Source organism: Elgaria multicarinata, chromosome 2 (genome assembly GCF_023053635.1).
Source record: "Elgaria multicarinata webbii isolate HBS135686 ecotype San Diego chromosome 2, rElgMul1.1.pri, whole genome shotgun sequence".
In the NCBI taxonomy this organism is placed as follows: domain Eukaryota; kingdom Metazoa; phylum Chordata; class Lepidosauria; order Squamata; family Anguidae; genus Elgaria; species Elgaria multicarinata.
The window spans coordinates 153,018,933-153,091,021 of record NC_086172.1 but is presented as its reverse complement, the minus strand read 5'-3'; positions in this window follow the sequence as shown (position 1 = coordinate 153,091,021).

Genomic DNA, 72,089 nt, shown 5'->3' with positions numbered 1-72,089 from the left:
CCAACAGAAGAGGAGTTACAGTCTCAATTTCATGCTTCTTGGTAACTCACATCTCCCATTACATTTATGCCAATCATTATCAACTTGCAGTTGTGCTCCATGAGCAGCAACTTGCTCATGTACACACACACACACACACACACACACACACAGAGAGAGAGAGAGAGAGAGAGAGAGAGAGAGAGAGAGAGAGAGAGAGAGTAACACAGATATTAACAGCTAAGAACTGTAGGGAAACACTTACTGGAACTCATCATCTCAAATTCCTTTTCTGATTTGTTAGAGTCCAAAAAGGTAATCAGTAACACTTACAAGAAGGCATTTTCTTTCCAGAAAACATACTGGCCTTGTTCAGAAGACACCTTAAACCATGTCTTTGGCTATTGGGTGGTATAAAAATTGCAACAAATAATAAAATAAATAAATGACTTCAACCATGGTACTTAAGCCAAAAAGCCTTGGTTTAAGGAGTCTTCTGAACAGGGCTGCTGAGTAGCAAAATGAGATTAATTCTGGAGATAGGACAGTGGACCACGAGACAACCCCTCCCAAAGAAGCAATCAAGCACATAGTTGCCATCAAGCACCGTATTACTCACAATATACTGAAGCACCTCATTCAGGGGTTGGTAAAACCTAGGGAATCTAAAGACCCTCCTCATCCAGTAATGAAGAATGGATTTCTGTGGGGAATGATTTTTGAGATTTGTCAAACTGGGTGTACTCCTAACATCTGCTTACTGTATAGCTCACGTGTAATTGCATATGCCTTTTCACTCATGGTGCATTGCACTATTGGTTTTGTATTCTAACTCAGACACCTGCCATTGACATGTAAAAGGGAGAGAGCAATTTTGGCGTGAGGTCAGGCAACTGCCAAGCACTTGCTGGGCCAAACTGAGCCTGAGAAGATGCTTGTGTGCCCTGGTGAGCAGTGACAGGTGGCAGTGTTGATGGGGTGAGTGCCCACTGAGGAGGGTGCAGGTGAGTTCACCCACCATTGTGGATGAACAGTGCCAGATCTACACCAAGCAGGATATAACACTTTGAAAGTTTGCAATATCGGGAATGTGTCATGGGTCCCAACAGTTCTCAATACCATTATAAACCATTTTAAAGCTGTCGTGTCGATCCTGCCTGAGATTTCAGGTGTGGATTCTAGCTCACAACTCATTCTTTGGCACTAGGAACTGCTCTGTTGTCATGTTCCAATCGATAAGGACTTGAATTCTTGAAACAATATTTCAGATTGACGGAAATGTAATATTCACACAAATAGTATCTTCAATGCATTTTGTTATCAGATATTGAAGGAAGACAACATTGCATTTATTAAGAAAAACTTACAATTAATTGGAACACTTGCATCTTCCAGCTTAAAATAATACACTAGAAAAATGAACAAGTATACCCTTGCTATTGGAAGTGTCATTCAATGGAGTATACTCAGAGATTATATTGGTTCCAATGAGAGCTGTAAAAGGGCTTAATGAAATTTGAACTAAAGCAAGACTTTGCTCATCATAAACTCTTTCATATTTAGTAGGGCAAAGAAGTAAGTGCTATAATTGTCTGGGATTATAAATGGCAGCTTTTACTGGTGTGCAGATGGTCGTTTGCACCAATGTGATTTTTTTAACATGCCCCTGTGGACATAACCAAATGGCTCTCAGCCCACACGTACATATGCCCCTCAAGAAAGCATTGACTCTTCTGGAAGCCATGTCTTTTTTCAGTCTTTCTTGACTTCCTTAGGCAAATGACAGCCAGATGTCACTGACATAGACACACATAAAATAACCAAAGAGGTACAAAATAATAATAATAAAAAAACTAGTTCCTGCCCTGTGTGACATGTATCACAAACTCAGTGAAGTCAATGGGTGTGGTATGTGAATATCGACTAAATCTCCAATGGCAAAATTCAGTCCTAGGAATTATTATAACAAATAAATGTGAAGAAGGAAATGTAATTCTCTAGCAATTCTGCATTAAGATTCTAGGAATCTGTGTGCTGAGTGAATTCTACAGGATATGTATCAGCTAGATATTTAAAGAGTGATGCTATCCTATTGGCCAGGATCCAAAGAAATGCACAAGTTCCATGTACCCAAGGGGACTTTGGGCTTATGTTTCTTGAACATAAGCTCATCATACTACATGGCAAATTAGATTTTAAAGTGAGGGAATGTTCAAAAGCTGTCTGGGATGTGGCATGATGGGTGGCTGTTCAAAGGAAAACATCCAACTGGACTTCTGTATGCCTAAGGCAGCTCTTCAGAAACCGGCCATTGGCACAGTGATCATCACATCAAATTAACATGAAATAGTTCTCCAGAATGGTTGAATATACAATCCCTAGGACAATTTGGTTATTTTGCTGCTGGGCCAACCACCAGTCCCCTCTTCTCTTCATTATGATGGTCTTTATGTATCTGCTGCACTAATAAAGTAAATATTTCTGCTTTGCACACATGATTTTTCTTTTGTATAGTCAATGTATATCTCAAAAGCACTATGGATTGGATCCAGACTTAGGGCCTTGCTAGACCAGGCCTTAGCGCGCCTTCCAACCCGGTTTTCCTGCTGTGCGACCAGATGACGCACAGGGGAATCCGGCGGCAGGCCGCAGTGAGGCCTGGTCTAGCGCGCCATGAGCTAAGTCGCTTATGGCGTGCTTTTTCCCCAGCTCCGGCCTCAGGCCGGGGCTGGGGGAAGTGTGGAGACTTCCGCGGCTTTTCGCAGCTCCTCGCTTACTCGCGAGGAGCCGCGAAAAGCTGCGGACCTGGCACAGCGCTCATAGGAGTGCTGTGCCCATCGGCGAGGGGGGGAAGAGGGGAGGGCGAAGGATGGGAGGGTGGGTGGCACGGGGGGAGGGTGGGTGCGATTGCGCCACTCGCCGCCCGAGCAAGCAGCCGAGCGGCGCTTGCCGGGGCAATGCTGCCCCATCCCGGGCATTGCCCAGGCAAGCGCGCTCGGCAGCTTGCTCGGGCGGTGGCGGTGCGATCGCACCCGCCTTCCCCCCGTGCCACCCACCCTCCCATCCTTCCCCCCCCCCCGTTTTTTTTAAAAAACAAAAAAAAACCACTTACTTTCCTGGAGTCTTCGGACCACCCACGGCCCCTTTAAACAAACAAAAACAAAAAAAAATGGCGGACGCCGCAGGGCTTGCGTCCTCCCTGCGGCTCCGCCGTCTGGAAGCGTGGGGGAGGCGCGCTAACGTTAGCGCGCCTTGGCCCCGCTTCCCTGCCGGCATAAGCCGGCAGGTCTAGGAAGGCCCTTAGTCTTGCTTAGGGTAGACCCACTGAAATCAAAAGGACAACTTAGTGATTATTAACAAGTCTTATTGATTTCAATGCATCTACTTTGCATGACTTACCCTGGAACAGACCCCATAGCTTGTGTAAGGCAGAAATTTGCCGGTTTCATCACATGTGAAAGGAAGATATGATTGGTGGCAGATTCCTGAAATGTGTATGTACATGTGATCAAATAGAATAGTGCTCTACCTACTCAAGGTTCAATGGAGGGATAATTTTGCTCTTCCCCCATAGCAGGGAAGGAAGATGAGGTGGGATTGCTTCTCCAAGGGAGGAAGGGCCACCAATAGGAGCTGATCAACAGTTGGCCAATAAAATCCAGCCTGCTGCACCCCAGACTGTTACTTCATGCACCAACCAACCCAGTCAGTCTGAAAAAGTGACAGCATAGGAGAGCCAATTGCTGGTTACCATAGCTGAGTAGGATTGGGGGGACATCTTTATAATTGGTGGATGGGAAGGCTTTCTTTTGCCTATTTCATGCTGTCTTAAGAAGCAGAGCTTAAGAGCAAATTCTGTCTGATGGGATTTCTTTTACATCTAGTTGGCAGAACAGGCTGGTAGGGAGGAAGAGGCTACCCTGTGGGCACCATGAGGCATCTGTATGTCAATGAGGCACTCAACCATTGGACTCCATTGTCCAGTAGGAGATGAGATGGAATTATGGCTGTACAGTTGTGGTACTATGGAACTGTCAGGGCCTCTATGGCACATCTTCCCCTCTGGAGATGGGGAAAGAAGGTGGACTGATTTGGCACTTGAAGCCGCCAAAAACAGCTTGACAGCAGGAGGGTCATCTTCTCAGTTGAAGTTCATATGCTTGCACTGATAGCTTCCTATCCTGCGGCTAATTTGTTGATCTAATTTCAGGTTCTGTTAAGTAAATTAAATTATGTTCATGACATGTACCCAAGTCGAGTCTCACATCTTCATTCCTGGTGGTGGTGGTGGTGGTGGTGAATATTTGTCCATCCCATTTAAAACTGAAGAATTTCCTACATAGAAATGTTATCCGTTCTAACCCATCCCTGATTCATACTCACAATATTTTATAGATGGGGCTTAATGGAGAGAAATAGGGGAAAAACAAGACTCACCTAGCAAGGCTTTGAGCCTCTTTTCCATAAGCACTAAACCATTTAAAAGTTCTTGGATGCTATAAACGAAGGAAGAGAAAGGACATTAATGTTTTGCTTGCATCACAAGTATTTTCTTCTACATATTGAAATTCTTCAATTACAAATACGTTATTTCTTTTCATTCTCAAGCACTTCGCTTTCCTACCAGCTAAACCCAAGTCCAGGACTTGATTGAAATTGGTGGAGGTTGTTAAAATCAATACATTCATTTATCTATTTTCCCCATCTCTGTTCCCCCTCCCTTCCTGGCATGTCATTGCTTCTTGTGAACCATTGTACAAATGCAGCGGTCATCAAATCTGTACGCAGAAGTGAAAAGAACAGCAAAGTGACAAAGTCACTATACCAAACTTTCAAAGGTCCCTGAGTGATGAGAGCAGCTGTAGCTGCAGGCGATGGAGAAAGACAGTATTAATTAATGTAAAGGTCTTTAGCCAAGCTGGAGAAATAAATAGTACCGACACAAAGTGGTATCCTAGACTGAGAGCGAAACCATATAGCAGTGCCTAACGCACTGCAGGAATTTGGCTTTCACTGTCTTTCCATAAGTATAAAATAAAACAGTTTGCATTATGAGGCACACACAAACACTGTATAATGGTCAGAACCGGTAGCTGTAAAGCATCTTGAATTGGGAACCTTCTGGGAATTGAACTGTGGTTTTGCTGCCCAAATCACCACCACCTCTTCCTCAAAAAGCATGGACATCCTAGACTTCAGCCAGCTTCATTGGCCTTCTGTCTCACTTGATTCCCTCGCAATGATTTCCACAATCACTTGCCTTTGCATTGTTTATATACATTCCTTTCTGACAACAGACTCTGGCCTAGTTCTCACAAAAGCAGATGATGGTGGGTGTATCCAGATGGACAGGTCTTAGCACTATCAATCAAAAGGCATTGTGCAGCAATTCAGTCTTTCCCCCCTTAACATTTTTCTTCTAATAATAAATAAGAAGGAAAAAGGTGTGGGGGAACTTGAGAGGGCTACCAGTGGAAGACAACATCATCTGGACTTCTCCACACACACACACAAACACACACAATAAAATTATGTAAATGGGGAGGGAAGCATACAATCTCTCTGCTGTGTCCTTTTAGACTGCAGGTGAGTACTTACATGATTGGAGGTTCCCATATTGGGGCAGGGGGTGATTTGTACTTAGAGAATGTCAGGGAGGCCAGGATGGAGCCCTTGTCCCTGTTATTTAGTTTTGTAATTGCAGGTGCTTCTTGTTGCTTTTGTGTACAAATCAGTGGGCCTTGTTCAGACGACACACAAAGCCATGGTCAGGCCTCTAACTCTTTTGCAGCAAATGTTTAGTGAGCATGTTTAAACCATGGTTATGTAGCCATCATGGTTAGGAATGGTTCATGTAAAACAACATATGTTTTACATGTCACACTAAGCCATAATGACCCTATTCAGATTACACGCTAAGCCAAGGTGGTTAGGCATTTTGAGCTAAACATTATGGCTTAGCACGTCATGTGAACCATTCTTAGCACATTGAAGTAATCTAGATGAGAGATTATCAGAACATGGATGACTGTAGCTAGGGCTATCTCTGATACTCCAAATTCACCTTTATCTGGACAGAGATAACTTGAAGAAGATATTATCAGGCCTACGTGATCTTCAGGAACTGTATATTTCTTGTATGCAAGTATGAAGAGAATCAGAAAATGTGGTTTATGATCCTCTTCACTCTTGAGCATAACCTGTGCATTGTGTCAACACTCCACAAAGAGCTGTTACTTTTGTTACTTTTTCTGCATCATTAACAAATTAATGTTGTCAAGGTGTGTATGTGAAAGTTTGAGGCCTACAGAGACAAAGTAAAGAGCCCAGGCCTTACAGGCCTGGGGTCATTCTGTCAGGAGGGTGTTTCACTAAGAGGAGTAGTTTCATTTCCCAGTTAAGTTTCATTTCTTCAAAGTTCAAACAGTCCTTTCAATTTTGGGGGAACAGAGAATAAAAAAAGAGGTTAGAGCCTGCCTGAGAAAGCAGAAAATGTCCAGAGCATGCGGAAATTGCAGGAAGAAGCAGCCTGAAGAATCCTAGGTGCAGCTAGGGTAAAATAATTTATGCTTTTGCAACTATTTTCTTTTAATGCCTTTGTGTCACTCAGCTCTTTACTTGGAATTTGCTTGTTTTAATATTCTAGTAAAATGTTGTATTAAACCTAAAGTGTCCGGAGTGTCACTCACCCCATGTCTACAGCCTAAATCCCATGTTACTGAGAAGGGGAAGGGGGGAAAAGAAGATGGGACTTGGGGGGTCCAGGTCATAGAAGGAACCCTAACATTGTATGTGTTTAATTCCAGACACATGGTAAGAAATGCCTCTGGCAACACATAACTCCTGGATTTTTATTTTATGTGTGTTGAAAAGCTTCCCAGGTTTCATCTACTCTGAAAAAAGGGAATAAATGTCAGAACCTAAAACTGTCTTTTTTTCCCCTTTCTCCCCAAACGAATATAAAATTAATACAATTAACACACCACTGGCACTACTATGACTCATGTTATGTGAGTCAGAGCCCCACAGGCACAATTTGTACAATTCAGCTTCCCTCAGGGTTCTTTCCTGGGTATTTGTTGTTCAGTAACAACTTACAGCATACGTGAGACTTGACATCTCAGAAAGCTTTGTTCAATATCAAGTGTCAATTATGACGAGTTTTACTTTGACTGGGCACCGGCATTTCAGCTTCCCAGCATCTTTCACACACCAAATGAAAAATCCTTTCTATTACCTAAATGTTTCCAGCATAGTGCTTATTAACCTTAGGAGTTCCTTGTGGCTGCTGGATGCATGGTGAGTGAAAGAGATCACTCTTGTGCTCTGTTTGGAATACATGATAAACCATTCATTTCATAGGAAATATCCATTTTTCTTTTATGTTTTGTTTTTGCTTTTAGTTTTTGCTTTTTCTGAGTTGTGATCACTCTGTTACATTTTAGGGTTGCATGTTACTTTAAATATGTAGCTAGCAGTTTAGTTTAAAATAAATTGTAGGGGACCCAAGAGTTTATTTATTCCCCAGCCTTCTGTGTTGCAAAATCCTAAAAGGGAACTTTTTTCTAGAGGCCTATTTCTCCACCCACCCCTCTAGTATATACACCACATTTATTTATTTATTTATTTATTTATTTATTTATTTATTTATTTATTTATTTATTGCATTTATATCCCACATTTTTCCTCCAAGGAGCTCAAGGCAGCATACATAATCCTCCTCCTCTCCATTTTATCCTCACAACAACAACCCTGTGAGGTAGGTTGGGCTGAGAGTCTGTGACTGGCCCATGCCATCTGGACAGAAGTTGTGGGTGTGTGCTTAATGTAATGAGCTCCTGGATCTCAGAGGAAAAGTTCATTCTCTTGAACCCAAGGTTGCTGACCTGGAGAAGCTAAGAGAGGCAGAGGACTTTCCGGGGGCAGAGCAGATGGGCACGGGTTTTCCAAGGGCTAAAGAAACCATGGGAAAACCTGATTCTTCCTGCGGTCTTGGGACCGTGGGAGGTGTGAATGCCCTCACAAGCCTTCCTCCCTATATTATATCATTCCAGCTAGCTTGTCCAAATCTTACTGCAGCCAATCTGAGCCGAGGGCCTCATTTGAAAAACAAGGAAGGCTGTAGCTGAACTACTACTGATCATAGACAGGGGTGGGATAGGTAATTTATTAGGAGTGTTGGGAAAGGTAATTTGTTAGGAATGTTAGTCCCATGATATGTTTTAAAATTCTAAACTAGAACTTTTAATTAGGGATGCTCAACAATTGCATTTTTAAGTAAGCCAACATCACAGGCTCTTCTCAGACTAAAATGCAAATCAAAATGCCATTATTCTTTGACCACGGACATTGTTGGTGGTTGTTCAGCCCACTGCCCTCAATTTTCGTGATACGGGTTGTGGCTCTTACAAAAATATACAAAATGTTCATAAAATATGTGTATATTTCATGGGGAAAATGTTTTTTAACAGTGACTTCCCCCTTATTTTTAATTTGCAGATATGGAAATGGGATGGAACAAACATATGAATGAACCCATTTGCAACTGATGTGGACCAGAAATGCACCGAACTGTCCTGTCCACCATCTCTACTTGAATTCAGTTGCACAGAACGTGTGGATGTGCTATCAATGCTAAGAGCTCCAGGCTCTGAGGGAACAAATGTGTTTCAACTAGACCAGAAAGGCTAAGGAATAGAAAGAGCAGAGATACAGAACTAAACTTAATTGGTAGCTCCCCCTTCCCCTTCCATAAAGTCTACCCGAATTTATTTTGTGCTCTGCTCCGTTGTCCTATTTTTTCTTGCCCGCCTCCGCATAATTGCCTGTCACTGGACAGAGGGTCCCTTGCAAATCTCTCAAGCCTGTCACCAAGCTTGCAGCCTGGCCATGTTCCCACAGAGAAAGAATTTTTTTTTATGAGATATATGTCTTCATGTAAGGGCCATATACATGTCTGTTGCAGTAATTCCGCAAAGCGTTCATATGGCACAGCAATGATACTGCGACTTTCACAAGGAAAAATATACCCATGGAAACCCAAATTCCATTTAAAAAAAACCCAAAAACAATGTATATAGGAATATAGAACTGTAGAATATCTACAGTTGATGATAACCATAGAATGAAAAAAGGCAGTGTATCAGGAAGAATAGAACATGGTGGTCATAATAAAATGGCTGATTTAATAATGTTACCAACAAGAGAAATGGAGATATTAAATTCCTTGCCAAGTAGGATCTGGTGCAATATATTATTATTATTATTATTATTATTATTATTATTAGTAGTAGTAGTAGTAGTAGTAGAAGTAGTAGTAGTAGTAGTAAAATTGATATGCCCCTTCCCATTTCAAAAAGGAGTCTTGAAGCACCTTACATGCACACATATACAGAAATCCATAATTAAGGATGCAAAGCATAGGAATGCCCTGGTTACTCCTAAGCCTCCAAACTCGGGATCTATGAATATCTAATGCAGAGTGCATGGAGGATGGAGAGGATCCTCTCCTCTGTGCTCCATCTGCCCTGCAGTTGTTGCTAGTTGCTTGAGTTTGAGTGTCTACCCGGGAAGTTTTAGACTGGGAGGAGGGAGGCCGTGCATCATATAGGAAGCTGTATAATGCAGCTTCTGCAGTCTCCTCCCCTCCCCATCCCTGGAATACCCTGTTTTCAACCTCTCCGTGCTTATTTTACTGAGCATGATGAGGCAGGTGCCATGATTCACCCTGTGCTGGCTGAGAGGGGAGGGTAGTGGGGGGAGAGCTTGGAGCAATGTCTCTGAGCACAAAGCCAGAAAACTGAAAGATGTTTTGGGTTTATCGGACTCCACAATGCCTTTTCAATAAGGGTGTCTAACTTACATAACTGTTGGAGATGCAATGCACCTAATGCTTCTTTAATTCATATGTTTTGGCAATGCCCGGTAGTTGCCCCCTTTGGGGAGAAGGTTATAATAAGGATAAACTTTGTACCTAAACAATCTTTAATATGAAATGATGTGCATCTCCCCCTAAACTACCTTGGAAGTTAACACATGGTCAGCGCAAATAGATTTTCAGAGCCCTTATGACAGCTAACGGGCTTAGGACATGGCTAGATGGGGCAATATCCCAGCGATCACCCTGGGATCATCCCTGTGCATCCACGTGGTGCACAGGTGATCCCGGGGGCAGGGAGCAATGATCCCTGCCTTGCCCCGGGAGATGGCCCTACCCTTTAATCCCATTTTTTACTGCGGTCTTGGGCTCATGTGGCCCACCGTCCCAGTTTCTTCTTGGCTCCTCATGAGGAGCCGTGAGGAGCTGGGAACTGTGCCCATCAGGGTTGGGGTGAGGGGGACAGGAGTACTTTAAAAAACAAACACACAAAAAACCTTACTTTTGTGGAGTGCTCCTGCGTTCATTTTCGATAAAAATAATAATGGTGGGCATGACATCTTCTTCCACCCAGGATGTCGCGCACCACGTGAAGATGAGGGTGAGGACCTTGTGATCACCATATCGTGAGATCTTCTGCCTTCCCTCCCTCTACACCAGGCTGGTCTAGCCATGCCCTTATACTTTCACGATGGAAGGACAAATGCTCACCTCCCATAATGCAATAGATAGAGAATTTAACAATGCTATCAACACTTGAACAGGTGTTATATAGGCATGACTTGCGAGTGAATAAATACATGGATATATGGGCTGTTTTTGTTGAAACCTATGCATAACTCCTCCCCCCCTTTTTTTAATACAAACAGTATACCTGATGGAAAAAACTGATGATATTCTTATAAATGTAATGTTTTCTTTTTCTTTTTCACAATTTATTTTTGTTCTTTTTTTAATATTCACAATAAAAAGGTGATTATTATTATTATTATTATTATTATTATTATTTATTTATTTATTTATATAGCACCAACAATGTACTTGGTGCTGTACAGAATATTCAAATAAAACAGCAATACCCTGCCTAGAGGCTTACAGTCTAAAATCACATTAAAACATATGAAGGGGGAAGGGGTTACACAAAACAGAAAAAAGGGAATAATCATAGTAATGAGAACAGTAAATCAGGATAAAATACCAAAAGCTATGGAAAACAGATGAGTTTTCAAACACGTTTTAAAATCTAAGATGGAACTCGTAGTTCGTAGATGCTCTGGAAGAGCATTCTAAGCAAACGGGGCAGCCAAAGACAATGGGCGAAGCCGGGCAAGAGAGAGAGAAACTCTTGGCCAGGAGAGCAAGATAGCATTTGAAGAACAGAGGATACGAGGGGGGTGATAGAGTGAAAAGACAGAGGAGAGATAAGAAGGTGCAAGACCATGACACACTTTAAATGTCAGCAAAAGATGCTTAGGTAACAATCTTGTGAGGGGGCTTGCGCTTCCTTTTTCTCTTCACCCAATCAGCTTGCCTCCCTGTTATTTCATTTCTACAGCAGGAAGCCTGCTGTAAGTATGTAGACTCCTTGTGTGATTTAGAAGCCTCACACATGCATGTAAGGATGCAGCAAAATGGCCAGTGAATAGGGTGACCATATTTTGGAAACCAAAAAGGAGGACAAAATGGCCGCCCTCAGGAGGCGTGGCCACCCCAACATGCCCACTCCCAAGGCGGAGCCAACTCAACATGTCCGGCCCCCAAGGGGGCGTGGCCTCGGTCACATTTATTTATTTATTACATTTTTATACTGCCCAATAGCCGAAGCTCTCTGGGTGGTTCACAAAAAGTAAATGATAGCAACCAATGAGTGCCAAAGGCACACAACTACTATAATAATGTATTAAATACTAAAAAAAGAATTAACACTTATATAAAACTATTTCTTTATTTTTATAACTTAATAAACAACCACAACAGTCATAGAACACATTAGAATAGTGGTTCCCAATTGGTGGTCTGCGTAACCCACCCAGGAGGTCCACCATGGCTTGGCATTTGAAAAACAATATACAATTGTAGAAACATATAATCACAAAATCTCAGCAATACCACCTTCAAAGCAGTTAGCTACAATTCACAGGCAAGTTCCTTTTAAATGCAATCTCAAACATGTCACTTATTTCAGCTCACCCTAAAAACCGTGCCACTACACAGTATAGCATAAGTATATGGATTTAAAGCATCCATTTTTCAGAAGCAGGTAAGATTCAAGGCTCAAGTACATTTTACACAACTGTTTCACATGCTAAGGAAATTTTGCAGAACTGCAGCACATGCAAGTGAAATGGCCCAAAGTTATTTCCTTGTCTAGAGAGCTATGTAGAAACAGTGAGTAGCAATGAAGATGCAGGGCAGTTGTTAGATATCAAGATGTCTATCACATGAAAACACTTTCAGACAACATGTAAAATTACTGGCAAGAAAATGATAAGGTTTAGAATATGTCTAAAGTCATGAATGGCCACCTTTATAACTTTGATCTTGCATTTGCAATGCAATGCATAGCTACTGGGTTTAAAGGCCCAGAGCAGTTTCCATTAAAGATAATGGTTTTTGCAGGTTCAATGCTAATCTATTATCTCCATGGCACAAGGAATTATATTAGGGCGTGGAAAAGTAAAGGATAACTGGCATTATTAATATCATATTATCAGCATCAACAGCAAGAGACGGAGCCTTATTAATATTAAAATCACCATGCATTACAACACCGGCAAGAGATGGAGCCTTATTATAGCATCACCACCCATTATCAACAGCAAGATTATTATTATTATTATTGTTTATTTATATAGCACCATCAATGTACATGGTGCTGTACAGAGTAAACAGTAAATAGCAAGACTCTGCCGCATAGGCTTACAATCTAATGATTGTACCAAATGCACAATTACAAGATGGGGGACACTTGGCTCAGCAATACTACAAACGAGAAAGATCTTGGAATTGTTGTAGATCACAAGCTGAATATGAGCCAACAGTGCGATATGGCTGCAAGAAAGGCAAATGCTATTTTGGGCTGCATTAATAGAAGTATAGCTTCGAAATCATGTGAGGTACTGGTTCCTCTCTATTCGGCCCTGGTTAGGCCTCATCTAGAGTATTGCGTCCAGTTCTGGGCTCCACAATTCAAGAAGGACGCAGACAAGCTGGAGCGTGTTCAGAAGAGGGCAACCAGGATGATCAGAGGTCTAGAAACAAAGCCCTATGAAGAGAGACTGAAAGAACTGGGCATGTTTAGCCTGGAGAAGAGAAGATTGAGGGGAGACATGATAGCACTCTTCAAATACTTAAAAGGTTGTCACACAGAGGAGGGCCAGGATCTCTTCTCGATCCTCCCAGAGTGCAGGACACGGAATAACGGGCTCAAGTTAAAGGAAGCCAGATTCCGTCTGGACATCAGGAAAAACTTCCTGACTGTTAGAGCAGTGCGATGGTGGAATCAGCTACCTAGGGAGGTTGTGGGCTCTCCCACACTAGAGGCATTCAAGAGGCAGCTGGACAACCATCTGTCAGGGATGCTTTAGGGTGGATTCCTGCATTGAGCAGGGGGTTGGACTCGATGGCCTTGTAGGCCCCTTCCAACTCTGCTATTCTATGATTCTATGATTCTAGGAGCATTTTTAACATTATCACCACCCATTATCACATCACCAGCAAGAGAAGGAGTTTTATTAGCATCACCACCCATTATCTGGACACGTAGATACTGGGAAATAAGTTTGCATGGTCTTGCAACCCGGGCTAGTTTCCCTGGACCCCAAGCCTTGGTCAAATGTACCTGTTTCCCCACACATCCAGCATGGGAGCCCAGCCATCTAGGATGGGGAAAAGTCCTGCAATAATAATAATAATAATAATGGAAACACACTTTGTGTACGCTCAGAGGAGCTTTAATATACTTCATTGTATTTAGCACTTTAAAAATATGGACAAATGGAAGAGAAGGAGCATTTTTAACATTACATCACCATTATCCATTTTTCAGGGACAAAACTTGTAAAATAGCCATTTTAAAGTGGCTGAAGCAATGAAGCCCTTCTCTCAAGCTCTAGCCTCCCCCCCACCTTTCCCTAGCCCTGCGTCCCAGCCTCTCCCCCCTCCACCTCACCACCCCCATGCCAAATTAGGGAGGATGGTGGCCTTGCCTTGTCCTACCTTTTCCCACGTTGTCGTTGCAGAGTTGCCTCCTCCCTCCTCACCTGACCACCTTTAGTAAATATTTATTTTACTCTCTACTACTCCCCTTTCCTCAGCATAGGAAATCTAAAAGCGCTGCCTGCTTTCCTTCTCGCTTAACTAGAGACGACTTCGACGACGCCACCCCGCCGCTCTGCTCAAACTTCCCTCACAAAACTTGGGCGAGGGAGAAGGCGGCTCGGCCTGCTTTTCCGCCGCACCTTGGCTAGCTTCTCGTGGTCCCCCTCCCAATTTTGCAGCGACTGGGCCGAAGTGGCCAAGGGGTCGTTCAGGCGGATCCCGGGCGGAGGCATCCTGAGGGGGAGACTGCTTCTCCGGTCGCCTTTCCCCCCCCCCCCCCGTGGACGCCGCCGCCGCCGCCTCCTCCTCAAGCCCTTAGCAACCGGCTTGGCTCACTCTCCATTCCTTTCGCTTTCGTCACGAGAAAAATAATAATTTAAACAAGGAAAAAAAAATTCCTGCGGCTTTTGTTCCCCTCAGCCACCCTTTTTGCCTCCTCCGACCACGACGTGCCTCAGTTTTTCTCACCGTCCCCCACTTTTTTGGGGGGGTGTTTTGTTTTACTCCCTTAAATGCATGGGAGACAGACATCATCTGAAAACCCGGGGAAGTATCCAATGTTAGCCCTACGTCGAGTAGGCCCATTGAAATGAATGAGACAGAAGTCAGTTGTGCCTAACTTAAGTCTCATTCGTTTCAATGGGCCTACTCGATGTAGGGCTAACACGGATACTAAAACATATCTTTATACTGCTTTTCAAGGCAAATTGGTCTGCCATCACGCTGCTTCCCCCCCCCACTGCTTGTTCTGCCCCCCCCCGGTTGCCTTGCCATTTGTCTTGCCCGCCCGCCTCGCTGCTTGTCCTTGCCGCTGCGCTGCGGCTTGTGTGTTCTTGCCGCCGGGACGGGCTGCGCCGCCCGCCTCGCTGCTTGTCCTTGCCGCTGCGCTGCGGCCGGCTTGTGTGTTGTTGCCGGGACGGGCTGCGCCGGGACGGACCGCACCAGGCCGCGCCGGGCCGCACCGGGCCGGGCCGGGCCGCACCGGGCCGCGCCGGGCTGTGCCGGGCCGCGCCGCCCGCCTCGCTGCTTGTCCTTGCCGCTTGTGTGTTCTTGGCGGCGGTGGCGGGCCGGTGGTGACAGCGGCGGCGGCGCCACAAGCGGCGGCATTTGCCGCAGATTGCCCTCCACCTTGCCGCCTCCGCCTCGCTTGCCTTGCCATTGTTTGGATTCTAAAGATGGCCGCCGCTGCACCCGAAAAAACCGCTGCAGACAAGTAAGGGCAGCCGCGGCCGAGTCCCCCCCCCCCGTCCCGGTGTTTCAGCGGCCCACTCCGGATCCTCTGGATCGTGCGGTTTCCCCAGTGGTTACCGGAGTAATCCGGTGCCCATGGTCTCCCTATCAGTGAAGGACATGCCCCAATAGGGCTTCTGAATGAATTTTGGAGTGGATTTCCTGGGAGAAAAATTCTAGGAGGTTCAAGGAAGTCGGGAAGGATCCTTTCCTGTGTTGGATGAGCCTGCAATTGCCTTGGGCCAATGATGTCATGTCTCCATAGCAAGGATGATGAAGACCGCACAGTGTGACAACCTTATGCAGTTCGAAAAATGCAGATAACTACAGGAACAGCATGCATGTGTCTATGGGCCAGCAGTTCACTCTTGGAATGGGGTTTCCCTTTCGGACTCCTATGACATCCCTATTCCTTAGTATCCTTTTCAAACACACCACAATAGTCAAGAATATCAGTAAAACAAATGACAAATACATGGATGGACCTATAATTGTAGTATTGTCCGGCTCATAAGCTTCAGGGGATTGTCAAAGTTCATGCACTAACATGAAGGATATTAAAACCCCAATGGACTCACCTGGACTCATGGCCGGCCTTGCACCAGCTTTCCTGGGTGGGTGGCTGGGCAGGCAGGTGGGTGGGTTGGAGCAGCACAGCTCCGAATTGGCCCGAGGCACCCCGAGGCTTCATGCCAATCTGCTTTGGCCTCGGGGCACCTTGAGCTGATTCAGCCCATCTTGGTTCAAATTCAGGGATTTGGCCTGAGCCGAGCTGGTGCCCAGCCTAAGTTTGAGTTTCTTTTTATAAGGAAGAAAGGGACATACATGTCTAAATGAATGCATAAATAAATATAAATATAGAAAACATCTCATTGTATGTGTCAATCTTCCTAGGCTCTGGCACTGCACTATGCCCAACAACCCACGGTAATGTATGCTTTCCCACTGCATTTCTCATGCTTTATTTGCTGAAATTCACCCATATAAGCTGCTATGATACAAACAAATGCTTAGCCTGCAGCAAAGATGGGCTCTCAGATAGGGACTACTGTGAATAGCCAACGAGTCTGGCTTTAAGCAGAAATCACAGCAGTCTTTTTTTATAGCATTGGCAGAAAGCAGTTTGCCAAAGGGTCAATATTAAGGAGATAATGCTGCTTTTCAGTTTTGCATAATCTTTTCATTTCCTCCCCCCACCCCCAATACCCAATTTCATTTCCATTATTGTATGTAGCACACTGTGACTAGGGGGCAAATGTCACACTGTAATGGTTCTTTGATTGTTACTTTTTTTTAAAAAATAAAATAAATCTACTCATTATCAACAACAAACAAAAAGGGTTGCTGATACAGAGTGTCTGTAAAGGTAAAATCACACACACACTTTTAAGCCAGTAAATAAACATTCCATCTACATGTGCAGAAATCTAGTGGGAGGTGGCATTCGCTGGGATCTAGGGATGGGCAAACAAGTGATGTTGGAGATTCCTAGGATTCTCTGAACATCATCTCACCAGAAGTCCCATTCATGTTTGTGATTGCTTTTCGCTCTGCGCGAATGTGAAACTTACATAAATTGAGCCGCTATCGAGATGGAGGTTCGCTCAAATCTCTCCCCAAATTGTCCAGATTTCCTCCATCGACTAAAGCAGGGCTGATTCAGTCTACTGAGGAAATTTGTGTAAATTAGGAAATTAAACTGGGAATCAGAAACGTGACAAACGTGAATACATGTTCTACAATTTGAAAATGCTTTCACCGGACACGTGCTCACGCTCACACTGGTGTCCAGAGCTTTGAATGGGGCATGCTCACATGTCTTGTGAGCGAACGTGACATTCTCATCCCTGTTAGTATCAGATTCAGTCCCCAGTATCTCCTGATAGAACTTTTATATTTCTCATAAGCATTTTGTATGTTTGTGCTGTAAGCTTTCATAGGGTGCTTTGGAACAAAAGGTAGAATATAATAAATAAATAATACTTCTCAGGAGTATTTAACATTAGTCCTACATAAAGTAGAGCACATGGAGAGTACATGAAGTCCTGCGTAGAGTACACCCATTGAAAAACTCATTCATTTCCATCAGTGTACTCATTTTCATGGGTCTACTGTACTCTAGTGTTAGGTACTACTCCCTGGTTTTAACTATTCTGCTTGGGTACAGGTACCTGAAACTAGAATACAACCACCCTATGTCAGTTGAGAATGGAAGTGGGAACTCAGTCCTTTTGTACACCATACTTTTCTGTATTCTGCTGAGAAAATCAGATTTAAGCACACATGTGCTTTCTCTACTGATAGTAGGTATGAACGTTTTGTACTTCACTGTATAAAATATGGGGTTTGTGAATGTGTCAAGCTGTATTTCATTCACATTGTCATTTTTCCAGTGCTAAGTTCACTCTTTCTGATTCTGCACTGGATTCTGAATGTCTTTTACTCTAACTGAACATACCTACTCATTTTTTTTTAATATATATTTTTGTATGTATCCCCCCAAAAATGTATGCATTTCCTCTCATATAATAAAGTATTTTGTGGGTATTTGTTGCAAATATACACTTTTTTTTTAATGTGCACCTGTTTTGTGGACTGCATTAAAAACTTCAGAAATATACCGATGTTGACAGCAAACAGTGTTCTCCTTTATGATTAGGATCAGGAAGTGCAAATTTTGTAAGTTCACATTCATATGCAAACCAAATGAATTGCTCACCCATCCATAATAAAATAGGATGCAACTGTGAGGATATGGAAAGGATGGAAATTAGGGCATAGTCATGGAAACACTGGGTTGTGGGGAGGTTTGCTGAAATAAAGTACTGTTAACATTTACATTTTGAGTATCTTTCATCCATTTTCCATAATTCAGAAAATAGTTCCTGAAAGTAAAGTGGATATACATGAGGCTTGTAACACACCAGTTTTAAACTATTAAAAAAAAATCCACACAATATAGACATTTCACTAAACTTTGTGGACAGATGCATTAGCAAATGTATCAGCATTGTCCAAAACCTTTCATTTAAATTATTTTCTTACTATCACTCATGCAAGTCTATATAACATATCCAACACATTCCAATTCACCTTATGTACTATGGAATCAGTCCACTTTGTATTTAAGGCTGTTACTTTTTGTTTCTTTGATAGATCCCCATTTACATTAAGGAGGTAATGTGCAATTATCCAGATTAGAATTTGATCGAAAGCACTTCCATTGCATCAGAAATGCTGGGGGATATTTCTCAATAATTTCTCTTGATTGGTGAATATAGCTTTTCAAGTTATTAAAAAACTGTACATTGAGCATGCTTTGACACTTCTCTGCCTGCATTCATTGTGTTGCCGAGGAGGGGGATAGATCTTCTAAATTAGGGTCTTTCTCCTCATCAGCCACATCTACTTCCCCTAGAGGTTTTCTGTTCACATTATTGTGCAACTTCAAAGCTACAAATGTTTTGCAAATGTCCAATATCCTGAAATGCATTTAAATGTGAAGTTTTTTGTGAAAACCCCTCTCTCATGCCACATCTACATCAAGCAGGATCTAACACTTTAAAACAGTTTGAAAACGGTATATGTGTCCTGGGCCCAAACAGTTGTCAAAACCATTATAAAGCATTAGTGTAGATCCTGCCTCAGTCTCTCCCAGAGCAATCTAATTCCTCTGACAAATATATATATATATATATATAGCCCTGGCATTCATAATTGTACCTAATGACTCCAGTCAACCACACATTCTTCTTCTTTCTTAGGTGGGCCAAACCACTTGCGAAATTAATCATGTGATGTGACTGGCCATTGCATGCCTGTGGGGAAATCTGTATTGGGACCATGGTGTGGAGGAAGACGGCTTTAATTTGTTTCCCCCACTAAAGTCCTAATCTGGACCCCCTCATCCCTATGCTGTTATTTGCTCTGAGAGCCAAGCTGTCATTGGACCCATTGCTTGCCTCTCAAGTGGATGTAGTATGGAACTCAAACCAGATCAGAAACCTGGAAGTGTCACAGGATTAAAGAATATGTTGAAGAACATCCCCATCAGAAAATCATCTAGATCCATTATTGTCCTTGGACATACCATTTTAATCCCCCCCCCCCCGGTTGCCCCTGCAGATTGCTAAATTCCACCAGGTAACTATCTGTCCATAACAATGGAATTATTGAAAGTTCCTCCAACCCCCAGATCACCACAGCTAACAAGATCCAAAGTGTTCCCTGCTGAATGAGTTGGGCCATATACTAATGAGGACAGACCCATGCCTTGGAGGCTATGAGACACATGTGAGCAACTCCTGACAAGGCAACCTCAGTATGTATGTTGCAGTCCTCTAGCACAACAATCCATGGACACTCCAGCACCAATCCAGAAGCCATCTTAGCTGTATCAAGAGACAGTTGAGACAATAGAACAATAGAACAACAATAGAATCCATCTTCTGGCCCGAACACTCATCTTCATATACAAACACTCAAAACTGGAAGACTGCAGGTTGAGGTACCTGGATGGGAAGATAGAATCATGATACACAACTGTAACTCAGCCTCCCTGCCATCCCCCCCACCTAGTCTTACCTGTTGCAACACAAAGAACCCAGGTGGGCAAAGCTAGGAGAAACTTACTCCATCTATCTCATCCAACCAGTCACATCCAACTTTAAAACCGAGCTTGCAATAACTAAATTATAATCAGCTGTTCATGGGAGGGATACATTCCATATTGCAGTGCCAAATATATTTTCTTTTGACATAGTCACAAAGATGCACATGATCTGATCTCCACCTGACAATTTGCAGCCACAACAGGAAATCTGGAAATTGGAGCTGAATATCTAACACTGATGAATGTACCACCAACATGACTGCTGACATCTCCATCCAGACCCTCTGTGGTTCCTAGGCATTTCTCAAAAACAATCCTTCATGCTTAAGAATTCTTCATTGCAACTGCAAGGGTTAGAAATTTACACTTTATTTAAAGCAAAGCTCTGATCTAAGAGCTCATGAATGTAGGTTTCTTGTCTGGGGCAACAATCCACAAATCACATATCCTAGATTAATCCAATTGGCCTCAGCATGACAATTCCCAAGTATGCCTTTTTAAGAATCCCAGACTTGGGGTGGTAGATTTTCAAGTCAGATTTGGGTTGTAATATGCAGCATGGAAGCCAATAATTGCATTTTAAAAAAAAACTAAAGTTAAAAATCCATTATTATTGTGCATTAGCGGACAGGGGGTGGGGAAGCAAAGAATGTGGCTCAATCACATTTGATGAGTGTTAAGTGAGATTGTAATGGTAACTGTTCGATCATTTCCTTTGTTAGGCAGTTCACTGGTGGTTTATAGTCCATATAGGTCATTTGCCATTTTCTCTATAAGAGTCAATGGTTAAGAGATAGTTGGGAATCATTCTGTGTTTTTGAAGGAGATAAAACATCAGAGATTATTATTATTATTATTATTATTATTATTATTATTATTATTATTATTATTTATATAGCACCATCAATGTACATGGTGCTGTACAGAGTAAAACAATAAATAGCAAGACCCTGCCGCATAGGCTTACATTCTAATAAAATCATAATAAAACAATAAGGAGGGGAAGAGAATGCAAACAGGCACAAGGTAGGGTAAACAGGCACTGGGTAGGGTAAAACTAGCTTGGAGAAGGTAACACCCTCCCTGAGTTGAAGAAGAGGTCAGATGTGTTTGTTTGTGTGAAAAACAATGGGGCCATTTGGAAGAGAGAGTAAATACGAAAGCTATAAATCAGCTGAGCACCGAAGGAACCTTGGTAGTAGAAAGCTTCTCACTGGGAAATGTAAGGACCTACTTCCTCATAGATGTGCCTGCTTTTTACCTTCTCGGGTCTACTTATATATAGGTACAGTTTACAACAGAAACACTATGTCTCTCCATTGGGTTTTATTTATTTTTATTTTATGTATAAAAATAATCTTTAAACTGTGTTTCCTCTGTAAAATCCCCCCCCCGTGCTTTACATAAAGGAGCACCATCAAATAATGAAGGCCTTAACATCAAAAGAAGTAGGGTTAAAAACCTTCAGTCATATATGTAAAATAAGGTGACCATATGGAAAGGAGGACAGGGTTCCTATATATTTAACAGTTGTATAGAAAAGGGAATTTCAGCAGGTGTCCTTTGAATGCATGCAGCACCTGATGGAACCCCCTCTTCATAATAACAGTTAAAGCTGCAGGGCCCTGCCCCCTTTTGTATCTGGTCAAGAGGGCAGGGCACCAGCAGCTTTAACCGTTGTGATGAAGAGGGAATTTCGCCAGGTGCTGCATGCATACAAATGTCACCTGCTACCTTTTCTATACAACTATTAAAGATACAGGAGCCCTGTCCTCCTTTCCATATGGTCACCCTATCTAAAAGCATTAAAAGCAAAGTGGAAAAATGTTTTCACTGCTTACTGTTAGTGATATGGCTAGACTGACCACCATTGGTGGGGGTGGGGAGGTGGGATTCCATAGCCAGGTACAGTCACAGAAAAAGCTCTTTCTCACATTCCCACCAAGTGGTGGTGAAACATAATAGGGATTCCAAAGATGAATGGAACCTATGGGCAGATTCATATGGGAGGATACGTTTCTGCTCTCCACCCCCAGACATCTTGGCCCTAAGCCATTTAGGATTTAATTATAACCATCAGTACCTTGGATTGGGCCTGGAAACAAAAATAGAAGCTAGCGCAGTTGACATGAGACAAGCGTCATGTTGTCTAAAAGTGTTCACCACAAAGTAATCTGACTGCTGCATTCTGCACCAATCTCAATTTCTGAACACCTTGCAAGGACAGCCCCACATAAAATGGGGAGGAGGTAAGAACACCTGAGGACTGGCAGGAACACAACAGGTGTAGAGACTGATCAGTGCTTGAAATGGTCAACATAATTAAGCTTGATATTTGGGTTAGGAGTAGAATTTGGTAATGGGCAATATATGAGCTGTGTTCTTATATTGCCATAGGCCATGGCTAGACCAGGCCTATATCCCAGGATTGTCCCGGGATAATCCCTGTGCATCGAAATGACACACAGGGGATCCCAGGAGCAGGCAGGGACGACACCTCCATTTGCCTGGGATAATCCTTAGATGTAGCTAAGGCCATAGTCTCATCTCCTGTTCTGAACTTTGTTAAAAAGTTTTGTTTGCTCTATATTCTGTCAGTTAGTTCCATGATGCTGTAATTAGTGATGAACAAGGGTTTAGTTTCAGTTCAGTATTAATAAGACTTTACAAAAATTCAAGTCGTTCTCCATATTTGGGAGAAAATGTTTTTAAAAATCCAAATGTGAAACTGACAAATTTGTCCATCCAGTCCCAGGACTTTGAGTGCTTAGCATTAGAAGACTGGGTTGGAATCCCTGCATATGTTAGTGCTTAATTAGGGTTACCACCTCTTTTTTCCCCCCTGATAGGTATTTGGAAGGCAGGTTTGGTCTGGTCTTCTCTATCCTAGGAATAGCACAACCTATTCAATTTTGCTTGTGCAAAAGTCTGAAAAAATTGTTTCAATACCTTTTTGAGAAGAATTTAGTAAACTCCACTGAGGTCTTCACATTAGGCAAAGAAAGAACTTGAGATTTTAACAATTCCAGTGTGAGAGAAAATGAAAGTGACAGACTCAACCATCTCTAAGTGAATCACTGTATTGTTTTGCAGTGTTGCAGTGCTTTCTATAAAATGCAATAAGTAGTGAATGTGTGTTCTTTGGTTCAACAGCTTGGTTGTTCACTCCTGGGAAACCACAAAATAGGATTTGCCTGGAAGGTGAGATTTGTATTACTCAACTCAAGCAGGGGCCATGTATGATAGGGCATGACCACGATAATGTGGTTCAAATAAATTCCTACTCCTCATTCACAAGATTGTCACACTCTTCGTGTTGTAACACCAGAAAGGGCCAGCAATGGACCACTTGTCTCCATGTGTGCCTGCCTGTACCCTATGATCTTCAATAGAGGTCCTTCTTTGGCTGCCACCAGCAATTGATGGACAGTGGGCAGCTGCAGGGGAAAGGGCCTACTCAGTGGTGGCATCTTGATTGTGTTCCACCTCAAAGCTCAGCCCACCTCATTCCTGACTGTGAGCTTTTCTTTTTCTAATGAGAAAAGTGTGAATTTGGGTGCATACTTTTTGCATACAGTTTGACAGGGGTTGAAACTAGTGCTGTGCTGAATCCTGCCCCTTATTTTAGGAAACCTTTTTCTCTCCCTACAGGAAAAGAGTTGCTTTTTCTGCCTATTTTACAGGGAGGGGGAGAATTTTGGGATATTTTCTCCTTGGGGAGGGGGACAGCATTTCCACATAGCCTTTAAAAGTGCAGCCTGTTGTTTAGGTGTCTTCCTCTTACATTTTAAAGAAAATAAAAAGCACACACACACACACACACGGCACTTGAAGGAGCCCATCAGTTCTTCAAGAATGCTTATTGGAGATCATGTGACCTCTCCCTCTCCAATTGGCATACAGGAAGAACTCCTGGGCTACTGCAAGTGCTGGGGGTGTTTTGTAAAAAATAAAAAATAGAAAGAAGGCCCCTCAAGACTTAATACACTTAAAATGAAACGTAGAAACTCCACACACACCCTCCACAAGGAGAACATTCTCCCAAATTCTCACAACCCCCAGCCTCTTTCGCTGGAGTTTTCATTTTTCCCCACCCCTCACAAAATGGTGATAATGGAATTATTGAAATTTTCAGCACAGAACTAGTTAAAACTTTACATAGTTGGATGGATAAGGACTGGGAAGAGTCTCAGACGCAGAGAATTGAAGGACTACGAGCTCTGAGATGTGGAGGCTGAAAGAAGAGTGTTGCAAAATAGGCAATGGACTGAAACACAAAACACTCCATTCAAGGGTTTTGGTGCCAAATAGTTGTTTAATAGAGGTTATATTCATCAGCTGCACATTATACTCACAGATTGCCAGTGTATCATTTAATCACCTCCAGGGAAAACCTTTAGAATAAAGTGTGCTTTTATGTAAGCTAAAGCAAATTATTTGATTGGACCGGTGAATGCAAATATTTCTGAACAGAAAACATCTATTAGAATCCAATTATGTTATACTGTGAAATGTTAAAAACACTTAATCACAATTCTGTACATTCCCTCTTCTCCCTTCTTTACTTAAATATAACCTTCTCTGGGGTTCAACTAAAGCTGTTTTTAAATAGGAGTTCAGCAGAAACATCTCATGAAGCTGGACAAACTCACTGTTCTTTATTCTTTACAGCTATGCAATGGCTTCCTTATAAGTATCTTAACAAGACCAGAATACTCCCTGGGTAGCTAAAAGTTCAAATACATGCCATAGGGAGTACTGGGTAATGTGTGACAGGGTTCTTGCTGAGCACAAATAGATCCACTATTCCTACAACAACAATGCATTATGATGGAAGACACCTCAAAACCTACTGGTTAAGGCTTTTGGTTAAGCAGCCAGGTTTAATGTCTCTTGTGCGATGTAATTTGTTAAACACTGCTCACTCACTAACCACAGTTGGACTGTCTGCAGCAGGGTTAGCTGTTCTAACCATGGCTTAAAGTGTTGTGTGTGATAGCATGGGTTGTGGATAATGCTAACCCCAGAGAACCACAGTTTCGCTAACCACAGAGCCTGAAGTATCATCTGAACAGGCCCAATGAGTTACATCTAACATGAACCAATACGATGGAGAACTGTAAGAGATTTCTATCTTGTGCATACTTGCAAAGCACACTTTTATAGCCTGTGCCTACAGAGAAATCTGCAAGAAAATGCCTTACACCCACGCCCAGCAAAGCCTGGGCGTGGGAAGGCTAATTGCGAGTGAGGGTGGCATGATGAGATGTGGGGGGGGGGGCAGCCATTGGCTGTGTCTGTTTGGCACCACTTGCACTGGGTGGGGATTAACAGGCGATATAAGCTGGCTCACCCCTCCCCAGCTGCCTTTTTTGCTGCGCAGCTCCCTCCTTCCCTTTCCTGTAAACAGTGTGGGTTCGCTGGTCATCTTTTTGGAGGGTAAGTAGAATTTTTTTGCTCATAATCTAACTTGGTTCTGTGTTTTTTCACCTACTTCACACTGTAAGATAGGCAGGGTGTATAATTAGGTTGATTTGGTTCTTCAATTTGGTCACATTTGTTGGGTAGGCGGATAGAAGCGAGCATCTGGTGCAAATTGGTGAGCATTCATAGGCACCGTTATGGTGATAGGTGATCCCTGAGGGCCAACCACTTGGAGTCCTGCGGCACCAGCTGGCAGGATAAGGGTTACCTTTGAGGCCAACCATCCTCAAACCACTCAGAGCCCTGCAGCCTGAAGGGGATTGACACCAGAAGGCCTCCCTACCCTAGGAGGGGGAAGCCCGTATGGTGGCGAATGAACAAGCACCACTAGACGGGCAGTGATCGCCTTGCCCAATCCCAACAATGGTCTCATAAGTGGCCAATAGATGATGCTCACTTAGGCCTTCCCCCATTTTTGCAGATCTTTTAATAAATGTGGCCCATGTTTAATCCCATTCCTGTGTCTCGTCTCATTATTTCTCACCCTTCACTTCCGCAATTCAAATGCATTTGGATTTCTATTAATCTGACCCTTGGGTTCTGCAGTTTACCACCTTTTCCAAATTGCATGAATTCAATGGGCTTGCAGACCACTTAATTATTTTATGGAATTGTATACAAATTTAATTGTAAGAAAATATGGACACCCCACCACCAACAACTGAAAATGTGCTTCTCCCCACCCACCCCCAATATGCTAAAGTGAAAGGTGCACATTTTGGCAGGGGGGATTTTCACATTTTTGGAAGTACACATTTATGAAAGTTCTGGAAATTTAGAAAAATCTGATTTCTGACACCACCCTTGGGTATGCTGTAATTTAAGCCTGGGTTGTGCTTTTCCAAAGATGGCTATGGACCTGCCCAAGGGACAATGGACCATAGCCATCTTTGGAGAGCTCTGGCTATTGGGTGATATAAATGTAATAAATTAATAAATAAGTCTTTAGAAAGGATACTCTGATTTTCAGACTTAAATATAAAAATGTTCAGAGTGCTGGACCTAGACTTCAGTATCACATTCTGGGATCTTTTAAAGTAACAAAATAAAAAGAACAGCATGACTCTCACAGGCTATATAACTAAGCTAGTAGTCTTGCAAACTAAATAATAGCTCTGTGTTCAGTTTTATCTTTCTAAATACTGGATGCTGGTATTGTGGCCTGAAGATGTAGTCAAAGGAGCATTTTCTGAATGTGTGCTTACTGAGATAAATATAAAATGCCTTGGTGGGCAGGGACTTAAACATAAATTTCTGTCAAATTGAAACTATTCTGCCTTTGACTCATATATCAGTTTGTCTGTCAGATGCAATACGGCTTGTTGTTGTTTTGTTGGGGGGTGTTTTGTGCTGTTTGTAGGGATGAGTTAAATTAAGCTTGAAATTGCTTGAGAAAAGCTGGGCACAGGAGCATTTTACAAATATTATGACAATGAGATTCTGGTGGAATGCAATTTAATGTGCTTTGTTTGTTTTTGCATTACAGGAATGTTCCCCCAGTACTGTATGCAGAGTTAGGCACACCGGAGTAGAAATTAGTAGAAGAGTTATGAACGGATCCTAGATTATCACATGTTTTGGTTCAAAAAGCAATGAATAGCAGCTCTGAACAAAAATGTGCACAGTTGTCACTGTCATCCAGAACAGCAACATTCTATAATTAAACTGTTAAATTCAGAATACTGTTCAAAGAAATTCCATACTCTTCTACAGAAGCACTGTGTCTACTAATTTTGAGGTTGGTAAGGTATAATGAATAGCTTTTTCAAGCCAAAAACCATTATGGTCAGTGACAGAACAGCAAAGAGGTCTACTGGATTTGAGCTACAAATTATTGTGCTGGTGTGATTGTCTATAATTTCCTTAAATTGGTTTTATTCAAGAAAGGAAGTAATTTTATGTAAACTCTTCTCTTGCAGCTGATATCTAGTTTAGTACTACACTGAATAAATTATCTTTTATGTTCAAAGATAAGGTGTCCCTGATCATGCACATCACTGAATCTCACCCAGCTATGAGGTGTCTGAAGACAACCTAGATCCCAGGATAAGCAGATAAATACCTTTGTCTTTTTTTTGTATCCTCCTCCTCCTCCTCCTCCTCCTCCTCCTCCTCCTCCTCCTCCTCCTCCTCCTCCTCCTCCTCCTCCTCCTCCTCCTCCTCCTCTTCTTCTTCTTCTTCTTCTTCTTCTTCTTCTTCTTCTTCTTCTTCTTCTTCTTCTATCAATGAAGATACAATCGTGGCCTTGTCTATATGGCTTCTTTACCCCAACCTAAATGCACATATTCACATTTTAGGTTACATGATGCAGCCATCCATTCGCCTCAACGCTGGGTTTTAACTGCAATAATGCACATATTTGCATTCACGATTTATTGTGACTTTTAGATAGGGCCCAAGTTTGCACCGCGTTATGGCTGTGTGTCTTTGGGGGAGTTATGTCAGATTTTGACATGTGGGCAGAGCTTTGAGGGTAGGATAATGTGATTGGCCCATTTCCCAATTTTGCACCAATCTGCTGCCTCCATAGTTCATGCTGATTTTAGTTTGAAGTCTCTCTGTGGAGCTCCACAGAGAAAGCTTCTTAAACAAATTTATTCCTCTCTATATATATTGCATTTCTGTACTGCCCAATATGCGAAGCTCTCTGGGTGGTTCACAAAAAGAATGAGAGGGAAAAGGGCAGCCAGACGAGGAGACATGTTCTGCTGCCTTCTTCCTTTCCCTCTGTAGCCTCGTTCCCACCCTGCTTCCGGTTCATGCAGGCTGTTTCTTTGAATTTCCTTATGGGGAGCAATGATGGGAACAAAGCAGGAAACAGGCAGCCATCCTCCTTCCTTTCCCTCTGTAGCCTCATCCCCCTCCCCACCACTCCCAGTTCATGAAGACTGTTTCTTTGAATTTCCTTGCGGGGAGCAATGATTGGAACAAAGTGGGGGAAAGGCAGCCAGCCTCTTTCCTTTCCCTCTGTAGCCTCGTCCCCCACCCGCTCCCACTCAGTTTGTGTGTTATATTAGTCTGTGGAGCTCCACAGATAAGATTTATAGCTTTGTTGGCTTCTACTCTTTATCATTGTGTATGGGATAATGCGATAATGTGCATGTGTGCATTAATAACTCACAAAAAAAATAACAATTCAGGAAATAAATTACTGTTGCTGCTGCAGTGTAATACTCTTTACCTACAATCGAATCAATGAAAAATTGGGTTTTTATTTAATGAGGAGCTACCCTGCTGTTGTATAGGTGAGGGCCCTGTCTATTGCTTATCTGTAACCTCCTTTGCAACAACTGTTTCCTTGAACTCAGCTTCTCTTTCAAATAGTAGCTTCCCTTTCTTTTCTTTAGTATTTCAGTATCAATAACAAAGAACCTGCCCAAATTTGCAGCAAGTAAAAAGAAGAAAGAATTCTAGTTGAATCTTTCAGTTCTGGCATTTCTACATCTCTCCCCACCACCACCACCAATTTGGTGGTGATGCCAAAATCTGCCAAGTTTTCAGAGAATCCACACAATGTTTATTCTGCACCAGGTCATCCCAGATTTACATCAAAGAGCACATGGCATGTGCCAACTCGTCAGCATTATTGCATCCCTTGGAAGCAAAGCCATTTCCTGTAATCTCACCAAATTCCACACTATCAAACTTTGCACCACAATCCTTTACAAGTTTGAACATCTACGTTATAATACCCTCCTGCGTTATTCTGGATCAGAAGAACAGAAGACCTGTGAAGTCTACTGCAAAGTCAGCAAACAGAAGGCATAAATATATAAGGCAATATCCTCAGGAAGGATGTAAGCTCTGTTGGACCAAACAAAAACATGCCCAAGGACAGCCAAAGCCTAAAAGCGAAAAGTTACTTTTCCCAAATGTATCAGCCTTTAATTAAAACAACAACAAATCACATACAGCCCTCCCTCCAGAGTTTTTTGTTTTTGTTTTTAATCTTGGAATAAATACCCTGAATAAAAATCAGTTAAAAACAAAATATATTTTCAGCATTGGAAATGAAAGTGAGTTGAAATAGGTCACGCTTCTGCCATCACAAATGATTTTGGAGCCCATATTAATAGCTTAAGATGATAAATTTAGATTTCCCCCTTTCTTTTATACCTTCAAGGTAAATAGTTCCCACATTTCTACAGTAATGACACAGATTGTATCCTTGGCCAGATAATGAATACATATTTCGGGGCTGTGTGTAGCTAGCAGTTTCCTATGCATAGGATTCCAGCCCAATCTGTTATCCATTGCTAAGTGTGGACAAATCTGTCTATTTCCAGTCCAGGTAATTTTATATGCATTTACCCATAGAATTTTTCTGTCCCTTTTATGCATCAATTTACAACAACAACAACAATAACGACAACAACAACCTGTATGTCATTTTGCATTTGGTTACACATTTTAAAATACATTTTCTCTGTCAAATTGCACATTTTAAAATGTATTTTGATATTTTTGTTTTGTTTGAGCTGAGAACTGCATCGGGACATTGGGGAGTGTGAAAACATGTGGATAAATACATTCCAATCCTCATGTTAGTCTGGCAGGTGCAAATCAGGTCAGTTAGTGTCAGAATTCACAAAGATAGAACATAAGAAGTGCCAGGCTGGATCAGGCTGAGCGTTCATCTAGTCCAGCACTCTGTTCACACAGTGGCCGACCAGCTGTAGACCAGGGACCAACAAAGCAGGACATGGTGCAACAGCAGCATCCCACCCATGTTCCCCAGCACATATAGGCTTATAGGCTGCCTAAGACAAGGGAGGTAGCACATAGCCATCAGGGCTAGTAGCCATTGATAGCCTCCTCCTCCAGGACTTTATCCAAATTGGTGGCCATCACTACATCTTGTGGTAGTGAATTCTAGGGATGTGCTCTGCTCCGCTTAGAAGAATCAGAAAGTGATCGGAGAATCAGAAGCGAATTGGCCTGCTCCGCCTTGCCCAAAGGTGGAGTAGAAGTGAACCAGGGACCCTTAGAAGCATGGCGAAGAGAAGCGGCCATAGGAGAAGCGCTTCTCTTTTCGCGGAGCGATCCACCCACCATTTTGGAAAATTTCGCCCATAGGATTGCATTGCGGAAAAGATTAGGGCATAACTGTGTTGTTTTTAAAGCTATCTTTCTGAAATTTCTTGTGCTTAGAGAGTTGTGGCTGGGGGTCATTTTGAGCCTGCTCTCAGCACTCTGTGTGGTGCGGTTCGCTTGCTATAATTTTTTTTTAAATTGGGTAAAAAAAGCGAGAGAGGTACCTTTTTGAAGTGCTGAGAGGCAGATTCAACTACCAGTCATGATCACCTGATGAAGCATCCTCCAATCCCAAAGTTGGAGGAGGGGATAGGCAAAATGGGATACTTAGTAACTTGGGATACTGGGAAACTTCTCTTTCTTAGTCTGAATGGACTTTTCCCAGTGTTTTTTAAAACAGTAGCCCCACCAAATGCACAAACACAACCTGAAATCATATACTAAGCAAATAAATAACAGATAGGAAACACAGCACTGCTACCCACCCTAACCTTGGTGAACAACTGAATAGATGTGGTGCAAGGGGATGAGGTCCCCTAGGGCATGTGGACGTGCCCAGTGCACACACTCTCCCACCCTGGAGGGTCATCAGATCCCTCCAAAGAGTAACCCAGTGGAGAGACTGAAGCTAATGCCTGTCATGAGTTGAAGTGACAGGTAGCTTCTTAAGACTGGTACTTACTTAGGGCCAGTCAAAAATTGGCATATCCCCCTCCCCCTGGGCACGTCCACTTTCCTCTTACTGGTAAAAGACAGACATAGCCTTTTTTTAAAAAAAATTCTTCTTGTTGTTTATTCAGCAACACTGCTGCTTTTAATTCCACCCCTCCTTTGTTTGTTTATTTATTTATTCCATTTTATATTTACACCCCATAGCCCAAGCTCTCCTGGCTTTTGCTATTCAGTGAAGTCAGGCAGGCTTTCATTGTGGTTCAACTCCTTATTGTTGTTGTTCTTATTATTATTGCTATTAATATTAATTAGTACTGCTATTATTAACGTTACTATTGTTGTTGTTGTTTAATAATGGCTGTGATCACAGTGCAGTCAATCAAAACTGAAGCAAGTATCACAAAGCTTTACTCTTATTCTCCTAGCCTCCTAGTTATGGGATGCAAAAGAAAAGGCATCTCTCTGTGCTGCTCCTGCCTCACAGGGATGGTTTGCATTACTGGCTTTGAAACTATCCTTGGCTCACTTCCTTATGCCCCCAGAAATGTCTGCTGCCTGCCTGCCTTCCCCCAGGGGTGCTGCTGTGTTGGGGCATCTGCCGGGACTGACTCCCCCATACTAGATCTATGGCATATCTCTGCCCGCCTGTCCTCCTCCTCTGTGACTGCCTCGCAGGGATGGTTTGCAATGTGTTACTGCTGGCTTAGAAAGAAACAACAAGCCATCCTTGGCTCACTTCCTTGCGCCCGCCTCGAAGGGTTGGTTTGCAATGCGTTACTGCTGGCTTAGAAAGAAACAAGACATCCTTTGCTCACTCCTTGCGCCCGCCTTGCAGGGTTGGTTTGCAATGTGTTACTGCTGGCTTAGAAAGAAACAAGCCATCCTTTGCTCACTCCTTGCGATCGCCTTGCAGGGTTGGTTTGCAAGGTGTTACTGCTGGCTTAGAAAGAAACAAGCCATCCTTGCTGCACTTCCTTGTGCCCCCAGAAATGTCTGCTGCCTGCCTGCCTTCCCTCCCTCCTCCCCTGCCCGCCTCGCAGGGATGGTTTGTGTGTGTCTTGCTTTGACTCAGGGGATAAGTCCTTCCTGCGCTCACTTAGACTTTTTGAAGTTCCAAATAAATTTTTCAAGTGTGGAAGAAGATTCGTATTTAGCGTTATCTACTTCCCAATTCATGGCATGTTGGGATTTCCTTTGAAATGGCCCCATTGAGCTGTCTGCAGCTTTAAATCTCTGAGATACTGGGGTGTCCGATTTTCAAAAATTCCCAAAACATCAGGGGAGGCTTGGATTGGCTTGAGTCTTGGCATGCGTGTGTATACGTGCATGAGGTGTCATGGTGCCGAATATGAGGTTTCTAACGTGAAAATTTACGGAGATATAGAAAGGGGTGTTTGAATTGGGGTTAGGGGTGCTGCGTTGGAGGTTAAAGCCCCCCAAAATCAGGGGATGATGGAATCTGCTTGAAACTTGCCATGAATGTGGATGTGCCTGCTTCCAAGTTTTTATCTGTCAAAATGTCGGAGAACAGTCCATGTCTGAAAATGGGGTGTCCGATTTTCAAAAATTCCCCCAAAATCAGGAGAGGCTTGGATTGGCTTGAGTCATGGCATGCATGTGTATACGTGCATGAGGTGTCATGGTGCCGAATTTGAGGTTTCTAACTTTAACAGAAAAAAAGTTGTAGGCTTTTTTGGATTTCAATGCAAGCCTATGGGGGGGAAAAGCGAAGCTCCGATCCGGATCCGGAGCTTCGCAGTGAACCAGAGCGGACTATAGGCTGAGCGGAGCGGACTCGATCCGGAAGTTGCAGATCTGGAAGAGAAGCGGATCGGGGGGTCTGTGCACACCCCTAGTGAATTCCATAGTTTAACTATGTGCAGTGTGAAGAAGTACATTCTTTTATTTCACCTGAATCTCCCACTAGTCAGCTTCATGGGATGACCCCGGGTTCTAGTATTTTTATTTATTTATTTATTTATTTATTGCATTTTTATACCGTCCAATAGCCGAAGCTCCCTGGGCAGTTCACAAAAACTAAAACCATTCAAAGTACAAAACAAGGAGTATAAAAACATGATATAAAATACACATTAAAAACTGATTAAAAACATACCATACATGATTAAAACATCCTGAAAACATTCTAAAATTTCACTGGATAGGCCTGCCAGAAGAGATTGGTCTTTATAGCTTTCTTGAATGCTAGTAGACTTTTAAGTTGATGAATCTCCTCCGGCAGGCCATCACAGTCTGGGATTAACAGAAGAAAAGGTCCTCTGGGTAACAGTTGTTAATTTAGTTTTTGCTAGCTGAAGTAGATTTTTCCCAGAGTACCTGAGTGTGTGGGGAGGATTGTATGGGAGAAGGCGATCCCACAGGTAGTCTGGACCCAAACCATATAAGGCTTTAAAGGTAATAACCAACACTTCGTACTTTTGCCCGGAAACTAATCGGCAGCCAGTGAACAGATTTTAAAACTGGTGTAATGTGGTCTTACCTAGGTGTACCAGTGACCAGCCTGGCTGCCATATTTTGGACTAATTGAAGTTTCCGGACTAGGCACAGAGGTAGCCCCATGTAGAGCGCATTGCAGAAGTCGAGCCTCAAAGTTACCAGTGCGTGGGAGAAAAATGTCTCCCTATCCACCTTCTCCACACCATGCATAACTTTTGTCTCCCCTTAGCCTCCTTTTCTCCAAGCTAAACAATCCCAGTTGTTGTAACCTTCCCTCATAGGGGAGATGCTCCAGCCCCTTAACCATTTTAGTTGCCCTTTTCTGCCTTTTTTCCAGCTCTACAATATTTTTTAAGGTGTGGTGACCAGAGCTGTACACAGTCTTCTAAGTGTGGTCACACCATAGATTTGTATAGCTTTATTCTCAATTCCTTTTCTAATAATGCCTAACATGGAGTTTCCCTTCTTTATAGCAGCCACACGTCGGGTTGACATTTTCATTGAATTCCTCAAGCATCTCTGGTCCTTTCAGCTGCCTCCATTAAGCAAACATTAGCATTCAGGAGAGTTTATCTTATGCACCTGGAAATTTTAACAGGTGAATACATAACTTGTAGTACCTTGGCAAAAATAACTAAGGATGCATGAATCTGTCAGTTTTACTTCCTTCCTCATTTGAATATTAAAAATCCCAAGTTCTTTCCATCTGAAATATGAAGAAATGTGGGAATTAAAAGTGATGGCCTCCCAAAACCAGCACTAACATGGTTGATCCCTAAAAAAAATACCCAGTCTGCCCCACACAGAGACCATGCTATACAGAGGCAGCTGCAAAATGAAGCTTTTTTTTTTAAAATGGCTAAAACATTTTATTCTATTTATTTATTTATTTAAAAGATTTCTTGGCCGCCCTTCAGGCCAGCTGTTTCATTTACACTGACTCTTACTTTATTCTCACATTGTTATTATTTGCTTCCTTGCTGTATAAAAACCCAGGAAAAAAAGGTCTCTCTTCATATTTAATCCCCACACAATTTTCTGCTGCCTGAAGTCTGCAAATGTGTTTCCTTTCTCTCAAATATGCTTCAGTTCTCACATTTCTGACCTACTTAATTGAGGTAACCAGGAGAAGCCCCAAGCTCTGTGTCAGGTTTTCTGTTTGTGGTGGTGATATCTTGTTGGGTCAGCCCCAGGTTTCCTGACTTGTTTCTGGTTGGTTTCCTCTTTCTCCCAGAAAACTGGGCAATGGGAAATGAAACTAATGATGTTTTTGTGACCTTGGAAATCCTCTTAGATTATGAGAAACATGTACCATATTGTGATGTTGAAAAGAAGATTAATGTCCAAAGTTCTCAGATTCCCAAGCTCATGTTTGTCTAATAATAAAATATGGCGACCACTGAAGTTAATGCCCACAGGCAAGTAATTTACGTCTCACACAACTGCGCCTTCACAAACAAGTTATAAGATATACCCCCAAAGAGGCTCACATCTTTTAAGAATCCATCATCTCATTCTTTGAATTCCTTGGGAACTATGAGAAACGAATAATAGAGGCACACGGATAATACCCCAAACATCAAGCATTTGGGCTGAATGCATATGTGTGTGTGTGTGATTGATATATATATATATATATATATATATATATATATATATATATGAGATAATAAATGAATATTTTTAAGAGAAGGAAATCTGTTGTTCATGTATTTCTATCACTTTCACCTCTGGAAATGTTTCAGGTATTTGTAAATGAAAGAACTTATGTTGCATTATTAAAATACTCTCAAAAGTATGGGTTTGGAGACATTTATTAATTTAGACTACTGTGGAAACTGGGGAGAATCCTGCCATTATAGAAACTCAGGTGGTTGTTCTGTACATGGAAGGTGGCCAGGATAAATGTTGTCTCCACAGTCCCTATTTCAAAATTAGATACACCCATGTCACATATACTGTAATTCTCACAGTCCACAAAGAACTGGAACATTTAGAGCACTATCCTATGCATTGTCTCAGTGGATGAATGGGAGTTACTCTGAAGTAAGTATGCATAGAATTGCAGCATTACCTGTGGTCATTCCCCACCTGCCTACATGGATAATTAGCGTGATGTGGGAATTCTTTCGCATTTAAGACTCATAGGATTCCGCAGCATTTCCATTCTGGTTACGGTTGGCGTGAGTGTCTGACTGGGTTTGTGAGAGCAGCAGTCCTCCCATGCCTGGCCCTTGAAGACCCAGTTGGATGTGTCCAGGTGCATGTGTGGACCCACAACCGAGAGCTCACAAGCCCTCCACAAGTGGGTCCGCCCTGGCTTCTGGGATTGCATGCTCCCCCCCCCCGTTCCAAAGGGGGCCTTAAAGGTCCTTTTAACACAAGGGTACCTTCAAGGTTCCCATTGGAGCGGGAGGGGGAAGCGCACTTTCCGGAGGCTTCAAAAATAGTATATTTCTTCCCACCCCCATGTTAATGGTGGCTGCCATTAATAGAGCTGGGGGAGGAAATGCACATTTCCTGAAGCCTCCGGAAAGTGCTCATTTCCCCCCACTGCTTAATGGTGGCTGCCATTAATGAAGTGGGGCAGCACAGGTGGGTCCCAAGCACAGGTGGGTGCTCGGGACGCCCATTCCATGGGGGCAGGCAGAAGTGACAGTTGGGAGAGCACTTGTCGAGTTCAGCTACCCCTAATTCTGGTAAGCAGGAGCAAACTGCAGTGGGGTGTGTGGGGGGGATTGTGGAGTGTGGGAATAATAAGGTGACACAGTACTGGGATTTAAATAGGGCCACTTTTATTGATAGATCTGCAGAAGGGTAACCTAAGTGGGCATCTTTCTCTGAACATGGCATTCAGCCATAGATCAATAGGGTGCCTCTGTAAGTTTGCCTCCCCCTGGCTTCCCCTTTTGGGGTAGGGAGGCGTTCCAGTGTCACCCCTCCTTCTCCTGCCATGAAACTCCAAGTGGGTGAGAAAGGTTGGCCTCAAGGGTAACCCTTATCTCACTAGCTGGGCCACGGGGCCCACAGCTGTTGAGCCTTAGGCATTACCCATCACCACTAGGTGCCTCTGAATGCTCACCAACCCTAGCCAGCTGTAGATGCCTGCATACCTGCCCACAAATGTGAGGATCATGCCAATCAACCTATTTATTAATCTCTTCCTGTCTTACAGTATGAAGTTGGTGAAAAAAAACTCACAACCAATTTTAAGGTGATGAGCAAAAAATTCCTACTTGGCCTCCAAAAGGTCAACCAGCAAGGCCATACTGCCTACAGGGGAGGGGAGCCGTTTCTTGTGAAGAGGAGAAGGGGAGTGAAGAGAGCTCATAAATAGGCTCTGTCTCCCCTACCCTCTCTGGTGGCAACAGAGAACAATGCCAATGACCTGTCCACCCCCACCCACAACAGCCTCAACACACCCAGGCTATGTGGGGCATGCATGTAAGGAGTTTCTGATTCCAGAAATGTTTTGCACGTTTTATTTTTTGGATCCCACAATGTGCACAAATGCTAATTTGTGCAAATTGGATCTCCCCCTCTTTTTTATTTTGATCTGAAATTTGCTTGTAAATATCCTTGTCAGTTTCAAGTTCTCCATACTTGTCAATTTCATCCTCCACTTCCAGCTTCCCCAGTGAAAGCAAGGCAGTGGGAAGGAATTGAGAAGTTATTTGACAAGTATGGAATGGTTGTGCTGGGCTAAATAAAATAGGGCAACGGTTCCCAATTAGCTAAGTACTACGGACACCTTATTTTTCAAATGCCAAGCCATAGACCCCCTACTTTTGAAAATTTTGTTATTTCTATGGTAGTTACCTGTGCGAAGCAATTTTTTGGAGAAAATAAGGGGTAGCCCCTAATAAGCAAAGGATTTTAGGGATACTAAAAAAAGACCATAAAATTTGTGATATTATCATGCAAAAATGACAATGATTTAGTTAGGAATATAAAGACGAAATTAATTTTTCTAATGTCTCGTTTACAATTGAACAAATTTTGACATGACTAGCAGCTACTAAACCTAAACGTGATGGGAGAAATCATGCCTCTTTTTATCCCGAACAATCCCTTCCACATCTGGTTCAATATTTCATACTTTTAATCTCAAATCTGGATCAACATTGAGCCGATTTCTATGCTTGTTCTTCATATATCAAAATGTTGAAAATGTTTGCTCACAAAGACATATGGAACAAAAGGGAACTAGATGTTTCAAAGCTTTTTCACCTAGCTTCTTATAATCAGGAAAAACCTTCACCCAGAATTGGTCCAGTCTATATTCTTTGAAAAATGATTTCAATGAACCATCACAAGTCACGTCAACAAGTGCATCTTGCTCTTCCACAGATAGAGTTGTTAGTTGTGAACCGCCCAGAGAGCTCCGGCTATTGGGCAGTATAGAAATTTAATTAATAAATAATAATTAATTGTACATCACCACATTTAAAATGATTCCTTCTCCATGAGTTTTCAGGATTAGGTGCAGGGAAGTAATCTCTGAAGCTAGTGGCTAAATCACGCAGGTACTTTTGCACATGACATCACTGTCAAAGCAAAAAGAGCATGGGAGATGGCGTATTTTCTTTTATTAAAATGCAGACGTTGCAGAGCTAATAGGAGAATGGTGCCATGGACCCCCTGGGTGGATTACGTGGACCCCCTGGGGTCTGCAGACCCCCAGTTGGGAACCACTGAAATAGGGTGTGGAGTGGACAAAACTGACAAGGATATTTACAAGAGGGGAATATCCCTCTAGGGGGCTTCATAGCAGTCAGGTGGACTTGCGATTGTACACACTGGTGTAAGGTCACTAATAAAAAAATCACTAAAAATTACAACCCATTTGCACAAATTAAATGTCAAATTAAATTTAATGACACTATTAAAATAAATAAATAAATAAATCTAGAATCCTTGCACTGAACTACAGTACAGAAGGGAAATGGAACAAAATCTGCCAGGGCTGATCTGAAAACAACAACATAAATTAACATTTCACTGTCCAAACGGAATTCTCATACATCCCTGTGGATAATGCATGGGTATTGCAGCACATCTGACTTGCACTATTGATGTGGGTATTTTATTTTTTATTTTATTTATTTAAGGATTTTTATGCCGCCATTGAGCCAAAAAAGGCTCTCATGGCGGCTTACAAAAGTATTTCTTGACAGTCCCTGCCCACAGGCTTACAATCTAAAAGACATGACACAAAAGGAAAGGGGATTGGGAGGGAGGAGGAGGGGGGGAAAGGAAAGCAAATTCAGGCACTATAATCTTAGTTGGAAAGTTCAGCAGTTACAGTTGGTAGCAGGAGGGAGGGGGCTCTCAGCTGGAGCTGGACCCAGGCACGGTGGAGAGGTGCCTGGCTGCTGCTTCCTCCCTCACTGGTGGCCTCTGCAGAGACAGTAGGTAGCAGGAGGGAGGGGGCTCTCAGCTGGAGCTGGACCCAGGCACGGTGGAGAGGTGCCTGGCTGCTGCTTCCTCCCTCACTGGTGGCCTCTGCAGAGACAGTAGGTAGCAGGAGGGAGGGGGCTCTCAGCTGGAGCTGGACCCAGGCACGGTGGAGAGGTGCCTGGCTGCTGCTTCCTCTCTCACTGGTGGCCTCTGCAGAGACAGTAGGTAGCAGGAGGGAGGGGGCTCTCAGCTGGAGCTGGACCCAGGCACGGTGGAGAGGTGCCTGGCTGCTGCTTCCTCCCTCACTGGTGGCCTCTGCAGAGAGAGTTGGTAGCAGGAGGGAGGGGGCTCTCAGCTGGAGCTGGACCCAGGCACGGTGGAGAGGTGCCTGGCTGCTGCTTCCTCCCTCACTGGTGGCCTCTGCAGAGACAGTTGGTAGCAGGAGGGAGGGGGCTCTCAGCTGGAGCTGGACCCAGGCACGGTGGAGAGGTGCCTGGCTGCTGCTTCCTCCCTCACTGGTGGCCTCTGCAGAGAGAGTTGGTAGCAGGAGGGAGAGGGCTCTCAGGTGGAGCTGGACCCAGGCACGGTGGTATTTTAGTGGGAGAAGAAGCCTCCCTGTGTTTCTGGCCATGAGCTATAACAATGAATCAAGCACAAGGGCACCAGGAAGGGAGGAAGGAACCCTTGAAGTCATTAGCCGTCTGAAGAAAACCTAATGAAAAAAATTACCATTTCCCCATCCAACTTCTCAGCAGCTTCAACTACAGACTTCAATTAGACCTCGGCATGTTTCCAAAGTCTCCCATTGTAGTATCCTGCCAATGTTCTTGTGAGACCCGCTGCTCATGCAAAGGGGCTTTTGCAGTTCTAAAAATAACCTAAAACAAGTGGAAGTGATGGCCACCAATTTGGATGGCTTTAAAAGGGGGTTGGATAAATTCCTGGAAGCGAAGGCTATCAGTGGCTACTGATGGTTGTGTGCTATCTCCAGTATTTGAGGCAGTAAGCCTGTGTGCACCAGTTGCTGGAGAACATGGATGGGAGGGTGTTTTTGCACCATGTCCTGCTTATTGGTCCCTGGCCGATGGCTGGTTGGCCACTGTGTGAACCGAGTGCAGTGCTAGATGGACCCTTGGTCTGATCCAGCGTGGCACTTCTTATGTTCTTATGTTCTTAAACACTCATTTCTAGAATGGATCAGGTCAGTGGAGCTCATAGAATGGACTTTCACTGACCTGACCTGTTCTGGAAATGAGTATTTCCACTTTCCCCAATATTAGTTTAGAACCACAAAAGTCCTGTTGCACAAGCTGAGGATCCTGCAAACATAAGAGAACCAGCAGAGGTAGAGTGGCCTTGTTGGATACTTCCCCCAATGAGCATATTTGAATATTATTGGTCAATGAATACAGAGCTATCCCACTGAAAGACCTATCTCAGTCATTTGATAGTTCAGTGGAATTAATGAAAACTTCAACGATGCTGTTCTTGTTACCAAACTTTGAGAACCAGGAGTTGCCTGTGTCGACTCTTGTCAGAAAGATAGACAGATGATGATGATGATGATGATGCTAAAATACTTTTTATTTTACCCCACTCTTCAGCTGCAAAGGCTCCCAGAGCAGTTTACTGATCAATACATTAAAAAAGAAGAAACGAAACAGAAAAAAGGCAGTGCAGTGTAGGGAAAACTGCTATGTACCTATTGATAGTTGGAGGTCTTCCTTGGAGGTTTTAAATACAGTGTGTGTCAGGGAGGTGTGGAGGGAGACAGCAAGCAAACAGTAAGATCTTGGAACTTCCTCCTCTGTTCACTCTTTCTTGGCCTAAAATTAAGGCCATTTTATTTCAGAGAACATTGGAGGCCCTTCTTGCTCTTCTCTTGAAACGTTCTGCCCCATAGTTGTTGTGGAACGTTCAAGGGTGTGTGTGTGACCCATCCATGATCAGAAGGAGCCCTTCGCTTTGCAGAAGACTAGCTAGGATGCAAACCTATATATTGTTTTAACATATGTGTTAGCTGTCTTGTGCAGTCTAAGCTCATGAAGCAGAATATAAACATTTTAAATAAATATAAGATTCACTTTGAGAATAACAATAATAACAACTTCTTACTGACCGGTACTAGATTATAGATTCCCCCCTCCCCCATCTATAATCCATATAATCCATCCACATGTATTAGATTGCAACTGATTGGAAAGCAGAACTCTGGCAGGCAGTGAGCCAGCTGAGCCAAGTCCAGTAGCAAGTGCTAAGCTCTAACACATTACCCTTGAAAAAGCACGGAGCAGGGAATGAAGCAAAATTGGGCTGCTGCTACTGCTATTGCATGCTTTGAGGGAGCTAATTATGACAAGTGTCTCAGACATGCAGGATTATCTCTGTTCCAACCCACTGCTTTTAAAGTGTAAGTTTTATAATTTGCAATGTTTCCTGCTGGAGGCCCAGTGGAATACAGCTACTTTATGCAGAGAGGGTAAAGTCCACAACACAGAGAAAAACAAGTGTGATAACATACAGGAAGTCACAGTTCAGTGCCTGAATGACACCTGCCCACCCAATAAGAACAACAACAACTTAACCTTATTTGTGCTATCCATCTTAGTGGGCCTGTTCAGGCTCTGTGGTTAGCAAAACTGTGGTTCTCTGGGGTTAGTACTAATCACAAGCCATGCTGTTGCACACAACACTTTAAGCCACAGTTAGAGCCGCTAACCCTGCTGCAGACGGTCTGACTGTGGTTAGTGAGTGAGCAGGGTTTAACAAAACACATCACACAAGTTGGCTTAAACCCTGCTGCTTAACCAAAAGCCTCAACCAGCAGGGTTTAAGGTGTCCTCTGAACATGCCCACTGTGTCAGTAATCACTCCACTGAATTGTGCTTTGTTTTATTAACTTTATGCATTTATAAAAATTACGTAACATCCTACCAAATATGCATCAGATAGTGAACGGAGGAGAACAACAACGTTATAATGACACTATAGAAATTATATCAGATCTTTTACTTTAAGGAGGGAAGAGAAAATAAAAAAGAATACCAACAAAATTGGAGAATTAAATACTTAACACAAGACCAGTGTTGTTTGAACACTTTCAAATTTGAAACTGTTTAAATAGCTAGCAAAAAAAAAAAAAAAACCAGGAGGGAGGATTAAGACAACTAAATACATTTGAGAAGATAACCAAAAAAGATGCTAACCCAAATTTAACAAATTATAATGCATTCTGAAGAAAATAGAAGACCTGATTACATTCAAAGATGGGAGAAGATACGTCAGATGAAATGCAGAAATACATTTGGAATAACTTAAATAGATATACAGCCTCTAGGTCTTTAATAGAAAATTCAATTAAACTTCTGACTCAGTGGTACATGACTCCTTTACGGTTATCTAAGATTTTTGAAAATTATAAAATGCTCGAAGTGTGGAAAGGGAAAAGCAGACTTTTTAGGGCTGTGCTCTGCTTCTCCTTCGACCGGAGAAGCAGAAGTGGATCAGGGTGCTTCACCTCTCCTTAAGGGGGAGACAAAGAGGATTGGGGAAACAGCAGAGCATCGCGGAGCGGATTGAGGTGAAGGCGGATCCTTCGCCTCGATCCAGAGCTCTGCAAAAAAGGTAAAGGAGGTTTACTTGGCCTTGCCGCTGCCGCCGCCGCCGCCCATGCAGCAACAGCGGCAGAACCAGGTAAGGGGGCAAGAGGGAGGGGGTCTTACCTGCATCTGTCCGCGGCCCCGCAGCTGCTTCAACTAAGCCCGAGGACTCAAACAGGAAGAACTGCAGCCTGGTCTTCCTGTTTGAGTCCTCGGGCTCAGTTGAAGCAGCCACGGGGCCGCAGACGGATGCAGGTAAGGGGGAGGAAGTAGGGGGGGGTTTACCTGGCCCTGCTACCGTTGCCGCACAGGGTTTACTTTCTAGATCCTTCGTCTCAATCCAGAGCTCCGCAAAAAAGGTAAGGGGGGTTTACTTGGCTCTGCAGCAGCTGCCACCACCTGTGCGGTGACAGCGGCAGAGCCAGGTATGGGGGCAAGGGGGAGGGGGGTCTTACCTGTGTCCATCGCTGCCTGTCGCTGGCTTCACTAGAGCCCGCAGCTCAATCCAGAAGTGTAGGCTGCCAGCGGGGCCTACAGTTCCTGGTTGAGCCACGTGCTCTAGTGAAGCTGGCGGTGGGCTGGGATGGAAGCAGGTAAAGGGGAGGAGGGAGGGGGGCTTACCTGGCACCGCCCCCCACCTCTGCGGAGCTCCAATTTGGATCCGGAGCTCCACAGCGGAGCAGAGCGGACCCTAGGCGGATCAAGGCGGGGCGGAGAGGGCCCGATCTGTAATTTGCGGATCAGGAACGGAGTGGATTGGGGGGTCCGTGCACAGCCCTACTTTATATATTGTTGGTGGAACTGTTCTGAGGCAAGGAGGTTCTGTAAAGGAAATACTTTATAATATTCATAAAATTCCTCAATGGCTCCTAGGGTGACCATATGACTGGATTTGCCTGGATTTGTCTGGGCTTTTGGTAACAAATCCGGGAGGGGGAGGGGAAATCCGGATTTCCCCCATCTTCCCCAGCCAAAGAGCAGCTCTAATGGGAATTAACAAAAATGCTTATAACTCTGTCATTTTTAAAGATAAAGGCATGAAACCTGGCATGTTGGCAGCTCTTTGTTAGGGCTTTAGTCATACCAAATTTGAAACAGATCCGTTCATCCATTGATTTTTTTGGATTTTTTTTTTAAATTGAGGTTTTAAAATTATTATTTTTTAAAAATGTTGTTTTTAAAGTTAAAGAGATGAAACATGGCACCATGATTGCTCTTAACAAGGACTTTAGCTATGCCAAGTTTGAAACAGATTTGTTCATCCATTGGATTTTTAAAAAAAGTTTGAGGTTTTAAAATTATTATTTTTTAAAAATGACATTTTTAAAGATAAAGGGCTGAAAGTTGGCACCATGATAGCTCGTAAGGAGAGATTTAGCCATGCCAAGTGATCTATTCATCCACTGTTTTTTTTTAGGAATTTTTAAAAAAAGTTCATAGTTTTAAAATTATTGTGTTTTAAAACTGCTGGAGCCATATCCTTCAAACTCAGGTTGTCAAACCTCCTCTTTGGGGTGTTCCACATTGAGCAGTTTCAGCCCTTGGCATTAAGGGGATCTCCAGTCTTTAGGTAAGAAGTCCTGGGCAAGCAGGGCACCTTTCCTGTTGCAGATTTGGTGTGCAGTCGGGTAGCTGGAGCTCAGCAGAGGCAAGGCAACCACAAATCAAAATGTGGGAAAGGGGAGGTCAGTCAAAGCTGCCCACAGGGCAAAACAGAATGGACCAGAGGCCTTTTTCTCAAATTTCCACATCATGGGCGATGAAGGGTCATCTTTAGAGAAAAACTCTCATGACCAACAGTAAGGTGCCAGTCGAGAGAGAGGCTCTCTTCTTTGCGAATGCCCTGTTGCTGCAAATGTTGGAACCTGGCACATCATTGCTTTGCTTTGCTACCACTTCCCTTCCAATTCCCTTTGTACACTTGTGAGCTAGGCTCTGACTGCATTGCTGGGATGCAATGCAGAACATTTGAAGTGCGTAGCAGAGAAAAATAGATGGATTTGTGGCTTTGGCTGGCATATCTTTTAGAGAAAGAGTTAGACTGAAGACACAACTCAGAGATGGCTGTAGGTGAGCCCTGAGAGGCTGCTGTACCACACAGAGCCTTTTTAAGAGTGTCTCAGGGTCCAGTTTTGGTGCAGGCAGAGGCAGCTGGTGGTGGAGTTTTTTTAAAAAAATAAGAGTCACCGATGCAACCAAGCTATAAGCTGTTGCCCTACCACCAGCCACAGGGTACAAGTGCACAGCCTGGCTGGACCATTGGAACACTTTGGCAGAGAGATAGGGGGATGGGGGATTATTTGAGGCTGGAAATGTTGGCAGGCTGGCATAAAGTAGAGAGAGGGTGAAAGCAACCCAGATGCACCTGTATCTTGGCCCTGAGGCTGGCTTGCCATGCAGAGTGCTTTAAGAGTTCATCAAAGTTGTGCAGGAGAGGAGATGGAGGCGGCTGGTGGCAGAGGTTTTTAAAGTATTGGGCAAAAGGCGGGATATAATAATAGTAATTATTATTATTATTATTATTATTATTATTATTTATATAGCACCATCAATAATAATATATAATTATAATAATAATGTAAGAGTCACCAGACATGACCAAGCAATAACCTGCAATTATTATTATTATTATTATTATTATTATTTATTTATTTATATAGCACCATCAATGTACATGGTGCTGTACAGAGTAAAACAGTAAATAGCGAGACCCTGCCGCATAGGCTTACATTCTAATAAAACCATGATAAAACAATAAGGAGGGGAAGAGAAAGCAAACAGGCACAGGGTAGGGTAAACAGGCATTGGGTAGGGTAAAACTAACAGTATAAAGTCAGAACAAAATCAAGTTTTAAAAGCTTTAGGAAAAAGAAAAGTTTTTAGCTGAGCTTTAAAAGCTGCGGTTGAACTTGTAGTTCTCAAATGTTCTGGAAGAGCGTTCCAGGCATAAGGGGCAGCAGAAGAAAATGGACGAAGCCAAGCAAGGGAAGTAGAGACCAATATCCCAAGCCACAAGTGTGCAGCCTAGCTGGACCATTGGGAGACTTTGGGGGGAGGGGAGAGAGAGAGAGAAAAAGAGAGAGAGAGAGAGAGAGAGAGGTTGAGATTGTTTGAGGCTGGAGGCTTTGGTTTGTCTGCAATGACTTAGAGTGAGAGACAACAGAGGCTGCACAGACAACCCAGAGACATCTATTGTAACTTAGCCCCATGGTGCTGGCATGAAACGCAGGGCATTAGGAAGAGGGTCTCAGAGTCGCATGTTTGTGCAGGAAGTAGACAGGAGTTCGAAGTGTGGATGTGTGAAGTGGTGCCAACACACAAGCCTTGAGAAGCTAATGTATATAAGTGAGAAGTGTGAATGGACAAAGTAGTGTCCACTGCCACAACTCCCACCCTAATGTTACAGTAGAGAAACTTGTGACAATTATACACAAGCTTTTTAAAAAATTGAAATTAAAAAAAGCCATCCAGCCGGCCAGTAGCAAACCCTGTTAACAACAACAGCAGCTTGCAATGAGAGAAGATATAGTCAGAAAAGATATTTGAGGGAAGGGAAGAATGTAACACACAGAGTATAGAAAAGCTTCAAAGTACAGCAAAACCTACAAAAGTAGGAGTGAGTGAAGTTAATTTCAGATACATTGAATCTCTCACTTGTTCTTTATTTCAGTGATTTTAACATTAAGATGTTATGTAGAACAGATCTGTCTTAAATGTGTGCTGTAAACTCAGACATGTGACCAAGGCTATGTTCAGGTGGGCATGTCCCCTTGGGGGCCGACCATGTTGTCCTCCTTTTTTGGTTTCCAAAATATGGTCACCCTACCTAAAATATGTTTATTAACTGAAATATGCAGAACCAAAGATGTTAAAGAGCATAGGGGATAAAAGAGAACTCTGAAGCACCCCAGAGATTGAGGTCCAAGAGGACAAGCAATAGTCCCCTGGCCCAACCTCCTTGGAGCATCAGAAAAATGGGACCAGAAACATTATAGAATGGTGGCCCCACGCCCCATAATAGCCAGACATCCCAGGAGGATACCATATTCAATGGAATCAAATTGTGCTGAGAAGACCAGCAGAACCGACAGGGATTGAGTCCCCCCAATGTAACCCCTGGGTGTATATCATCCACCCAGGCAACTAAGGCTGTTTCCTTCAACTAGGCCTAAACCCTGGGTAGAAAGAATGTAATGAATCAGTTTCCAGGAACTAGCTAAGGCTGGTCCAAAACATTTTGAAACCCTCCAAGAACCATGAAGTGCCCTGTAGGATCATTTGCAACTTTGCAAAGGATGCTGGGGTGACAGTTTCCACTTATGTGCATCCCAACAAAGTCAAGATGTGTGTCCTTCCATCCTCTATGACACTCAAAGGGGTCCTCAGTCACTCACTGCCCAGATCTACCCCGTGTGTCAAATAATTACGAATGTGTTATAAAAAGCAGTATGTAACACTATGAAAAAGGTAGATGGAATATGGATTGTGCCCCAGCAGTGATCAGTTCAAGGCTTTGTAGAACTCGTGTGGGGCATGCCCCATAAGCTCGATGAGCCCGGCTTGTGTGACTGAGCTTCAGGGAAGCAGGACACACAAGCCTTTGCTGAGCACGTGGGAGGCAGCACATGCCTCCTGAGCCCTCAGAAAAGCACATCAATCAAGACCTTAAAGGCCCTCTTATGGAAGGCTACTTTGTGTAAGAGGGCCTTTAAGGTCCTGATTGGTGCAGGGAGGGGAGAAACATACAATTTCCCCAAGGCTGTTTTCCCCTTCATTCTAACAGCAGTGACCGCCATAAGAGTGGAGTGGGGGGGGGGGGAATATGCAATTTCCCCAGCCCTTGGGGAAAATTGCACACACACCCCCACATTAATAGCATCTGTCATTAACACAGTGGGGGGAAAGTGACAAAGGACACAGCTCTGGCGGTCCTGTACCTGACTGCTCTCAAAGGCTTATGTTGCCCTTGCAGACCCAGTTGGATAGTCGATACAATACTAATCAGTGCACTTCAATAGCACTATAAAGCAGTAGTGTAGCTCAATCCACTGTTTTATTGTTACCCTATTAGTATTGGTACCAGAAGAAACCACTCCAGCTGTTTGTGCAATCAAGTTGTCATCCTGAATGAAAACACAGCACAAAATCTACTACACCACGTGCCAGCAAGGCTTTGGGAATCTGAGAAACTGTGTTGGCAAGAGAAGGGTTGCCAAAATGCCTATATGGTATTGTGCATTCTATTTTAGCTCCATCCTCTCGTGGACGGAGGAATCTACCACCAGGAAAAAGCAGGTGCTCCTTTTCCCCATTTTGTTTGATACATATATTTCAAAAGTTCAGCCTAGACAGAAGATCAAGGAAAAGTGTGTAATAAATTCAAATAGGCGCATTTTCAAAAAAGGGTTCTACTCAACTCCCTTCAAACAAAATCTCTTGCACTTTGATAGAAAATCTTTCATACTTTGAAAATATTTTCTCCCTTAAGGGAGCGTACTTTTTTTTTTCTAAAACAAAAAGAAAACCAAAAATGCTGTTTCATCTACAGCCAAACAATACCGAATATACTTTTCAACTGATAATTCTCCCTTGAGTCACTTAATCAGACTCCACTCCCAGAACAGGAATAACAAACGCTCACTTTAAAAACAAACATACCTGAGCTTGTTTGAGCTAATGAGTTCTGATGTGTACATGTGGAAATCCCAGTGCTTTAATTATGACAGCCACATTTTTAAAATGTCTAGATGCATTTCCTATTTGATTGGGAAACCTGGATGACTATTAAATAGTGGGCAAGCTGTGATGCTTTAGGGCCACCTTTCATTACTGGACTCTCCTGCAGAGACACCCATCTATTTCAAGAACTTGCCTCAAACAGATACCTTCATAGCATAAAGAAATGGATGGACTGTCTAGGATGCAGATAAGCTAAATGATCACACGTTGAGAAAGATCAAAGGCAATGTCTTAAGAGTAACTAAAAAAACCCAAAAAAACTGACTCATCAAAGCTGTGTTTCATCTTAATGCTTACAAAACAACACAGTTCTTTTTTTAAAAACAGTCAAAGAAAGCTTTGTATTTTTTCCCCCAACACTGGAGTAGCAAAATAACAAGACATCTATTTTTTTTTCTGCCCAAACTACCTACAAATGTCCAGTACAGAACCTATTGGTTAATGAGACTCAAATCATTAACTGCCGATGGAGAAGACCTTAATGCCATTATCCATTCCATTTAGGGTGATAAAGATTCATGAGTTTAACCTTAGACACTAGGGATGTGCTCCGCTCCGCTTAGAATCGGAGAATCAGATGCGAATTGGCCTGATCCGCCTTGCCCAGAGGCGGAGTAGAAGCGAACTGGGGTCCTGGAGAAGCATGGTGAAGAGAAGCGTCCATAGGAGAAGCGCTTCTCTTTTCGCGGAGCGATCCACCTGCCATTTTGGATAATTTTGTCCATAGGATTGCATTGCAGAAAAGGTTAGGGGATAACTGTGTTGTTTTTGAAGCTATCTTTCTGAAATTTTGTGTGCTTAAAGAGTCGTGGCTGGGGGTCATTTTGAGCCTACTCTCAACACTCTGCATGGTGCGGTTCGCTTGCTATATATTTTTAAAAAATAGGATAAAAAAAGCGGGAGAGGTACCTTTTTGACGTGCTGAGAGGCAGATTCAACTCCCAATCCTGATGAGAAGTGATGACCTCATGAAGCATCCTCCAATCCCAGCATTGGAGGGGGGACTAAGGCAGAGCCACCCTGAGAGCTTTCTGCTTTGTGTCTCTTTGTGGGTTGGCGTTGGTGGAGAGAGAAGTTAGTTATAGGTGCTGCTGCTGTGTTTAGAGTTGGAGGAGATTAGATTAGGATTTAGCTTGGGTTGTGTGTGTGTTCGTTTGCTTGTTTCTGACTGTTTGCTTAGTTTGCTCTGTGTTTTTCCCTTACTTTGATTTTATATAAACTTTATTTTTAATTTTTGGAGTGTTTGTTTGTTTGGTTGGTTCCCCTCCCTTCCCCCTCTTAAAGCCTGACTGTGTTTCATCTTCCTTCTTTCTTCTATATAAAAAAAATACAAAAAAAAATATTCTCTATTTCTTCTCTCTCTCTCTCTCTCTCTCTCTCTCTCTCTGCGTGTGTGTGTGTGTGTGTGTGTGTGTGTGTGTGTGTGTGTGTGTTACTTGGACTGTGTGTGTGACTGTGTGTTATTGTGTGAGTGTGCTGTGTGCACTGCTTGTGAAGTGCAAAAAAAGCCAATACAGTTTGAGCATTTCAAATCCAGTTTGGGCAAAGCATACACACTTGTCCCATTTCCCCAAATATATATTATTAGTAGTATTAGTAGTAGTATTATATTATTATCATCGTGAGAAGAGGGAGCAGGCGCATGTCTGTCGCTAGGCGTGCTGAAAGCAGTGGTGGTCAAGGGAAGGCTCAGGCTGGTACCAGTAAGCAGGCCACCTCGCCTGCTGTGAAAATCAAATGGGCAAGTCCGTGGTGGGGCATCTGCCGGGACTGACTCCCCAATACTAGATCTGTGGCCTATCTCTGCTTGGCTGTCTGCCCGCCTGTCCTCCTCCTCTGTGACCGCCTCGCTGGGATGGTTTGCAATGCATGACTTACTGCTGGCTTTGAAACAAACCATCCTTGCCTCACTTCCTTATGCCCCCAGAAATGCCTGCTGCCTGCCTCCCCCCCCCCAGGGTGCTGCTGGGGTGGGGCATCTGCCAGGACTGATTCCCCCATACTAGATCTATGGCATATCTCTGCCTGGTTCTCTGCCCGCCTGTCCTCCTCCCCTGCCCGCCTCACAGGGATGGTTTGTGTGTGTCTTGCTTTGTCTCAGGGGACAAGTCCTTCCTGCGCTCACTTAGACTTTTGGAAGTTCCAAATCAGTTTTTCAAGTGTGGAAGAAGATTCATATTTAGGGTTATCTACTCCCCAATTCATGGCATGTTGGGATTTCCTTTGAAATGGCCCCATTGAGCTGTCTGCAACTTTAAATCTTGGATTGGCTTGAGTCTTGGCATGCATGTGTATCCGTGCATGAGGTGTCATGGTGCCGAACTTGAGGTTTCTAACGTGAAAATTGACGGAGATATAGAAAGGGGTGTGAATTGGGGTTAGGGGTGCTGCGTTAGAGGTTAAAGCCCCCCCAAAATCAGGGGATGATGGAATTTGCTTGAAACTTGCCATGAACGCGGATGTGCCTGCTTCCACGTTTTTATCTGTCAAAATGTCGGAGAACAGTCCATGTCTGAAAATGGGGTGTCCGATTTTCAAAAATTCCCCAAAAATCAGGGGAGGCTTGGATTGGCTTGAGTCTTGGCATGCATGTGTATACATGCATGAGATGTCATGGTGCCAAGTTTGAGGTTTCTAACCTTAACAGAAAAAAAGTTGTAGGCTTTTTTGGATTTCAATGCAAGCCTATGGGGGGGGGGGAAGCAGAGCTCTGATCCGGATCCGGAGCTTCGCAGCAAACCGGAGCTGACTATAGGCAGAGCGGAGCGGACCCGATCCGGAAGTTGCGGATCTGGAAGAGAAGCGGATCGGGGGGTCCGTGCACACCCCTATTAGACACCAACTTGCACATTTTGACATTAAGCTACTACTGTGTTAACCAAGGCCAACCGTTGCCCCAGTGAAACGAATGGAAAGCCTACATGGAGAGAAGGCAGCCTAACCTTTGAGAATATACTCAAGTAGGAGAAGCAGGGCAGAGAAAAGCTTGATGTCTTCTGTAGAATGTTGAAGAGAGGCATATGTTGCACAATAGGGAATTCATTGCCAGTCAGCCACAAGATATGGCAATAAACACTAGCTTACGGTCAATTCATAGAAGTGGCACCACTCTTTTCGGACTGTGCTATCTCTGGACTGTACTAACTCAGGTAGTTGTGGAAGGGGATCAGATCAGAATCTTCTATGGTGGAAAAGACAATCCTCCCTGCATGTACAAAAATAGCATGATAGTGAAAAAGCAAGGCTGAGACCTTTCGCCTGGCATGTTAGTTTCCCATGTCTGTTCTTACAGCAGTCATTGTCATTTGGGTGTGAATCCAGAACTCAATCAGGCTGATTTGGCAGGTGACCAAATTGAAGCAGGGCTCCTCCAGAGCTGACCAATATGGCAGTACACCAAGAGCTCACAGCACCAGGGTTTTTTGATTTGTAAGGATGAGGACTTCTTGCTCCTCCTGAGTTCCCTGTTCCTTCTGCAATCTCCACAGTATCTGAGAGAAAATGGATTTTCCCAGCAACAAGATATTGTTGTGAACTCTCCCCGTTGTAATGCAAAATAATTTGAGGGTGGCTATGTCTTGAATGGGTAATTAAGACCTATTAGCTTTCCAAAATACCAGCTCCAGGTAGAAATAAAAACTGCTAGAACTGGTTTGTTGACATAGATCAACATAGCTGCCTATTTTTTTGGTCTTTCCTTGGGTCTGTGGATCTGGGGACTGATATGATGGCTGGGTGGTACCACTACTACCCCACTGAAACTGACAGGATCGTCTGAAAGATGCAAGATAGTGTCCAGCAACATCCTTTCCCTCTGAAAGCTGTATAGTAACAAGTATGAATGATTACCAATAACATACTGAGAAGGGAATAAATGAACAGGTAGAGCACCTGCCTTGCATGCAGAAGGTTCTAGATGCAATCACCAGTTTCTCTAGGTAGGGCTGGAAAAACTCTTGCCTGAAACCCTGGGGAGCTGCTCCCAGTCAGTTTTGATAATACTAGGCAAAATGGACCCATAATCTGACTCAGTATAAGGCAGCTTCCTATGTTCCTAAGATCCCATAGGTGTATGGGCAATAATAATAATAATTTTGTTTCTCCATTCTTTTTTATTTTAAAGTTGCATTGATTTACAGAACAGTCCTACCGGCAACAACAGGAAGATCCAAAGGTGGACAACTTGCCTCATCCAGGGCCCTGCTGGGCTCCTTCATGCCAGAAGGGTGTAACGGAGGAGGGGAGATGGGTCTTCCTCTCTTCCTCGTATGGATTTGGCCTGTGTATTTATTGCCACTTAGAGGCAGCATTATACGAACGAAACCCAACGTATACAAACTGTGTTATGGTGTGCCTGTTTCTTCTGACCTACATAGGATGCATGGCCTCAATGCCTAGATTAATTGCTGCTCTCCTGAGCCCCCTGGCCTTTCCACGCCTGATCAATGGGAGCTCAATTACAGTAGCATCCCGTTTCCTTCAATTGGAGGAATATGGATCAGTTCATTACTGTAACGTGATTTCTGCTGTGAGGCCAGTCTAAATGCAAAGTGTATTACTGAACTCGGCAGAATGGCCAGAAAGATATGAAGAATTGCCACCATCCACTATAAAGGCCTTCTGGAGGGCAAGGAAGAGCACACAGGGGAAGAGGCCAACAACAATTCCATGCTTGATGACTGTCACAGGACCACTTATACCCTGGTCAGGCCAAATAGAGTGTTCCACTCTTGTTTGCCCTTCCTTTCCAATTAGCAAGCTTCTTTGTGGCCCAATAGACACCAGATAAAGCCATGAGGCCGCCTGCCCTCATCCAGAGTGTCCACGCCTTTAATTTTGCATAAATGGGGGCTTTACAGCAGCCATTTATGCAAACTTGGAAATGCACAATTGAAGGCTCTAGACAAGGGCAGACAGCTGCCAGGCAGTCACTGAGCCACTGGCACTTGAAAAGTCAGCCCACAAACATGATGTGGCCAAGCAATCTGGGTCTCAGGGGACAGGCGCCGGGGAGTCCTTTGGATTCCTGGACCCAGTTGGGTGCCCATGACATCCTTACTGGCACTCTAATGGAAGGAGAAAATATGCAATTCCCCAGCCTTGAAGGCCATGATTGGTGCAAAGGGAGGGAGGCAAAGCACACTTTCCGGGGCCTCCGGTAAGTGTGCTGTTCCCCTTGGCATGCCATTGCATTAAGAGGACTTTTTAAGGCCACAATTGGCAAGGGTGGGAGGGAAGCAAAACATGCTTTCCAAGGCCCCAGAAATTGCACATTGGTGAGCGCTTGGCCAGGCCAGCTCCTGGAACAGGGCCAGCCAGGCAGCGCTTGGCGAACTCATGGGTTGGGCACCACGTGAGTTCTTCATTCCCTAACCTTACTTCCAATGATCCTTCCACTGTCACCAGGTGGAGTTCTTTATTTTCCAGGCTGCCTCCACCAAACAGCCTTAAAAACCTCTGGATCTCTTATAAATACTGTCAGGTAATGTGGGTTTTGGGTTTTAGGTGTCAGTAGTGGTGGTGGTGGTGGTGGGTAACCCAACAAAAGAGACCACAAAGTTTAAACAAGAACTTTTAAAAAGTTTACTGAAGGAGTATTATTGATAGGGGAAAGGTTTTAACATCTGAATGGTTACAACACATACACCAAAATAATCAGAGTAAATGCATCCAGCTATTCCAAATTAGACCATGTCTCTATGTTACAAGTTTTCCCCAGCAATATGTTACTAACAGAGTTCTCAGCTTTTTCAAGCATTCAGCTTTTCCCAAAGCAGGTCTCTGATTCTTTTCTTTTTGAAAAAATATATATTTCTGGTTCTTCTTTTCTTCCAATCTTCCTCTCTCTAACCATTCCTTCTCTCTCTTCTTTTAAAAAAGTCTTTTGTCTCAATTTTTATGTGTGAAAGCTAATCTGTGGTCTTGTAACTGACCAATCTGTAGGGCTCTCTGCTAAATTGTTGTTGCTGAGCTCTCCATTTTGCAGAATTTAAATCTATCATGCAAAATTGCAGGCCCTTCAGAGCCACAGTGTAAATGAAACTCTTCTGCAGGCTCCTTATCTCTCTGTCCGTCTACTCAACTTCCAGCCTACTCTCTTTATCTTCTCTACTTTTGCAGACTTGGGCCGTTTCTACACTTGCCTTTTCCCCAGGGATTGTTCCGGGATCATCCCTGTTTGTGCAAATGACACACAGGGGATCCTGGGAGCAGGCAGGGATGATCCCTCCGTTTGCCTGGGATAATCCTTAGGTGTAGAAAGGGCCTTGGTGGCACTGATGCCTAGAGAAACATTAACTGAACATTGGAGCTTTTGGTTATATGCTGAGTAGCACACGCAGAGGAAAACTACAACAGCAACAACATAACATCCAGCTAAACCATGTACAAACTTATAACACAATGGGGAGGGATTGAATTGGGCTTGCCCTTTCTTACCAGCACTTGTCAGACCCATCACTGTCTTGCCAGGGCTCCTTGTACTCTCCGAAATTCTGAACTCATTAAGATTGGCTATATGCCAGGGCAGATGCAAGCAGCAGTGATGCAAATGAACAGCAGCAGCCAGCACATGCTGAAGGCTCATGTTAAAGATTATGATTGGATTCACCTGGAAGAAGGAAGAGGATGATAGGAGGAAAAGCAGGCCACAACTGGATAAAAGGGAGGTGGAGAAGATACGTGGAGAAAAATAGAGACCCCAAGAGGGCGAGGGCAATCACAATCTCTGTTCCTCTATATGCCTGCCAGGAGCCGATTTACTTATTGGGGACAGAAGAGAGCTACTCTTCTTCTTACATTGTCCCTTTAAGAGTAAACTCCAAAAATTCTTAAGCGGACTTAATTCTCCAGGGTTGAACAAGTTGGAGTTTTCTCAAGGAAAGATGCCAGGGAGAAACACTAAAGTGAGACTTAGCAGCTGTGGGCAATGTTTCTTCTTGTGTATTTGGCAGAGACAGACTGTGGGGAATTATTTACCTGCCTGGCATCAGTCTATGCTGTAGGTGAAGGTGGAGAGAATTCTCCTAACAAATGAGTTATTCTTCAATTGTCCTGACTGCAATCCCATCCAGTTACCTAGGAGTAAGCTCCATTGAACTCGCTGGTGCTTCTGACTTAATTCTGACTTTAAGTTTCAACAGGCAATATCCTACTATGACATTCTCTGCGCAGCTGAGATTCAACCTTTAGTTTCTAATTAGAAATGCAAAAACTCCTGCACTACCTTGTAAAAAAGTGTTACCATTCGAACAGCTGGAGCGAGGTAGGAAATGTATACAACCCTGTATGACGCTTGTCCTCTTTTAATGTATGATACGTCAAGCCAAGAAGAGCATGATGGTTCATGCTCCTCTGGAGGTTGCATTTCAAATTTCTTATAGGTTTGCATGTAGCTGCCCTCTATATACAGCCACAGTGTTGCTATACAATTGAGTCCTTGCTACACATACCACGGAAATTCTGATAAGAACATAACATAAGACGAGCCATGCTTCATCTAGCCCAGCACTCTGTTCAAACAGTGGCTGACCAGCTGTCAACAGGAAAACTAACAAGCAGGACATGAGTGCAACAGCACCCTCCAACCCATGTTCCCCAGCAACTGGCACTGTGAACATAGCCTTCTGACACTGGAGGTAGCATATAGCCATCTGGACTGGTAGCCATTGATAATCAGTTGGTATCATATTACCCCATCCATGCAGAGAACACTAGTTACTGGACAGATTAGAAATGTTAGAAAATAAACACATTTTAATAGAAATATATCTTCCAATAATGTACTATATGTGTGGTTAGAGGTACTATTTGTGTGGGGAAAAAGAAGTAATGGTATGTGTAGTGCATGTATATCTAGATAGACTACGTTTTGCCCTATTGACTAGTGATTTCAAACATTAAATAAAATGCACAGGTTCATCATATGTGGTAGTTCTTAGGCCTCATGTAGTAAAGCATCATAATTGGCCGTCAACATCACTAATGACATAACAAGATTGACAGTGCAATCCTCTGCAGGTCTACGCATAATTAAGCCATTAAGATTAATGGGGTTTACTCCCAGGTTTAGGGTTGCAGCATCCATGAAGTTATTAATGAGGAACATCAGAACTAGTCCTTACCCAGTTGCATTTTGTTCCATTTTCTCTGTTCTTCTGTACTGATCTCTCACATGTATGTTTGCTGTAGGACTATGCAGTCTCAGTAAGGTCCTGATCTTCGTAAAGGTTTTAGAAGTCCTGATGCCTTTGTGTGTGTTCATATACCCATACATATTACTGAGTCAAACGGTCTCAGTTTTGATTTCCAGGTTGAATTTAGTGCTGTGAGAGGTTAAGAAATATTTCGGAAATTAAGAAACAGGTCAAGAAACATGTTTTAAAAGTCCCTAAATATGCAGCTCTTCACTTTCTTCTCCTTCTCCTAATTCTCCTTTTGAAGCTGTTTTCTGCAATATCGCCTCCATCTGCAGCTGACCCACCAACATATCCCATCCCAAACTTTCTTTCTCCTTCCCAGCTGCTCAGTTACCACATAGTGAACAAAAAGATGCCATGGCACCAAGTAGCCAATCTAATTGGGGTATTTGATGCCAACACCAGGAGCAAATTAAGTTAATTTAGAGAGAGGACAATGTTTCTTAGACCAGTTGCATGGGTGAGATAGCCAATCAGGGATCACTCAATGAATATGTTAGACTGTCAGAGCAGTATGACAATGGAACCAATTACCTAGGGAGGTTGTGGGCTCTCCCACACTAGAGGCCTTCAAGGGGCAGCTGGACAACTACCTGTCAGGTATGCTTTAAGGTGGATTCCTGCATTGAGCAGGGGGTTGGACTCAATGGCCTTATAGGTCCCTTCCAACTCTACTATTCTACGATTCTATGACATTAATCTTTTTTTGAGCAATGCCCCCAAAAGTAGTGAAACAGGACAGTGTTTTTTGATGTTTGTGAAAATCACACCTTTTTGCGTTCAGCCAAATACACATACACATTTGATAGTTAATTTTGTATGTGACCTAATTTTCACCATGTGTAGCAACTCTCTGGGATTGCTGTGAAAAGCCATAAAGGACCTGCCCTTCCCACTACGTCTTCTTATATTCTTGCTTTCATTGGGTTCCAAGCTTATTACGAAGATGGCAGTTTCCACTTGGCTTCTGCTACCTTCTTTTCTTCGCTGTGTCATTATCAGTGATCACACCCACTCTAAGCCCTGTCACCCATTCATTCCTTTCAAGTGCTTTATCTTGACTCTATTGTAAAGCAATTCATCTCCAGGCTCCTTTCAAGGTAGCGTTAATATACATAATAATGTGACACTTAACAGGATTATGATGCGATTGTATCTGGACTGGTAGGAGGCTCAAATAAATGGGTCGGGCAGTGATATCATTTGGGTAATCAGGCTCCAACAGTGTGATGAGCAATGACATGTGAAATGTTCCCAATTTATTATACAATGCCAGAATTTAAATGTCAACACCACTGGTATAGATAGGTAATTGCTTAGGCATGGCACAATGAACTTGATATGCCATCAGATATTGCAGAAAGATTGATAGGAAAAGCAATGGATGGTTATGGCAATGGGCTGTATATCCCAGTGTTTGCTGTCCGCACCCTCCCATTTCCAATGGCAGGGTCTGAAGAGGAGTTCTACTCATGTCTACTTGAATGTGAGCAGATCTTTCCATGCAAGCAGGAACACTGATAAGCAATAAGCTCCACAGAGCAAGACTGGAATGGAGGGCTATGGCCAGTAAGCACTGGGATACGTGTGGCCCGTGACCTTCTCATTCATTGCTATACTCTGTCCAGGCTTAATGTTAGTGTAAAGTGAAATCTTTCTGTAGTCTCTGCTAACCAATGTCATTGGTGGTAAGAAAATATTTGCCTGTAATAGCGTATTGTAGGCAAGAAACAAAAACCTAGGTCATGGCGCATAAGCTTTAATTATTTGTCGGATTTGTATCTAGGTTGTGAATGGAATACCAAGCGATAGAAAACCCTAAGATCCTAAAATAGAGAATACATGTAGGCTGCATGAGACACAATGACCCTGTTCAGACAACACACTACTCCATAATGGTTAAGCGGTTTGAGCCAACCATTGTGGCTTAGCATGCCATGTGAATGACATTTTTCCTAGTCATGGAGGCTACATAACCATGGTTTAACCATGCTCAATAACCACTTGCTGCAAAAAGGTTAACAGCCCTAACTACGGCTTAGTGTATTGTCTGAACAGTTCCGCTGTGGACCATATAAACAGGCAGCAGGGAAGCAGCAGAGAACCTGTCTAGTAAGCATGGAGGATCGGCTTGGTTGCTTTCCTCAACAATGTTGCCTAGGCTGAAGGAGTGTAACAAACATGAAGCTCTATAGCAAAGAGTGGAGTGAGATTCACTCTCCTTCAGCGCCTGAGTTCTAAGCTCTGGCTAGCAGTGTTTGTTGCCTGGCCTGAAATGTCTGTAGTTCCCTCTGCATTTCCCATAACCCTGAGAGATTTTGTTAAGTTCAACTCTGATTTAAAATGGATTTGGCCCCATGACACTAAATTTGGCATGGAAATCTGGCAATCCTTTAGCCTCAGCACCACCCCATAGTGTGTTGTGGCATTGGGCTCTGTGGAAGAGACAACCACAACGCACTGGTAACATATGAATTGGGCCAAATTGTCATGGTAATATGAGCTTTTCCAAAATACAGTTGCATATGAATTGTCTCACAGGAAAGAGACATTTAATGTCTGCTATTCGTGTAAATGTGATTCAACCCTAAAACCCCACCCCTATTATTGCTATGCCTCTCTGCTACATAAGTATTTATAATTTCTGGTTAACAGCTTCCGATCATGCAGTTGTGCTTTCTGACTACTCATCTCTGTTGAGTAAATTATTATGTTAATCACCATCTTTGACTTTCCAAGATAGCACCCAGCCCAGCTTGTGGAACATGTAAATTTCACAGACTTGATTTCCTTTTAAATGCAAGAGGAGGTTTGCCCCACAGAATCACAAAAACCACAAAGGCATAATCAATGTCATAAAAAAGGTACATATTAACATCCAGCTATGTAATTACCTAACAATTTAGAGGCCCTCATATGCATGAAGATAATATGGCTCTGTAATGTGGCTGAAATGATATTTCTGAAAACAGATGCTTTCTCCAGCCATCTGTGATAAGTCTGTTTGTGCTCCAGCTTTACTCCCTGCCTGGAAGCCAAAATAAATAAAACAGATTTATTTTTTTATTTTTTAAAAAAAGTCACATGAATGGTATTTGTAAAATAACTCCCATTCATTAATGTTCATAACACATCGTTTTCCTATCTCTACGCCTACAGCACTGCTCTCTGTATTACTAGAGATCTCTCACTTTCTTTTGTTAGTGATAGTTTATTCAAAGTTTCCATTTTGTTGTCAAAGATGAAACATAAGAAGAAAAATGCTCCATTTCCACCCATTCCACTTTTGTTCTTCCCTCTGATTGTCATAGCAAGTTTTGTATGCCAACACAAGAATGAGAAAGATGAGGGAGAAAGAAGAGAGAGAAAAGAAGGCGAAAAGGCCCTTTCTACACCAAAGGGTTGTCCCAGGAAAACGGAGGGATCGTCCCTGCCTGCTCCCAGGATCCCCTGTGTGGCATTTGGATGCACAGGAACGATCCAGGGATGATCCTGGGGGGAAAAGGCAGTTGTAGAAATAGCCAAAGAGAGACTGAAGAGGGGAAAGGAAGAGAAAAAAGTTAAAATACATGGAAAGTCACCGTAAATCTATTCCATTCATCAATCCCAATAAATGTATTCAAGGTCAAACTGAATCTGACCCTAGGCCATGGATATTCATTGGTTTTCCTTGCCTCCTTTTGGGATGTATAAATCTGAAAGCTTCACTCGCTCCTGCATTCAATACATATTTTAAAAATCTTAAGTTCTTTCCATCCTGAATATGAAGAACTTTATGAATTTTGGTAAAGTCTTATCAAAACTGAAGAGAAGCCTGATCCCCATCCTGCTGGGATGCCTAGGGTGGAAGGCAGCATTTACATGCAGGAAGGGAGAGGAAGGAATGCTGCACATGTGCCTACCATATATGCGGCTAGAGGAATGGGTGGGGCAGAGCCTATAAAGGCATGTCCTGCATGCATCTTGGCCTCTTTGCTTCATGGTTCCCACCCTATACCCAGTATGGGATAGCCAGCTGCTCCCTTTGAAGGGGGGCTGAGTTGTATTTTTGCCTGCCATAGATTGGCTCTTGCGTACAGGTTTTTTTTTGTTTACTTTATACTGGAATTAAACTTTTGCCAAGGGTGGGTAAATAAGTTGATTGGAAGGTGCAGGGTTGTGCAGGAATCTTAAGATGTTAGAATAGATTGCTGAGCCGTCACTGGCCTTTATGGTGATTGTCAAGTTCAGAGGCCTGCTTCTCGGTGGCTACACTGCCCTTGAGTCAGAATACGGCTTGCTTTTGGGGACCTTCCTGTCTTGCCGGTACTCAGAGCTGTGCGCCACCAGGTGGGAGTGACGCAGGGTGGTTCCCCCCTTCAATTTCATACATGTGTAGCTTAAGAAAGGGGCCAGGTTTTACCTAACTCCTGCCTTTGGCAGAGTCTCTCACACATAAACCAGGCTAGTTACCTGGAGAAAGGATTTATTAGATTCGCACACTCTCACATGCAGATCCAGGGAGGGATAAATTACCCATTTAAATAAAGAGGCCCTAGTTATTTATTAATTTATTATATTTTTATACCGCCCAATAGCCGAAGCTCTCTGGGCGATTCACAGAAATTAAAACCATAATAAAACAACCAATAGTCTAAAAACACAAATACAAATTACAATATAAAAAGTATAAAAAGTTATCCCAAGCTCTGCTGTCTGTGTCGTTACTCCTTCACTTCCTTCTCTGTCCGCAAGCATACTGTAGTTGTCACCAAGCTGCACTGGACAGATTCAATTGTTACAGAAGATCATGCCATATGGCAGTGAAAGTCAAGGAGACTGTCAGAAAAAGAAAAGTAGCAGCAATTTTTTATAAATTCTTATCAAAAATGAACCGAAGCTAAATTCTCACCCATCCGCCCCACATAAGATAGAACCATAGTTCCATATGTTGTTAGACCTGTGAATTAGAAACTCTGTGTCAGATGCCTCGGGGAACATACAGAAAACTGGGATGCTAAAATCTTTGTTTAAATTGGGGGTGCAGAACTGTTTTGGGGTGTGGGGCTGGATTAGTCCCTACCAGGTTTACTGCAGGCTAGATGACATCAGGAGGTATGGCTCCACCCCTGACTTCAGAGCCTCCCTCCCCTCAATGTCATCCCCTTTTTTTCCTCCATGCTGGAAGGAGACAACAAACACAGAGAAAGGGACCCAGGCCACCCCACATGCTTGATGCTATTTCCAGTCTGAGATCGGAGGAAGCAGCCATGTTGAATGGCAGCAGTCTGCATGAGCCCAAGAGGCTGTGGGAGACTGATTGGATGTCCCACCTGCAGGCCATGGTTCTGCACGCCTGCTTTCAATGAACCACCATTTATATAGGTACACTGACCTGGATGGAGTCATACGGCATCCACATGCTTGACTGACAGTCTTCTTGCCAGTTCCAGGGGCCAGATCTACACCAAGCAGGATATGACACTTTGAAAACAGTTTGAAAACTGCATGTGGAGTGTGTCCTGGGCCCTAACAGTTGTCACTACTGTTATAAACTGTTTTAAAGCAGTATTGTAGATCCTGCCAGGGTTAGGTGATAGTACGTTAAATCCAGCATCCTGTCTGCCAATGTCTGCTTGTGCGATGGGCCTTTCCATTGCTGTTGTCCCCACCCCCTTGCAGTCATCTGCACACTCCCAAATCTTCTCTGGAGGAGCCCCCAATCCTCTGAAGCAGATTTGGGTGATGCAGGGTGAAGGAAAATTCATTCCACCAGCAGTTTCTGTTCCACTGGCAGATGGGCAGAATTTGATCCAAGCCAGTGAGTTCTGTTGATCTTAGATAGACACTTATAACTCTTTCTGAGAACCATTTAGTATTCAATGAAGTTATTTTGCATTATGTCTGCTTGAAATGTGTACTTTTACAGCACAATCCTAGGCTTACTTTCTAGTAAATGTATTCAAGACTGTAGCTTTAGTGTCCAAAATGGTGTACAGTAGTTGTGCTTGTCTCAGAACAACTTTCTGAAAGAGACAACAAGTTCTACTTATTTCTTAACTTAAAGAAAGTTAAGAAATTGTGGTTTTCATAAGCCATAAGTAGTTCTATTCATGCAATTAGTAATTGCATGTATTTTTTTTTTAAATCAAAGTAAGTATCAGCTGTGTAGCCCCTAATCCAGATAGGAACTGTGGTGCATCCCTACCAAACCAGGACACATCTTCCATGTTGGAGAAGGGGGTTTGACTCCTCTTCTTCCATGGCCCAATGCAGATCAGGAGTCTCCTGCAGCTGCTATTTAGCCTGGGAGAGAAGCTGCCATGGTCAGGAGCTTCTCTCCCAGGGCAAATAGAAATCATGGATGATGCAAACTGGTTCTGGGATCATAAGGGGTGGGGGAAGTGGCCCTTCCCCCAACCCCCTGCTCCCAATCTGGATCCTCCCATCCCCAATAACTGCCATTTACAAAGAGATTCACATAATTCTTGTTCAGGAATAATGTGAATTCTAGTTTAGCCCTGATTGTATGAACTGAACTGAACTTTATACAGAAGTCTCCAAGGCCTAAGGCAACACAGTGGAAGGGTCAATGGGTCATGCATGCATGTTCTACATGCCTGCCCATTTTTTTTCCTCAGGTATCTTCATAGCAAGGGCTCTACAGTAGCCTCCCCTAAGTTTAGCAGTTGTGATGGCATTTTAAAAACCAAACTGTAGAGAAATAAGGTTTATGCACAGCTGATCTTTCCCCCTTTGAAAAGCTCTCTTGGCTAATCAACAAAGTGGTTTACAATTCAGTGGACTCCAAAGAGCAGTTTTAAGGCTTAGTGGGACACTTTTGAAAAAGGACCATCTCAGAACCCTTGGACACATACATTAGATTCCAGCCTGTGGGCATGTTCAGACCACACACTAAGCCATGGTTAGGCTGCTAACACTGCTGCAGCAAATGGTTAGTGAGTGGACTAAAACTGTGGCTATGTAGCTGCCATGGTTAGGGATGGTTCTCACAGCATGCTAAGTCATGGTTTACACAACATGATAAGCCATTATGTTTAGCTCAAATTCTTAACCACTTTGGCTTAGTGTATCATCTGAACAGAGTCACTATCTATCTACTCATTCTCATGAATTTGAACTTGAATTATTTTTCACAATTAAAAATTTAGACTCATGGGCAGAGGCTGCATTCAGATGACCCTTCAAACGAGGGGTGTGCACGGACCCCCAGCTCCGCTTCACTTCCAGATCCGCAATTTGAGGATTGGGCCGCTCCACCCCGCCCCTGCTCCGCCTATGTCCACTCCGCTCCGCTCGGAGCAACGGATCTGGATCGGAGCTCCGGATCCGGATCGGAGCTCCGTTTCCCCCCCCCCCATAGGTTTGCATTAAGCTAAAAAAGTATACAACTTTTTTTCTGTTAAAGTTAGAAACCTCAAGTTTGGCACCATGACACCTCATGGAGATATACACATGCACGCCAAGACTCAAGGCAATCCCATCATCCCCTGATTTTTGGGGAATTTATGAAAACCGGGCACCCCATTCACACCTCTTTCCATAGCTCCCTCAATTTGCACGTTAAAAATCTCAAACTCGCCACCATGAAAGCTTATCCAGGGGTGCACACGCATGCCAAGACTCAAGGCAGTCCCATCATCCCCTGATTTTTGGGGAATCGGTCACCCCATTCACACCCCTTTCCATAGCTCCGTCAATTTGCACGTTAAAAATCTCAAACTCGCCACCATGATAGCTTTTCCAGGGATACATATGCATGCCGAGACTCAAGGCAGTCCCATCATCCCCTGATTTTTGGGGAATTTATGAAAACCGGGCACCCCATTCACACCCCTTTCCATAGCTCCATCAATTTGCATGTTAAAAATCTCAAACTCGCCACCATGAAAGCTTATCCAGGGGTGCACACACACGCTGAGACTCAAGGCAGTCCCATCATCCCCTGATTTTTGTGGAATTTATGAAAACCGGGCACCCCATTCACACCCCTTTCCATAGCTCCATCAATTTGCACTTTAGAAACCTCAAACTCACCACCATGATAGCTTGTCCAGGGATACATACGCACGCCAAGGCTCAAGGCAGTCCCAGCGGCAGAGCCCAGTAAAGGACCAAGGGAGAGCGGCCCAGACTTCCTGGTGGAACCGCGGGCTCAATTGAAGACGCTGATGGGCCGCGGAAGGAGGCAGGTAAGGGAGAGGAGGGCGGGGAGGGGGGTTACTGGGCCCTGCCGCCGTTGCCGCATGGGCGACAGCGACAGCGGCAGGGCCCAGTAAACCCCACTTACCTTTCTGGCGGAGCTCCGGATCGAGGCAAAGGATCTGCCTTCACGTCGATCCTCTTCGCCACGCTCCGCCGGCCCCCCAATCCTCTTCGCCTCCGCCTTAAGGGTAGGCGAAGCCCCCCGCTCCGCTCCTGCTTCTCCGGTCCGATTAGAAGCGGAGCACATCCCTACTTCAAACCATGGTCTGGTGAACTGGCAATAAATCTTGGGTTCACTTCCCCCCTTTTTTCATCCCTTTGTATGTATGGCTTGATTCATTATTTCCAATTTTGATCATCAGATACAACAGCAAGCTATGGCTTGATGGATCAATCAATATAAGGCAGCTGTCTCAGTCCAGTCTAAATTTGTTGAATTTGAAAGAGCCACTTGAATATTCACTCATTCAGTTGTTGCCGTATTTGTTACATCAGACTAATACTGCTTATTTCATTTTGGTGCCTTCTTGCAAGTCTTTTAAGAACTACTGGACATACTGTTATGCTACCAGAGACCCTAATGACATTGGAAACCATTTTAAGACCCTTTTTGCCCTGTGAAAGGAAGGTTCCTTGCTGGCACTCCTGTCCTGCTGCTTAGTGTAGAACAGACAATGAAGACTCTAAGAATTAAAGTCTTCAATCTTCAGCCTACCACAAGGCTCAAATTTCATTGCAACAAAATGGATTTGGTGTAACCTTAGTTGTGTAAATCCAAAGCTTTGTGGTGAGCTTGATATCTCCCTAAAGGGCCTGGAATGTGGTGGCAGCTGTTTTGCTGCTGTCCTCTGCGTCTTTTAAGAGATCCCACAGTATTCTCTATTATACCTCCCATGTATTTGATAGTTGCCATCTGCTCAATGTCTTATCTGGAACTGACTAATACTAGATAGCTCAGTGGCAGAGGCTGACGAATGTCGACAACTTCATCCATAATCAGACCAGTATTTGTCCTCTCTTGGCCAACCAGATCCACCCACAGTTGTGCTCATTTCAGCCAATAAAGGAATGCCTTCGGAGTATTTGAAGCCTGATCACCAAAGTGTGCTTGCTCAGCATGGTTCTTTCTTTTAAAACTTATTTATAATTCAACACATAAAGATTCAGGCTAATGGCAGTGTGAAGTAGTGGTTACAGTTTTGAACGGGGTCTTGGGAGATCTGGATTCTAGTCCCCATTTGGCCATGAAGATCACTGGGTGACTTTGGCCCAGTCACCGACTCTCAGACTAACCTACTTCACAGGGATGTTGTGATGATACAAATGGAGAGAAGGATCATGTTTGCTGCTGTGGGGACCTTGGAGATAAGGTGAGATATGAATGTAATAAATAAATTGTAGAAATAATAATGAATAAACAGTTGGCAGGGAAGCAGACGTAACCCTTTCAAATTTCCTTCAAAACAGAACAATATGACAAACTTATTTTTTCAGCTAAAAGACCCTCTGTTTCTCTTCTTCTTTTGTCATATGTTTTTAAATAAAAAAGACATTGAGATGAAAAAGACATATTTAAAACACACCACCACAATAATAATTCATATAAATAATGACTGTGGATAAATAATAATAATTAGAAATAAGAAACATACATATAAAACAGCAATAAATGGCAACTGAGGAGAATATACTAGAACTCCATCACTTGGACCCAGTAAACTTAACCCTATCTGAATAACTAGAATTAAAGACAGATAAATTGAGGGGAAAGGCAAGAAAACTATTATGAGGTAGAGGAATATCAAGGGAAAGAAAATGTGTACAGGGAGGAAAAGTGAAACTCTGAAGAATTAGTATGGAGAGAGAAAAAAAGATTCCCAAGAGAGAGAGAGAGAGGGAGGGAGGGAGGGAGAGAGGGAGAGAGACCAAAAGATCTATTCTCTTTCTCTATTTTTTCTTTGTTGAGCAATCACCTATTAGAACTTTCCTCCCGTCGCTTTGCCACACACTCCAGTCCCACAATAGGGATGATCAGATTCTTCTTTCTTCACATGCTGAAGAAAGAGAAAGTAAACAAAGACCACGTGGCCCATTCAGTTTTTATTGCACTGCTTTTCCTGAACACAGCAGGAAATGGCAGCACCTTTCATGGCAGGAGAAAAAAAAACGGATTCAGGTGTCTTCTTTAAAAAATGGGAAAATGACCAGAAAGAGTCGAGGCACAGAAAAGGCAGACAGCATTGTGAAAAGGACCTGCAAAATTCAATGTTGCTAGCAGGATATTGGGGTTGGGGATGAGAGAGAAGCAGAACCCCCCAAAATATGGTGAATAAATTTTGGAGAAATTCTGCAAAATGGGCCTTTTTTCCAGTGGGGAGTAAGAGGAAGAACAATCACTGGACTTTTCTGAGAAAAATGTTCTCTGAGAAATTCTGGCTTAGTCCTAGTTGTAATTCTTTAGGATTCAGCACTTTCCCCAGGAATTTCCAAATATTAAATTTCTGTGGAGTGATTGTGGATACATCTCATCTCTAACACAGGTGCAGAGAGATGATTGTTCAATGACAGACAGGAAACTCACACACACTCCTTAGCCACCTCCTAAGTAAACGAAGCACAAGAACCCTGAACCCAACCCATGAGAATTTCTCTGAAATTTCTTCTCCTTTAATTTTCTTTTCAAAAGCAATTACTTTTCTATCAAATTAAATGAGAATGGTTGAAAATAACAGGGGAAATTTGGAGGGCATGGCACTACTCCAAACCAACATGAAATTCTGTTCTACAAACCTCCTACTAATTTGGCTCCTGCAAAAGTCGGTTCTCACTCTTCTGTGGCAACTCTCCAGGCAAAATAATAAAATAGAGGCCTTTTGGTTAACAGTTTATCTTTTTTTAGCTTGCCAGCATGTATTTTAATAAAGGTAAAAATGTGACAGGTAATTGGTAATGTGGGCAGACATTTATTTTATATTCCTTCCATCATGAAATACTCCCTCTACTTTATCATATTTTATATCATTTGACACAAGGACAATATGAAAAACAGTAAAAATAAAATAAAATGGAGAACCAGAGGTTGGAAAGGAGAGAGGAGAGAAGGGATGTCCGAACCAGGAAAACTCAACCTCGCTGAAGTTCAGTGGATTTCATCTTGAACCTTGTTCTGACTAGAGGCTTCATCAGATAGCAAGCTCCCCCACTCCCACCCCCGGCATTTTGCATGAAAACCAGTGCTTATTTTCATGTGTATTTTTCCAAATGCATGCACCAATTGTGCACATTTTAAAAAAATGTACACCATGTTTGTGCACATTTTCCAAAGCACATTTTCATGCACATTTTTTCACATGTTTGCATACTGTTGAACACATTATTTTTCTTCCTGGGTCTCATGTTGTTGTTGTTTTATTTCAATACTGGCCAATAACTGAAACTCTCTGGGCAGTTTACAACAATTCATAAAACAATGAATTATAGCATTACAAATGCAGCATAAAAATTTAAATATCCAAAATGTAAAACAATTTAGAGGATTTATCTTAAGGGAACAGCAGGGACTTTGACTTCAAAATTTCATTTTCCTCTTTCACAGTAAGAACACAAACGTTGCCCCAAATATTTTTATTTGCCAGAAGGGCATGTGTGTCTCTGAGTTTCTTTTTAAATGCAGTGAATAATTGCTCTAAAATTAACTCGGTTCAGGACAAAATCACAGTTGTTAAAACCTAGAGGCCCTCATTGCTACAAATCTACTGAATTTCAAAATGAAAGGAGTGAAGACAAGACTCCCAATACAATGAATCACTTGTGGTACCCTTTTAAAAATGCACATTCCATTAAATGGGAATCATTTTCCCATGGGTCTCACCTTATTCAGAGCACTGCACTACATTTTAATCAAACTAAATGCAGGAGGGGAAAAATCTTTTCCCAGTCTCTTTTCCATGACTTCAGGGTCTCCCGTACCTTTTTAATTACAGGTTGAAAGAGACTGCCTGTATAAAGATCAAGTTCTTCACACCAAACATTAGCACTAAAGTTGATTGATTGAGTATGAAGGTCCTCAAGACTGATGAACAGCGAAGGTGCTATTGACAGAAGTACACTATAAGCATTCTCAGTTTGCATTGGCAAGCATTTGTAAGAGTTGGCTTTTCCAGTATAGCATTAGCTGGTTTATAGAACTTCAGCTCCTTCCTGTCCCAATTTGGGGTCATGGTAACCTTGGCTGGATGACGTTCTAAAAATGGATTGTTCTTAAATCACTAACTTACTCCAACATACTTGTGTATTCCTCTACTGCAGAAGGAAAAGTAAATGGGAAAACCTCACACCAAAACCTCCCTTGGCTTATACCTGTGGTACTGAAGCTGGTAGCTCTTGACCCAAGTCTGATTTTGCCAGACTTCTATGTGGACCTAAGTTACAAAGTATTCACAGGATTGTAGCCCAAGAACTCTGTGATCCAAACGGGATGGCAATATTCTGATTGCTGAAGCAAAAAAGACCTACCTACCTACCTCTCTCTGGCCTTAGCTAGACCTAAGGTTTATCCCAGAAGTGTCCCAGGGTTGTCCCTGCCTGCTCCCAGGATCCCCTGTGTGTCATTTACATGAACAGGGATGACCCCAGGACGATCCTGGGATAAACCCTAGGTCTAGCTAAGGCCTCTCTCTCTCTCTCTCTCCCTACATAGATAAGGAGGTATTGTTTGTGAGCAAAAATAACAGCTAAGTCTAAAAGAAGCCAATACTTTAATGCAGGGCTGGAGAAACTTTTACTGTCAAAGGTCACATTCCTTCTGGGATAATCTGTCAAGGGCACAACATGCCAACTGTGGGTGGGGTCACCCTTTTTCTCTCTCTTTCTGACAAACTACTCCCCACTTCCTGTCCAGTGGACTGCCATAGGATGGATGGATTGATCATGCCAGTAGTCTTGTAGAGGACTCTTGAAGTTAGGTCCAGAGCCACACCCCAGTTTTAACAAGATCTATGGCTACTAGGGTTTGCTTGATACTATAGAGTTTTGTGAACAACTGTTAGTGAGCCAGGGTTTGAAGCAACACTGAGTTCAGTCTACATTGTTCACTCTCTGAACAGAAGTGACATGATGGCATGATTTTTGTTTGGATTTAATTTCGATCCAAATGTGCCCTGCAAAATGGCTGGGGGGGAGGGAGCTTGTGTGTTCCTGAAACTGCATTTGGAAAATGTGTGTGTGAGTGTAGGAAGACTAATCACAGAGTATTTAAAAATATTTTTAAACTAGACATTCTGGCTTCCGCCCTCATCTGTAGTTGTGTTGTTAAATGGGTATCAGGAGTGGAAATTTGGAATGCCTGGAGATGAAAGTTCTTTAGGAGAAAAAGATTGACGTGATGCTGATCAATTGTGCTCCAGATTACGGCCTTTTGGACTAAGAGTTTTTCAGTATATAGATCCTGAAATTTTCTCCTTTGTCAAATGTATTGGGGTCTTTTGTTTGTTCTGTTGCAACCAACTATTCACACACACTCAAGTGCACTTTAAAAATGTGTTTTGTAAACATACTCATTTTTCTACTTTAGTCCATGAAATGAAGTACACATGTGGGTGTGCATCTTCCCTGCTCAAACAACAACAATGTCACAATCAAGCACAAAAATGGGGTGAAGTGAACTCCAACGTGATTGAGCTTCACTGATTCTCCCATCCCTGGTTAAGGTGTGGGGGGAGGCTTCCAGTATTTACAGGGACACAGCAGTGTCCCTGTAGTTAAGGTCGGAAAGTAGATAAAGCATTGGGCCATTACTGTATAAAGTGGTAATTGGGGGGGTGGTCATTTTAATGTTCATAAAATTGGAAATCTTTCACCAATCTTCCTGAAATTTACATGTGCCAGAAAGAATAGATGGTTTTTCATACCCTTAAAATTTCAAGACAATTGGTGAAAGATTGAGGGAAGAAGGGGAGTTTAAATACAAAAAAAAAAAAAAAACCCTCTGATAATGGTTCTGATAATTTAAGGTGGTGATTTTTTTTATCCATGAAATTTGGAGTATTCAGCCCCTTGCCCATTAATCCAGTGGTGGTGGTGACTTCTTCCTCCTTCATTGTAGTTGTAGCTTTTCTTTTTTAAAAAATTCTCTTTGGTTGATTTTTAATTAATATTTATTCATCCTATTAAAGTGAATACAGAAGCCTTCTTCAGGGATAGCACGACACATGCTCAGTAGCATCACTCTCACCCTCTCTCCTGCCACAGATAAATTAGAATGTTGAAAATAAAATGGCCACCTGCTTCCTCAAGCACAGGCATTTCCTTAGTGGAATCATCAGTGTCTTCTCAGAAGTAAGTTCCATTGAGTGTAATGGTCTTACTACCAGGTAAGTGTGTAGGGGATTGTAGTCTTTTTAAAACTGCCTGGAACTGTGGAAGTGGGAGAGTGAGAGATGTTACTGAGAATTTCCTCTCCATTCCAGCACAATAATCCTACAATGAACAACTTGCTTACTCTCTCTCTCTCTCTGTGTGTGTGTGTGTGTGTGAGAGAGAGAGAGAGAGAGAGAGATGCCCCTGTTAGAGGAATCCTCCTCAGAGGAGGAACTAGAGCCCCCAGAAACCAGGCAGACACATCAAGTACTGGCACCAGACCGGGAAGAGCCTGGGCCTTTAGGGGAGACAGTTGCACCCTGACAGGGGGAGGGGACTCTGGAGCAAAAGCTGAGCAACTTCCTGACTCTCAGGAGTTCCATTGCCTCAAGTGACAAGCCAGTAGGCCACCTGTAAGCAGGGGTATTCGGTTGCAAAAAACGATCTCTTCAGAAGAAAGCAACTCCTTCTGAGTAGGGCTCTGGTCAGAGAGCTCTGATGGACAGCAGCTGAGACTGGGTGGGGCTCAGCAGCCTTTGTGCAGCCCCCAGGAAAGCCAGGAATTACTCTGGGTAGACATAAGACCCTCAACACACTTACTTGGGAGTAAGCCCCATTGAAGACAATGGGACTTACTTCTGAGTAGGCATAAGACACTCAGGTCACTTACTTCCTGGCTTTCCTGGGGGTTGCAATGAAACAGCACAGCAGACATCCCCTCCCCTCCTTTGCACACATGCCAGGGAAGGAGGGAGGCACTTAAGAGACCCTCTACATCTTTTGAAGTTGGTAGGATTTGCAGCTAGCAGCCAGCCTGCTCCAGGGCAAGAGCAAATGTGTAATATCATTTGCAATTAGGGTGACCATATGAAAAGGAGGACAGGGCTCCTGTATCTTTAACAGTTGCATAGAAAAGGAAATTTCAG